The 70,879-nt window shown below is 45.1% G+C and overlaps 1 protein-coding gene across 1 annotated transcript; it reads right to left on the reverse strand.

The window, feature by feature from the left end:
- Positions 1–7,291: 7,291 nt before the first annotated feature.
- LOC115184911 (threonylcarbamoyladenosine tRNA methylthiotransferase) lies at positions 7,292–57,356 on the reverse strand. The gene is made up of 3 exons (XM_029745467.1): positions 57,252–57,356; positions 40,590–40,754; positions 7,292–7,832 (listed from the first exon to the last, which is right to left on the reverse strand). Exons 2-3 carry the CDS (start codon positions 40,716–40,718, stop codon positions 7,671–7,673), a joined length of 291 nt encoding a protein of 96 aa, XP_029601327.1. The 5' UTR covers positions 40,719–40,754; positions 57,252–57,356; the 3' UTR covers positions 7,292–7,670.
- Between the last annotated feature and the right edge of the window lie 13,523 nt (positions 57,357–70,879).

Below are 70,879 nucleotides of genomic sequence, written 5' to 3' on the forward strand. Positions count from 1 at the left end.
ACCACAGTATTCAGCACTAAAACACAACACACGACAGTAGTGAGCACTAAAAGACTCCACACCACAGTATTCAGCACTAAAACACTACACACCACAGTATTCAGCACTAAAACACTACACACCACAGTATTCAGCACTAAAACACTACACACCACAGTAGTGAACACTAAAACACTCCACACCACAGTAGTGAGTACTAAATCACTCCACACCACAGTATTCAGCACTAAAACACTACACACCACAGTATTCAGCACTAAAACACTCCACACCACAGTAGTGAGTACTAAAACACTACACACCACAGTATTCAGCACTAACACACTCCACACCACAGTATTCAGCACTAAAACACTACACACCACAGTATTCAGCACTAAAACACTACACACCACAGTATTCAGCACGAAAACACTCCACACCACAGTAGTGAGTACTAAAACACTACACACCACAGTATTCAGCACTAAAACACTCCACACCACAGTATTCAGCACTAAAACACTACACACCACAGTATTCAGCACTAAAACACTCCACACCACAGTATTCTGCATTAAAACACTCCACACCACAGTATTCAGCATTAAAACACTCCACGCCACAGTATTCAGCACTAAAACACTACACACCACAGTATTCAGTACTAAAACACTCCACACCACAGTATTCTGCATTAAAACACTCCACACCACAGTATTCAGCACTAAAACACTCCACACCACAGTATTCAGCACTAAAACACTCCACACCACAGTAGTGAGTACTAAAACACTCCACACCACAGTATTCAGCACTAAAACACTACACACCACAGTATTCAGTACTAAAACCCTCCACACCACAGTATTCAGCACTAAAACACTCCACACCACAGTATTCAGCACTAAAACACTCCACACCACAGTAGTGAGTACTAAAACACTACACACCACAGTATTCAGCACTAGTGAGCACTGTAGGTTTCTCACAACAACAATGTGTTCAGCAACAGGATAAGAGGCTGCTGTCCCACTGCTCTGTGCTAGAAATGAAGAGGTATTTCCTGTATCGTATCAGCTCAAAGCCCAGTTAGTGTAATGTGATGAAAAAGCATTAGATAATAATTGATGGTAATAGTGAAGTGAGTATCACATGATGAGATGAGGGGACACGCTGGTTTTCCATGGCTGCGCCCTAAATGGCACCCTATTCTCTATATCGTGCACTCCCCTATGGGCGCTGGTTAAAAGTAGTGCACTACATAGGAAATAGGGTCCCATTTGGGACGCAGGCAGATGTAAACGTGGACCAGATCCTCGTCTCAGCTCCTCTCTCTGTGAATCACGTCTCTGTTGGAGCCACAATGCCCTCACTGTGAACATCAATAGCCTCAAATGAACCAAATGAAGTTTCACCAAGCAGAAATGTTATTTAATTTCAGTAATGAAAGGAGCTTGTTGAGTCCAATGCATTTAAACCATATAAAAATTTACTATAAATTAAAGGCCCAGTTAATAGAACTGTCCAAACTGTGAGAGTTCCAAAGGATCGGATGGAACTCACATTACATTCTAATTCAGTGAATCCTTTCTTTATGGATTCAATGCACAAATATGAGCTCTCCTTCCTTCCTTCCTTCCTTCCTTCCTTCCTTCCTTCCTTCCTTCCTTCCTTCCTTCCTTCCCCTCTCTCTCTCTCTCTCTCTCTCTCTCTCTCTCTCTTTCTTTATCTCTAACTTTCTCTCTCCTTCTCCCTCCCTCCCTTCCTATCTCTATCCATTGATGTCTCTGTGTTTACAGTGCTCTACACACCATAGTGCCTGTTCCAAGGGAAATGACTTGGCAAACACATCCGTAGTAAACATTAAACATACTCAATGCAGGGCTTTAGTTTTCCCTACGAGGCGAGCGGTGCGCTGTGTCCTTGAGTAGTGTGGCCCTCGAGTCTGGCTGTCTGGCTTCATGGCTCTATGTCCCTGAGTTGCGTGGCCCTTGTGGCTGGCTGGCTTCATGGCTCTGTCAGCGTTATCTAACCCACAAACACTCCTCCGTTGTTGCAATGCACCCTGGGATTTCACAACAAGCCATTGTGAGAAAGATTGCTTCTATTGAGTGTGTTGGTCCCTTGCCAGCCGAGCCAGTGTTTGGGCTTATGCCTCTGACTGAATCAACTGAGGGTATTCAGAGTCATTTGGGGACCTAAGTCAACATTTGTGCCAGTCAACAACATTCATCTTAACAGCCCTCTAATGTGCTTGTGGAGACGGAGCACTTCCATGCTGTGGGAGGAACAGCAGATGTCATTAACCACTTTGTAATAAGGAAATTAAGTCTGCTGGATGGATGTCTTTCTTGGTATGAATATTGTCTTCAAGCTGTTATTAAGATGGATTTCTCTATTTTACCATCAATTAACTCAACAATTAACTTTATAATTAACTTTACAATTAACTTTACAAATAACTGTCAATAACTGTCAAATAACAAGCGAGAAGACTGGTTTGTTGTTGTGCTTTAAACATTAAAGCTGGACTATGCAGTTGCTACATTCGTTTTTGGACTCATAAATGAATGATCAATACCTATTGATTGTTGAATAATATACTAATAATATCTTACGTGAATCACGTCTCTGTTGGAGCAACAATTCCCACAATGCCCTCACTGTGAACTGTTGTTTCCCATCAGAACCGAAAATATAAGCTTGTTTTACTCCAATGTTCGTACAGAACGTAAATGTAAACAAACACTGTATTGATAAACGTATACATGGTTAAAACTATACGTTTGATATCATGGATGGTCAGTCCTTGCATCCATAGCTCGTCTATGAATTTGAGAGTGGTTACATTTCTCAAGCCCCATCCTATAGCTTAACAGGGGCAGTGATAGGACTTTGTTGTTGTTTTAATTAAGGATTCTAGCTTTAACACCATCTACCTCTTGAAAAGTGATTGCCTAGTTCTTGAACATTCAGGTAACTGCCAAAAGAAAGGAAATACCAGCATAGGTAGCCTAGTGGTTAGAGTGTAGGGACGGCAGGTAGCCTAGTGGTTAGAGCGTTGGGCCAGTTACCGAAAGGTTGCTGGATCGAATCCCCGAGCTGACAAGGTACAAATCTGTCGTTCTGCCCCTGAACAAGGCAGTTAACCCACTGTTCCCTGGGCGCTGATGACTTGGATGTTGATTAAGGCAGCCCCCTGCAACCCTCTGATTCATTTCAGTTGAATGCATTTTAGGTTGTACAACTAACTAGGTATCGCCCCCTTTCCCTTAATAGGGTGTTGGGCCACCACGAGCCAAAACAGCTTCAATGCACCTTGACATCGATTCTACAAGTGACTAATCGTGTTCTGTGGATGCATTGTCATCCTATGGGGGGATAGTCATGGTAGCCAAAATAATGGCCTGCCTAACATTTTTTATACATGACGCTAAGCATGATGGGTTGTTAACTGCTTAATTAACTCAGGAACCACACCTGTGGGGAAGCACCTGCTTTCAAGATACGTTGAGCTGTCATTTCCTCACGTGTTTCCTTTATTCTGGCAGTTACTGGTTCACATCCTGGTCTGTATGTACAGCCAGGCTCTGAAGAGATCAGATCCCCTCTAGTTAACACGCAGGACATGTCTCTAAAGATGACACACAAATACTTCCACGTCTCCACCTAAATGATTGCAGGCGATGGCCACAGTCTTGAAACTTGATTGTCAATTACTGCCTTGCTGATATTCTGATATGGGTTTGGCATATAATGTTTACGTTGAAGGGTGAAATCAATGCTGTCTCGTGGTGTTCATCTGGAGGCTGTCAATTAAAGCAGAAACATTCACACACTTCTGGCTGCGTTTAGACAGGTAGCCCAATTCTGATTTTTTTTTTCAGTAATTGGTCTTTTGACCAATCAGATCAGCTCTGGAAAAGATCTGACGTGAAAAGATTCGATTTGATTGGTCAAAAGACCAATTAGTGGAAACAAATATCAGAATTGGGCCGTCTGAGATACTCATACAGTCAGTTTTGGGTAATAAGGACATGGTAATAAAAATATACAAAAGACAAAATCAGTGGATTAATTTCTCTCTTAAGACATGGTTTAGGGTAGCAAATTCATTTAGATAGAGAGGTCAAACTGCTGAGCTGGCCCGCATACGACCTCAGCTTCATCCCTGAAATTCAGGATAGCAGATTTAAACAGGTGATGCATAAAAGGCATCACATCATTTTGTACAATAATAAGGAATGGAGATTTAGAGAACTTCCAGGGACCTAAGTAAAAAAAAAAAACATGGCTTGGATAAAAATATTTTTTACAGGTACCTTACAGGTTCGCCCCTACTTTTAAAATAAATAAAAGTGATTGACATTCGGGCACCTCAGAAAATTGATCCAAGTATTCACTAACGCATACAACTTGGGGAGTATAAAAAAAAATAAAACGATTTCAAATCTTTACTTTGGTATTCTATATCCTCAAAGAAACACTACAAACTATATTAAACAGAAATGGGAGGAGGAACTTAACGTGTAAATAACTGATGAAACATGGTTGAACATAATAGAGACTCAACAAAGCTCCACCAACTCAAGGTCATGGAGAGAATTCTGTTGGAAGAAAGTTATGCGTTTCTTCATAAGACCTAAACTGAAATCAAAACAGACTGGTTCCCAAAACCCTTGTTGGAGAGAATGCGGGCTAACAAGGGCGGATCACACGCCTATCTTTTGTCCTGCCCTGCAAATTGAAACTTACAGGGGAGAAATAAGATCTAACATTGGGAAAATAATGGGTTTTGACATTGGGTGAAATACCTGCTAACTTACCCAATAGAGATGAGCACCTGTTAAAGACAGTAAAAAGGCTATCGGCAGGAAATGTCCACAAAAACACCCTCCCACCGTGACACATTGGATAGACATTGTTAAAGAAATACATTATATGGAGCGTATAAACCTTTGCTTTAAGAATTCACGAGGAGAGAGGCCAGGAATACTGGAGAAAAATGGGTTTCGCACTTGAAAAATGGTCTAATTCAAAGATGATGTAACTGTAACTAATCTGATGAAAGTATGTGGGCTTGTACCTGCCAGACCGTTCTTATTTTTCATGTTTTATTTATACCATTTTTTGTGTTCTTCAATAAAAACGGGGATAAAAAATTGAATTGGGACGTCAGTGAAATTCTAATCAAACCCAGCTAGCTAATCTTTAAAGAGAAAGGATGCTGGTGTCATTTAATCAAATACTACTTCCTGTGGGCTGTACTTCTGTTTATCATAGAGCAGACTCTCCTGGTTTATTATAGAGCAGACTCTCCTGGTTTATTATAGAGCAGACTCTCCTGGTTTATCATAGAGCAGACTCTCCTGGTTTATTATAGAGCAGACTCTCCTGGTTTATTATAGAGCAGACTCTCCTGGTTTATTATAGAGCAGACTCTCCTGGTTTATCATAGAGCAGACTCTCCTGGTTTATTACAGAGCAGACTCTCCTGGTTTATCATAGAGCAGACTTTCCTGGTTTATCATAGAGCAGACTCTCCTGGTTTATTATAGAGCAGACTCTCCTGGTTTATTATAGAGCAGACTCTCCTGGTTTATTACAGAGCAGACTCTCCTGGTTTATTATAGAGCAGACTCTCCTGGTTTATTATAGAGCAGACTCTCCTGGTTTATTATAGAGCAGACTCTCCTGGTTTATTATAGAGCAGACTCTCCTGGTTTATTATAGAGCAGACTCTCCTGGTTTATTATAGAGCAGACTCTCCTGGTTTATCATAGAGCAGACTCTCCTGGTTTATTATAGAGCAGACTCTCCTGGTTTATCATAGAGCAGACTCTCCTGGTTTATCATAGAGCAGACTCTCCTGGTTTATTATAGAGCAGACTCTCCTGGTTTATTATAGAGCAGACTCTCCTGGTTTATTACAGAGCAGACTCTCCTGGTTTATTATAGAGCAGACTCTCCTGGTTTATTATAGAGCAGATTTATTTTTATTTTTTTGAAAGAAAAGCACATTTTTTGTCCATTAAAGTAACATCAAAATGATCAGAAATACAGTGTAGACATTAATGTTGTAAATTACTATTCTAGCTGGAAACGTCTGATTGGGAAATGCAAGCAGAGGCCCATTATCAGCAACCATCACTCCTGTGTTTCAATGGCACGTTGTGTTAGCTAATCCAAGTTTAATCTTGAAAAGGTTAATTGATCATTAGAAAACACTTTTGGAATTCTGTTAGCACTGAAAACTGTTGTACTGATTAAAGAAGCAATAAAACTGGCCTTCTTTAGACTAGTTGAGTATCTGGAGCATCAGCATTTGTAGGTTTGATGACAGGCTCAAAATGGCCAGAAACAAATTACTTTCATCTGAAACTCGTCAGTCTATTCTTGTTCTGAGCAATGAAGGCTATTCCATGCGAGAAATTGCCAAGAAACTGAAGATCTCGTACAACGCTGTGCACTACTCCCTTCCCAGAACAGCGCAAACTGGCTCTAACCAGAATACAAAGAGGAGTGGGAGGCCCCGGTGCACAACTGAGCAAGAGGACAAGTACATTAGAGTGTCTAGTTTGAGAAACAGACGCCTCACAAGTCCTCAACTGACAGCTTCATTAAATAGTACCCACAAAACCCCAGTCTCAACGTCAACGGTGAAGAGGCGACTCCGGGATGCTGGCCTTCTAGGCAGAGTTGCAAAGAAAAAGCCAGACAGACAGAGAGCATGGAGTTGTGGTTTATTAAGGTTTATTAAGGTTAGCTTTACGCTGCAAACAAAGATGAGAAAAACACTGTCAGTCTGTGTCCCAAATGACACTCTATTCTCTATATAGTGCACTACTTTGGCCAGACCCCATAGGTCCTGGTGAAAAGTAGTGCACTATAAAGGGAATAGGGTGCCATTTGAGAGGCGGACAGGGACCTAGGCCAGACAATAAGTCCCCTGGATAGGAGAATGATCCACTGCTGGGATGTACATGAATAGAATCCAACACCATGCAGGTTCATGCTGTACATCACAGCATCCCAAATGGCACCCTGTTCCCTAACTACTTCAGACCAGGGCACATAAACAATCACAATGTGGTACTACAGTACGACAGACACAGAGAGGGCTTTTACAGTCATGTAAATTCATTACCAAAAATATACCGTTCATCTGTGTCTGTTTCAATGTGGTAAAAAATAAATACTTTTAATTGAAGGTACTACTGTCCACCACCTTAAACCAGAGTATCACACAATATGTCTTTAAACTGTCCTCTCCTTGTTTCCTCCCCTCCCTTCCTCCCCTCCCTTCCTCCCCTCCCTTCCTCCCCTCCCCTCCCCCTTTTGTCCAAGACAGAGAAGTCCTTCTCGTATAAAGCTAAACTAGGACCCATCCAAACCCATTTCAACCAAACCTGCAGGCCAAATAAATATGTTGAATTCTTTCAAATACTCGAGCTACGCTTGATTTAGTTTGCCCAGTACAAAGTACTTTGAAATAATTGACATATGTATTTGACCCAGGTCCCTTATTCATAAAGCGTCTCAGTGTATGAATGCTGATCTAGAATCAGTTTTGCCTTGTAGAATATTAGGATGATTGTAAAGGAGGGACCTGATCTTGGATCAGCACTCCTCCTCCGAGACGCTTTATGAATACAGGCCCAGGTCCAAGTCTTCCAGCTCCCTCAGTCTCAGTGGAGTTTCTCCCACATGAAGACCAGTAGGATAGCCACCACAGCCAGGCTGATGGACAGCAGTTTCAGCCCCTCTCTGTCCAAGCTCCAGGGGCTCCAGGATGCAGTCAGCACGCCGGAGGAGGGGACGGATCCATTCTGCTGGAGGGACAGCTGCTCCTGTTGAGAGACAGCAGAGAGTTAGCCAAGGTTACATTATAGAGTACAGTAGCGGAAGTAAGTTATTATCTGTTGTGTGCTACGGGGACACTCAACATGGCTGCCAGTCCACTCATTATGACATCATTGACTTGCCCATTCAAGGGATTCTATATGTTTAACTCTCGGTCCTTCAGACAGTTGAGAAGAGACTTTTCTCCTCCCTGTCATTCATCTGAACCTGTAGTTAGAGACTTTTCTCCTCCCTGTCATTCATCTGAACCTGTAGTTAGAGACTTTTCTCCTCCCTGTCAATCATCTGAACCTGTAGTTAGAGACTTTTCTCCTCCCTGTCATTCATCTGAACCTGTAGTTAGAGACTTTTCTCCTCCCTGTCATTCATCTGAACCTGTAGTTAGAGACTTTTCTCCTCCCTGTCATTCATCTGAACCTGTAGTTAGAGACTTTCTCCTCCCTGTCAATCATCTGAACCTGTAGTTAGAGACTTTTCTCCTCCCTGTCATTCATCTGAACCTGTAGTTAGAGACTTTTCTCCTCCCTGTCATTCATCTGAACCTGTAGTTAGAGACTTTTCTCCTCCCTGTCATTCATCTGAACCTGTAGTTAGAGACTTTTCTCCTCCCTGTCATTCATCTGAACCTGTAGTTAGAGACTTTTCTCCTCCCTGTCATTCATCTGAACCTGTAGTTAGAGACTTTTCTCCTCCCTGTCATTCATCTGAACCTGTAGTTAGAAACTTTTCTCCTCCCTGTCATTCATCTGAACCTGTAGTTAGAAACTTTTCTCCTCCCTGTCATTCATCTGAACCTGTAGTTAGAGACTTTTCTCCTCCCTGTCATTCATCTGAACCTGTAGTTAGAGACTTTTCTCCTCCCTGTCATTCATCTGAACCTGTAGTTAGAGACTTTTCTCCTACCTGTCATTCATCTGAACCTGTAGTTAGAGACTTTTCTCCTCCCTGTCATTCATCTGAACCTGTAGTTAGAGACTTTTCTCCTCCCTGTCATTCATCTGAACCTGTAGTTAGAGACTTTTCTCCTCCCTGTCATTCATCTGAACCTGTAGTTAGAGACTTTTCTCCTACCTGTCATTCATCTCCTCTCCGCCCCGTTCCCCGCTCCATACTCCACAATGTAGTGTGGTTATACCAGACTGAACACTGTACTCATCCAGTCAGGTTTCAGTACAGTAGGGTCATGGACATGACCCATTGTCCTCTCTGGCACAGTGAGACCCTGATGAAGGCTAGTGGACATGACCCATTGTCCTCTCTGACACAGTGAGACCCTGATGAAGGCTAGTGGACATGACCCACTGTCCTCTCTGACACAGTGAGACCCTGATGAAGACTAAGAGCTATAACACCTTGGTTATTTATCTATAATCTCTGACCATATACGTTTCCCAGATCCCACTGTAGCTTTAAAGACCAGGTTATAATACAACATTGTGGCCAGAGATAATATGACCCGGACTCTCAGGATCAAATGGACATTATTGGGGGTCCAGTCCAGTTAAGTCTGTCCTAATGTGATGGTGCATTAAAGACTCATCTATAATGAAGATGGTAATAGAGATATATCCCACTAGACCAGGAGAGAAGAGACGGACAGGCCTATCATATCATCATTTAGAGGAGGCAGGGAGGGAGGGGAGAGAGGGAGGGGAGAGAGAGAAAGAGAGAGAGAGGGGGGAGAGAGAGAAAGAGAGGGGGAGAGAGAGAACAGCCAATCATATGATCATTTATAGGGTGGAGGGAGAGAGAAGAGAGAGAGAGGGGAGGGAGAGAGAAGAGAGAGAGAGGGGGGCGAGAGAGAGAGAGAGAGAGGGGAGAGAGAGGGGGAGAGAGAGAGAGAGAGAGGGGGGCGAGAGAGAGAGAGAGAGAGAGAGGGGAGAGAGAGAGAGAGAGAGAGAGAGAGAGGGGAGAGAGAGGGGGAGAGAGAGAGAGAGAGAGAGAGAGAGAGAGGGGGGGCGAGAGAGAGAGAGGAGAGAGAGAGAGAGAGAGAGGGGAGAGAGAGGGGGAGAGAGAGGGGGAGAGAGAGAACAGCCTTGAAATACATTAAATATGGAGGATCAATCTGAATGACCATTTTATGATTTTGATATTTCAATTCCACTGGATGACGGTCATTGAAATGTAAATTCCCACACTGCCGCAGTATATAATATATAGATACACCACATTACCAAAAGTATGTGGACACCTGCTCATCTAACACCTCATTCCACAACCAACCATGGACATTAATACAGAATGGTTCTTCCCTTTGCTGCTATAACAGCCTCCACTCTTCTGGGAAGGCTTTCCACTAGATGTTGGAACATTGCTGCTATAACAGCCTCCACTCTTCTGGGAAGGCTTTCCACTAGATGTTGGAACATTGCTGCTATAACAGCCTCCACTCTTCTGGGAAGGCTTTCCACTAGATGTTGGTACATTTGCTGCGGGAACTTGTTTCCATTCAGCCACAAGAACATTAGTGAGGTCGGGCACTGATGTTGGGCGATTAGGCCTGGCTCGCAGTCGACGTGGCAATTCATCCCAAAGGTGTTCGATGGGGTTGAGGTCAGGGCTCTGTGCAGGCCAGTCAAGTTCTTCCACACTGATCTCGACAAACAACATTTCTGTATGGACGTCGCTTTGTGCACAGGGGGCATTGTCATGCTGAAACAGGAAAGGGCCTTCCTCAAACAGTTGCCACACAAAATCGTCTAGAATGTCATTGTATGCTGTAGCATTAAGATTTCCCTTCACTGGAACTAAGGGGTCTAGCCCGAACCATGAAAAACAGCCCAAAACAATTATTACTCCTCCACCAAACTTAACAGTTGGCACTATGCATTGGGGCAGGGAGTGTTCTTCTGGCATTCGTCAAACCCAGTTTTGTCAGTCGGACTGCCAGATGGTGAAATGTGATTCATCACTCCAGAGAACGCGTTTCCACTACCCCAGAGTCCAATGGCGGTGAGCTTTACCCCACTCCAGCCGATGCTTGGCATCGCGCCTGGTGATGTTAGGCTTGTATGTAGCTGCTCGGCCATGGAAACCCATTTCATGAAGCTCCCGACTAACAGTTGTTGTGCTGACGTTGCTTCCAGAGTCAGTTTGCAACCGAGGACAGAAGATTTTTACGTGCTACGCACTTCAGCGGTCCCGTTCTGTGAGCTTGTGTGGCCTACCACTTCACAGCTGAGCCGTTGTTGCTCCTAGTGGTTTCCACTTCACAATAACAGCACTGACAGTTGACCGGGGGCCGCTCTAGCAAGGCCCACATGACAGTGCCATGTTGAAAGTCACTCAGCTCTTCAGCAAGGCCCATTCTACTGCCAATGTTTGTCTATGGAGATTACATGGCTGTGTGCTCGATTTTATACACCTGTGAACAACGGGGTGTGGTTGAAATGGCTGAAATCCACTAATTTGAAGGGGTGTCCACATACGTTTTTTTTATATATAGCGTAGATTAGATTGATCTACTTCAGGAGATATGCTTTGCGAGAAGACTGAGATATACATTTTTTATATAATGGTTTACCTACATTTGCATTACCTACACATTACCGACTGTGCTTCTAAGAAATTCAGTCAGTGCTGGCAAGTATCAATTTCCAGTGGATTTCTTCAGGTGGCGAATTAGAGAGAAAGAAGCGACTGTTCAGTCGGTATCAGCTTGACACCCCTCTAGGTCATTAAAGAGCATTATTACCGGGTGAGATACTGTACCACATATCCCTTTAAGCACGCGTTCAACCCCGACACAGACCTGTCTGAAGGCTGTGTGTGTGTGTGTGTGTGTGTGCGTGTCAGGGATGGATGTGAATGCGTAGCGTGGAAGCAAGCCTCTCTTCTGTAATCCAACCTCATCTCTGATGGACTTTCAAGATTTGGTGATTATCTGACTCTATCTCTCTCTCTCTCTCTCTCTACTGACTTCTCATCCTTCTGTCCCTGGTGTGCCTGCTCTTTCATAACTAACGCCTTTTATCTCTCCTCCTCTCTCTCTCTCTCTCTCGCCCACTCAGCCCTGGGTGCTGACCCCTCCCTGCAGCCGCCTGCTGTCTGCAGCTGGAGACACGGTAATTGATAGAGCTCAGAGGCTCTTCTGAGAGAGACTGTGTGTGTGTGTGTGTGTGTGTGTGTGTGTGTGTGTGTGTGTGTGTGTGTGTGTGTGTGTGTGTGTGTGTGTACCCCCCCGTCCCTTCCTATCCCCTATGTGTCTTGATCACAGGAGGAGCCTGTCCAGAAGGGAACACTGTCTTGATCACAGGAGGAATCTGTCCAGGAGGGCACACTGTCTTGATCACAGGAGGAGCCTGTCCAGAAGGGCACACTGTCTTGATCACAGGAGGAATCTGTCCAGGAGGGGACACTGTCTTGATCACAGGAGGAATCTGTCCAGGAGGGGACACTGTCTTGATCACAGGAAGAATCTGTCCAGGAGGGCACACTGTCTTGATCACAGGAGGAATCTGTCCAGGAGGGAACACTGTCTTGATCACAGGAGGAATCTGTCCAGGAGGGGACACTGTCTTGATCACAGGAGGAATCTGTCCAGGAGGGGACACTGTCTTGATCACAGGAAGAATCTGTCCAGGAGGGGACACTGTCTTTATCACAGGAGGAGTCTGTCTTGATCACAGGAGGAGTCTGTCCAGGAGGGAACACTGTCTTGATCACAGGAGGAATCTGTCCAGGAGGGAACACTGTCTTGATCATTCAATATGAAAGGCTGATCTATCTTGTTGTGGCTGAACTATGAGAGGAACAGCGGTGTACTGCCATGTTCTACCTTCACTCTGGGATGAGAGGAGTGAAGAGGTAGACAACGTCTCTGCTAAGATGGGATGGCCTGGGATAATGGTGGCGGTAGAGTGACTGTCTTAACTCATACACTGGGATAATGGTGGTGGTAGAGTGACTGTCTTAACTCATACACTGGGATAATGGTGGCGGTAGAGTGACTGTCTTAACTCATACACTGGGATAATGGTGGTGGTAGAGTGACTGTCTTAACTCATACACTGGGATAATGGTGGTGGTAGAGTGAATGTCCTAACTCATACACTGGGATAATGGTGGTGGTAGAGTGAATGTCTTAACTCATACACTGGGATAATGGTGGTGGTAGAGTGAATGTCCTAACTCATACACTGGGATAATGGTGGTGGTAGAGTGAATGTCTTAACTCATACACTGGGATAATGGTGGTGGTAGAGTGACTGTCTTAACTCATACACTGGGATAATGGTGGTGGTAGAGTGACTGTCTTAACTCATACACTGGGATAATGGTGGTGGTAGAGTGAGTCCTAACTCATACACTGGGATAATGGTGGTGGTAGAGTGAATGTCCTAACTCATACACTGGGATAATGGTGGTGGTAGAGTGAATGTCCTAACTCATACACTGGGATAATGGTGGTGGTAGAGTGAATGTCCTAACTCATACACTGGGATAATGGTGGTGGTAGAGTGACTGTCTTAACTCATACACTGGGATAATGGTGGTGGTAGAGTGACTGTCTTAACTCATACACTGGGATAATGGTGGTGGTAGAGTGACTGTCTTAACTCATACACTGGGATAATGGTGGTGGTAGAGTGAGTCCTAACTCATACACTGGGATAATGGTGGTGGTAGAGTGAATGTCCTAACTCATACACTGGGATAATGGTGGTGGTAGAGTGAATGTCCTAACTCATACACTGGGATAATGGTGGTGGTAGAGTGAATGTCCTAACTCATACACTGGGATAATGGTGGTGGTAGAGTGAATGTCCTAACTCATACACTGGGATAATGGTGGTGGTAGAGTGAATGTCTTAACTCATACACTGGGATAATGGTGGTGGTAGAGTGAATGTCCTAACTCATACACTGGGATAATGGTGGTGGTAGAGTGAATGTCCTAACTCATACACTGGGATAATGGTGGTGGTAGAGTGAATGTCCTAACTCATACACTGGGATAATGGTGGTGGTAGAGTGAATGTCTTAACTCATACACTGGGATAATGGTGGTAGAGTGAATGTCCTAACTCATACACTGGGATAATGGTGGTAGAGTGAATGTCCTAAATCATACATGTCTGCTGTGTTTGTATATAACACCTGCTGCTTTCAACCAAAGACACAGAGCTGCTGAGTGTTCATGACTTCACACCATGTACAGTGTGAGTGAGAAGTGTGTGGGCTTGAGTTAAAAAGACTGCTAACTCAGTTACCTCCCACACATAGCTATAGATCATTTAACCTGTTTTACCCCAGGGACAATATCCACCACTCTGTCTCTAACCTGTTTTACCTCAGGGACAATATCCACCACTCTGTCTCTAACCTGTTTTACCTCAGGAACAATATCCACCACTCTGTCTCTAACCTGTTTTACCTCAGGAACAATATCCACCACTCTGTCTCTAACCTGTTTTACCTCAGGGACAATATCCACCACTCTGTCTCTAACCTGTTTTACCTCAGGGACAATATCCACCACTCTGTCTCTAACCTGTTTTACCTCAGGAACAATATCCACCACTCTGTCTCTAACCTGTTTTACCTCAGGAACAATATCCACCACTCTGTCTCTAACCTGTTTTACCTCAGGAACAATATCCACCATTGTCTCTAACCTGTTTTACCTCGGGGACAATATCCACCACTCTGTCTCTAACCTGTTTCACCTCAGGGACAATATCCACCACTCTGTCTCTAACCTGTTTTACCTCAGGAACAATATCCACCACTCTGTCTCTAACCTGTTTTACCTCAGGGACAATATCCACCACTCTGTCTCTAACCTGTTTTACCTCAGGAACAATATCCACCACTCTGTCTCGAACCTGTTTTACCTCAGGAACAATATCCACCACTCTGTCTCTAACCTGTTTTACCTCAGGGACAATATCCACCACTCTGTCTCTAACCTGTTTTACCTCAGGGACAATATCCACCACTCTGTCTATAGAGGTGAATAATAGAATGATGGGGGGCTATAGAGAATAATAGAATCCTTGAGGGGGGGGTCTGTTTCTCCTTGACATCACAGTACCTCTCCCTCTCTCTCATCAGAATGTATGGACTAATGTAAAACACTTCAGAGGGTGAGGGCTGCTCGCCCCCCTCCTCCTCCCCCCCCCCCTCCCCCCCTGCACTGTAGGAGAAGAGAGCACATCGAAGTCTGGCTGGGCCAGGTTAGAACAGGGAAGCACAGCGAAGTCTGGCTGGGCCAGGTTAGAACAGGGAAGCACAGCGAAGTCTGGCTGGGCCAGGTTAGAACAGGGAAGCACAGCGAAGTCTGGCTGGGCCAGGTTAGAACAGGGAAGCACAGCGAAGTCTGGCTGGGCCAGGTTAGAACAGGGAAGCACAGCGAAGTCTGGCTGGGCCAGGTTAGAACAGGGAAGCACATCGAAGTCTGGCTGGGCCAGGTTAGAACAGGGAAGCACAGTGAAGTCTGGCTGGGCCAGGTTAGAACAGGGAAGCACAGTGAAGTCTGGCTGGGCCAGGTTAGAACAGGGAAGCACAGCGAAGTCTGGCTGGGCCAGGTTAGAACAGGGAAGCACAGTGAAGTCTGGCTGGGCCAGGTTAGAACAGGGAAGCACAGCGAAGTCTGGCTGGGCCAGGTTAGAACAGGGAAGCACAGTGAAGTCTGGCTGGGCCAGGTTAGAACAGGGAAGCACAGTGAAGTCTGGCTGGGCCAGGTTAGAACAGGGAAGCACAGTGAAGTCTGGCTGGGCCAGACCTCTACTTAGGTGACTTGCAATTCAACACGATAATTTTCCACCTGCCGGATTTCAGGCAGGCCTATGGAGGGGAAGCTGTTATGACTACAGGTGTGTGTGTGTGTTTATGTATGAATACAGGTGTGTGTGTGTGTGTGTGTGTATGAATACAGGTGTGTGTGTGTGTGTGTGTGTGTGTGTGTGTGTATGAATACAGGTGTGTGTGTGTGTGTGTGTGTGTGTGTGTGTGTGTGTGTGTGTGTGTATGAATACAGGTGTTAGCCCCCGTGGTACAACTTGTTGCCGAAGTGTGTTACTAAGCCGTGGAAATCTGCTGCCGTTACATCTCGGATACCGCCTGGCTTTGAACCAACTTCGCTCCAAATCCTTCACCCCCCTCTCTATCTATCGCTCTGTCTCTCTCTCTTTTCATTAAATAATCTGCAGAGAGCTAAAATAAACTAATTGGGAGATAATATTTAAGAATTCCATCTATACTTTAGCCTCTGTGGAGCGAAGGCTTATGGGAGAAAAGAGGGCCCTCCTGGCTGCTAAGTGCCGGCTCCGAGGGAGGGAGGGGTGAGAAGGGAGCGAGGTATTCCTCTCTGAGGTCACGACCCATTTCCTCCGCCAAATGAGGCAGGAGCAGAGAGCTCTCCAAAGACTGAGGTGACCTGAGTTTCAACAGTTGTGTTCTCTCTCTCTCTCTCTCTCTCTCTCTCTCTCTACTCTCTCTCTCTCTCTCTCTCTCTCTCTCTCTCTCTCTCTCCTCTCTCTCTCTCTCTCCTCTCTCTCTCATCTCTCTCTATCCTCTCTCTCTCTCTCTCTCTCTCTCTCTCTCTCTCTCTCTCTCTCTCTCTCTCTCTCCTCTCTCAGCTCTCAGCTCAGCTCAGCTCAGCTCAGCTCAGCTCAGCTCAGCTCAGCTCAGCTCAGACACCTCATTGATCTCTGACCCGTCAACACTCACACAAAGGCTTAACCCAGAGCCAGGCGCGCACACACACACACAAACACCGTCACAATACACACACATAACTTTGAGGGCCTGTGGATATCCAGGCATGTCTAGCTCCAGATCAACAGCAGATCAGATCAACAACAGATCAACAGCAGATCAGATCAACAGCAGATCAACATCAGATCAACATCAGATCAACAGCAGATCAGATCAACAACAGATCAGATCAACAACAGATCAACAGCAGATCAGATCAACAGCAGATCAGATCAACAGCAGATCAGCAACAGATCAACAGCAGATCAAAAGCAGATCAGATCAACAGCAGATCAGATCAACAGCAGATCAGATCAACAGCAGATCAACAGCAGATCAGATCAACAACAGATCAACAGCAGATCAAACACATGGAGATGAAGAAGCCTACGTCTTCTACTGGCAAGAGGTAGGCTTTGTTTACTTCATTTGGAATACAGCGGAAAGGCATTTTTTTGCAGTGGAGAAAGCTCTCCCCTTTATTAATATTCATAGCCTTTCTCTAACAGATAAGGATGAACCGTGTCCAATTTAGACTTCAAGACTGAAAAGCATATCAAGAGGAAAGTCCACCCTGTTTCTAAAAAAACATTACTGACTGACTCAAATCTCCTGTATTTAAATGCGACCCCCGTTGCACCATAAGATCTGAGTGTAAACAGCAGAGCACGGCTGCTTGACAAACCCTCCAGAAGGAAATTCCTCTCTGACTACACAGCTCTACACGGAGCAGTATGAGGGCTCATTGTAATACCAACAGGTGCGACTGTAAAACCACATCTGGAATCCTATATCCTAGATAAGGCACTACTTTAGACCTGGGATCTGGTCAAACGTAGTCAATTACGTAGGCAATTCATGTTTCGTCACAATATTGTTTTGAATGTTGGTTTTGGGCTGATGCCCAACTGAGCATTCCTACTCGATGCCTCGTCAATAAGTGTTGATGAAGATTATCAGAAGTGCATTACAGCGGCTTGGGAAAAAACGATGACGTTCAAAACGAGCTAAATAATTAGTAGGAAAACCTGTTGTTATCATTTTGATGTTGCCAGACTGACTTTAGATGCAGTATAACGTTAGCTAGCTAAGCTAAGATTGAGGGGAGGCCACCGCATTTTAGCTAGCTAATGTTAGCATTGCTAGCTATTTCTGACGAACTTTGCGAGCTAATGACAACATTGTCTAAAATAAATTTGACGACATGATAATGCTAACAAAGTAATTTCCTACTAAATATTTGACTACTTTAGCAATGTCATCCTATTTCGAAGTCACTATAGTGTAATTTAGACTAAATAGTAGTTAGCCTACGTCTAGAATGACTGGGCTTTACAGCATTTCAGGGAACCCCTTCGCGTCGTTGGCAGAGGGCGGCTTGAGAACGGTCAAAACAACGGTGTGAAACGACCGAGGGACGGAGGTGCCACCTATGAATAGGGTACACTTTGTGAAGCTTCCCATCTCTTCACAGAACAGCCAGTCTCATTGTGACAGTAACCCTCCAAGAGAACCACAGAATCACCTATCACCCCTGACCTTTCCTCTTCCTGTCACCTGTGGGTCACCAATCACAAGGCCTCATTCCCCTGTGGTCACCAATCATAAGTCACTATTCACTTCCAAGTCATCTGTGGGTCACCAATCACAAGGCCTCATTCACAGGCCAGTCATTGTGATTGGGTGGTGTTACAATACAAACATCTATCACATCTCTCACATGATATAATAGGTCTGTTGTAACTCACCACATCGTGACCAGAAACTAGAGACTGTTTCACTGTTCTTTCACCTGCAGTCTCTTAACAGGCCTTGGGATCTCACCTGTTACCTAATCTGTGGGGCTTTATTTCAGAACATGTGTCCTGCCCATGCAGACTAAGGTAAAGTGACTGCACCTCTCCTCCTTCCATGGGTTACAGACAGGTGACTATAGTTCTGGCCACGCATGGTTATAACATCCAGACAAGGTGACTCTAGTTCTGGCTATGCATGGTTATAACATCCAGACAAGGTGACTCTAGTTCTGGCTATGCATGGTTATAACATCCAGACAGGTGACTCTAGTTCTGGCCACGCATGGTTATAACATCCAGACAAGGTGATTCTAGTTTTGCCCACGCATGGTCATAACATCCAGACAAGGTGACTTTAGTTCTGGCCACGCATGGTTATAACATCCAGACAGGTGACTCTAGTTCTGGCTATGCATGGTTATAACATCCAGACAAGGTGACTATAGTTCTGGCTACGCATGGTTATAACATCCAGACAGGTGACTCTAGTTTTGCCCACGCATGGTCATAACATCCAGACAAGGTGATTTTAGTTCTGGCCACGCATGGTTATAACATCCAGACAGGTGACTCTAGTTCTGGCTATGCATGGTTATAACATCCAGACAAGGTGACTATAGTTCTGGCTACGCATGGTTATAACATCCAGACAGGTGACTCTAGTTCTGGCTATGCATGGTTATAACATCCAGACAAGGTGACTCTAGTTCTGGCTATGCATGGTTATAACATCCAGACAAAGTGATTCTAGTTTTGCCCACGCATGGTTATAACATCCAGACAAGGTGACTCTAGTTCTGGCTATGCATGGTTATAACATCCAGACAGGTGACTCTAGTTCTGGCTATGCATGGTTATAACATACAGACAGGTGACTCTAGTTCTGGCCACACATGGTTATAACATCCAGACAAGGTGACTCTAGTTCTGGCCACGCATGGTTATAACATCCAGACAAGGTGACTCTAGTTCTGGCTACGCATGGTTATAACATCCAGACAAGGTGACTATAGTTCTGGCTACGCATGGTTATAACATCCAGACAGGTGACTCTAGTTCTGGCTATGCATGGTTATAACATCCAGACAAGGTGACTCTAGTTCTGGCTATGCATGGTTATAACATCCAGACAAAGTGATTCTAGTTTTGCCCACGCATGGTTATAACATCCAGACAAGGTGACTCTAGTTCTGGCTATGCATGGTTATAACATCCAGACAAGGTGACTCTAGTTCTGGCCACGCATGGTTATAACATCCAGACAAGGTGACTCTAGTTCTGGCTATGCATGGTTATAACATCCAGACAAGGTGACTATAGTTCTGGCTACGCATGGTTATAACATCCAGACAGGTGACTCTAGTTCTGGCTATGCATGGTTATAACATCCAGACAAGGTGACTCTAGTTCTGGCCACGCATGGTTATAACATCCAGACAGGTGACTCTAGTTCTGGCTACGCATGGTTATAACATACAGACAGGTGACTCTAGTTCTGGCCACGCATGGTTATAACATCCAGACAAGGTGACTCTAGTTCTGGCTACGCATGGTTATAACATCCAGACAGGTGACTCTAGTTCTGGCTATGCATGGTTATAACATACAGACAGGTGACTCTAGTTCTGGCCACACATGGTTATAACATCCAGACAAGGTGACTCTAGTTCTGGCCACGCATGGTTATAACATCCAGACAAGGTGACTCTAGTTCTGGCTACGCATGGTTATAACATCCAGACAAGGTGACTCTAGTTCTGGCTACGCATGGTTATAACATCCAGACAAGGTGACTCTAGTTCTGGCTACGCATGGTTATAACACCCAGACAACGTTTACTTGTAACTCCATGTCAACACGTCACAGTAAACCTCCGCTGTTGTTCTGCGAGGAAGAGGAGAGGACGATATCAGACTACTGTAGTTTCTAGGATCCTCCCTGAGAACCTGAGGCTGCTGAGGAGGGTCTGGTAGGCAGACTGGGCGGCTTGGAGAGCTGTCTGTCTGGTAAGGTATGTATGGTCATCCATACATGTATGGTCATCCAGCCCTGTCTCCCTATGTCTCTGTCTGTCTTGTCTGTCTGTCTGTCTGTCTGTCTGTCTGTCTGTCTGTCTGTCTGTCTGTCTGTCTGTCTGTCTGTCTGTCTGTCTGTCTGTCTGTCTGTCTGTCTGTCTGTCTGTCTGTCTGTCTGTCTGTCTGTCTGTCTCCCTATGTCTCTGTCTGTCTGTCTGGTATAGTCTCTGGTCGCCCTGCCCTCCTTCCCTCCCTCCCTCCCTCCCTCCCTGCCTCCCTCCCTCCCTCCCTCTCAGGGGTCCTAGGTCTCTGAGTGGGGTATGATGCTGCAAAGGGCTGGCAATCCCACCCTTGTGGTGAGTGTGTGGGTGTGTAGAGTGTGTGTGTGTGTGTGTACTCAGCAATTAGCCCTGCTTCAGCGTCTTAATACCGAGTAGTTCCAGGTGTTGCACGCACACACACACACACACACACACACACACACACACACACACACACACACACACACACACCACACACGTATTTCTGCCTTGCTGTCTGTCTGAATGATTAAAGCATCCTTACCCACCATGAATAAATCCAGATTGCTCTACAGCGGTGGGAGTTATGCGGGAAGCGCACGGCAAGACACTTTTTAATGGCAATTACATTTTTCATGGTGCCGGCTTGTTGACATACATAATGCAGGTGTATTATTGTGCTTCAGCTGCAACCTCCGAGCCCACACTACGCCACGCCCGCCCACACCACGCCCGCCCGCACCATGCCACGCCCGCCCGCACCACGCCCGCCCGCGAGCCGTGGCGTTTCAAAGTGACAGGAAGAGAGGAAGGAGAAGGAAGAGACCTTGAAAGAGAGAGATAGAGAGAGAGGGGGGGTTTGGAGGGGGAACATCATTGGAAGGAGGAGAAAGAGAGAGAGAGAGGGGGGGTTTGGAGGGGGAACATCATTGGAAGGAGGAGAAAGAGAGAGAGGGGGCGGGAGAGAGGAGTGAGGGGAGGCTGGGTGAGGAGGGTGAGGTCCTTTCATCTGTCATCTCTGGATGGATGGAGCAGCTTGTTCTCCCCCCTGCAAATCCTTCCCTTTCTCAATGCTGTTGTTTGAATAGAGCTGATTATTTGGAGGTGCTCTTGCTGTGGCGGAGAGCAGACGCTCCTCATTTGTAAGAGTGTTCACAACAGCCTTCCTCTCCTTTCAGAGGCCCCTGCCCAGGAGCAGACACCGTAATGAGTCCTTTGGTCGGAACAATGGGGGAAAAACACTTTCTATCAAGGTGAATGTATGGGGAGGCCAGGAGAGGAGCAGAGAGGAGAGATGAAGGAGAGGAAGATAAGAGAGATGGGAACGCTCTGGTCATTTTGAAACCTTTTCATTAAATAAAGAATAAAAAGATCCTGGCACCGTCTTCATCAAGTAATTCACAATAATGACAAACAAACAAGTAGCATTGAAGTAAACAAACCTCAAATGAGAGAAAACATATTTTCATTTGGAACAGAATGACCTTTCTGTCCATGACAAGACACCATAGTGGATAGAAGGATTATAGAATGTACCTGCCCTGGTGTTTTCTGCAAAAAACATGGAATCCTACAGTGAACAAAGAGTGACTGGTGTGTGTGTGTGTGTGTGTGTGTGTGTGTGTGTGTGTGTGTGTGTGTGTGTGTGTGTGTGTGTGTGTGTGTTTACAGTTCTGCAACAGTGGGTTTAGCAGGCAGCTTCCGATGTTGTTTAGCCACTGAACAAACCCACCAACCAACACACTGTACTGGGTCACTGAGCTCACCAGTCTTTTGTTTTCCTGTCTGATTATGTACTGGGTCACTGAGCTCACCAGTCTCTTGTTGTCCTGTCTGATTATGTACTGGGTCACTGAGCTCACCAGTCTTTTGTTGTCCTGTCTGATTATGTACTGGGTCACTGAGATCACCAGTCTCTTGTTGTCCGGTCTGATTATGTACTGGGTCACTGAGCTCACCAGTCTCTTGTTGTTCTGTCTGATTATGTACTGGGTCACTGAGCTCACCAGTCTTTTGTTTTCCTGTCTGATTATGTACTGGGTCACTGAGATCACCAGTCTCTTGTTGTCCTGTCTGATTATGTACTGGGTCACTGAGCTCACCAGTCTCTTGATGTCCTGTCTGATTATGTACTGGGTCACTGAGATCACCAGTCTTTTGTTGTCCTGTCTGATTATGTACTGGGTCACTGAGATCACCAGTCTTTTGTTGTCCTGTCTGATTATGTACTGGGTCACTGAGATCACCAGTCTTTTGTTGTCCTGTCTGATTATGTACTGGGTCACTGAGCTCACCAGTCTCTTGATGTCCTGTCTGATTATGTACTGGGTCACTGAGATCACCAGTCTTTTGTTGTCCTGTCTGATTATGTACTGGGTCACTGAGATTTGATTATGTACTGGGTCACTGAGATTTGAACAGACAGCATCAGTCACAAACTGACTACCAGTCGGAACCAATGACAAGGTTGTCTACTGGGTTCAGAACACAATGATGTCATCGTGAGGGTTGACAGGTAGAGAAAGGGTTAGGGGGAGTCTAGAGATAGAAGGACAGGTAGAGAAAGGTTTAGGAGAGTCTAGGGATAGGAGGACAGGTAGAGAAAGGGTTAGGGGAGTCTAGGGACAGGAGGACAGGTAGAGAAGGGGTTAGGGGGAGTCTAGGGACAGGAGGACAGGTAGAGAAAGGGTTAGGGGAGTGTAGGGATAGGAGGACAGGTAGAGAAAGGGTTAGGGGAGTCTAGGGATAGGAGGACAGGTAGAGAAAGGGTTAGGGGGAGTCTAGGGATAGGAGGACAGGTAGAGAAAGGGTTAGGGGGAGTCTAGGGATAGGAGGACAGGTAGAGAAAGGGTTAGGGGGAGTCTAGAGATAGGAGGACAGGTAGAGAAAGGGTTAGGGGAGTCTAGGGATAGGAGGACAGGTAGAGAAAGGTTTAGGGGGAGTCTAGGGATAGGAGGACAGGTAGAGAAAGGGTTAGGGGAGTCTAGGGATAGGAGGACAGGTAGAGAAGGGTTAGGGGTGTCTAGGGATAGGAGGACAGGTAGAGAAGGGTTATGGGGAGTCTAGGGATAGGAGGACAGGTAGAGAAAGGTTTAGGGGGAGTCTAGGGATAGGAGGACAGGTAGAGAAAGGTTTAGGGGAGTCTAGGGATAGGAGGACAGGTAGAGAAGGGTTAGGGGTGTCTAGGGATAGGAGGACAGGTAGAGAAGGGTTATGGTTAGGGGGAGTCTAGGGACAGGAGGACAGGTAGAGAAAGGGTTAGGGGGAGTCTAGGGACAGGAGGACAGGTAGAGAAAGGGTTAGGGGGAGTCTAGGGATAGGAGGACAGGTAGAGAAAGGGTTAGGGGAGTCTAGGGATAGGAGGACAGGTAGAGAAAGGGTTAGGGGGAGTCTAGGGATAGGAGGACAGGTAGAGAAAGGTTTAGGGGAGTCTAGGGATAGGAGGACAGGTAGAGAAAGGTTTATGGTTAGGGGGAGTCTAGGGATAGGAGGACAGGTAGAGAAAGGTTTAGGGGAGTCTAGGGACAGGAGGACAGGTAGAGAAAGGGTTAGGGGAGTCTAGGGACAGGAGGACAGGTAGAGAAGGGTTATGGTTAGGGGGAGTCTAGGGACAGGAGGACAGGTAGAGAAAGGGTTAGGGGGAGTCTAGAGACAGGAGGACAGGTAGAGAAGGGTTAGGGGGAGTCTTGGGACAGGAGGACAGGTAGAGAAAGGGTTAGGGGGAGTCTAGGGACAGGAGGACAGGTAGAGAAAGGGTTAGGGGGAGTCTAGGGACAGGAGGACAGGTAGAGAAAGGGTTAGGGGGAGTCTAGGGACAGGAGGATAGGTAGAGAAGGGTTAGGGGGAGTCTAGGGACAGATAAAGACAGGTAGAGAAGGGTTATGGTTAGGGGGAGTCTAGGGACAGGAGGACAGGTAGAGAAGGGTTATGGTTAGGGGGAGTCTAGGGACAGATAAAGCCAGGTAGAGAAAGACTGTGGCTTGACAACGACCAGAAGTGGAGTGAATATTAATTGCTTCCTTTCAGTCCAGACTTTTTATTTTGGTGGACAGTAGCGGGTGTCTTTTGTGTTTTACCATCCTGCACCTGCCCAAATCAGGTGTGGGTTTTCTGCTTTCAAACTGAAATGACCAGAAGTTGAAATAGCAAGCTAAATCAAATCAAAGTTAATTGGTCACGAACCCAGATATGCAGATGTTACCGCAAGGTGCAGCGAAATGCTTAAGTTTGTAGCTGTAGAGATGTTGTTGACTATATGAACACGAGACATGGACTTGGTCCACCTCAGAGTAAGTAGCCTTCCCTACCGACAATGTGAATATCAATAACCATTCATCTCTACTACTTCTCTTACCGTGAATCTAAAGGTTGACCCAGCTGCTCTTCCAGACATGGCAAGGAGGACCATCCCACGACCCTTTCATCTTCGTGGTGAAATAAGCAGCAACAACACACCACTTAGCTTTCCCATATCCCAAACGCTCCTGCTCCACTCAACATCAATACCATGAGGCATCTCTGTTAGACCTGTAATCACGGCTCTGCATGGGCTTGTATGACAGATCAACAGACAGGGTAAAGTGTGTCTTCCAACCTGCTAGTCATCATGGCCGATAAGGTCTAGAAGCAGGAGAGGGGAGGACATAAATGGGGTGTGTGTGCGTGCGTGCGTTAAAGTGTGTGTGTTTGTAGAGAGAGCTTGTGAATGTGTATAATGGGTTTCCGTCCGTGATGGAACAGGCAGCTAATAGCTTAGCGCTGTGTAGGACATGTAATTGCGGTGAAAACCCTGCCACATTGTGTCACTCCGAGTGATAAACAGCTGTGGTTTTCAATAGTCAAGAGGAAAGGAGAGAGAGGTTGCATCCCAAATGGCACACTACATAGTTCACTACGTTGAAGTACTTTGACCTGGGACAGAAGTATTTTGACCAGAGGCCTCCGGTCTGCAGTGGTGCACTACATAGGGAATAGGGTGTAATTTGGGACAGAGAAACCCTTTCTGGAGCTAAACAGGTTCACTTAAGAGGCGTCAGAGGCTGTTTACTGCCTGGCAGGATGGTTGTAGCTAGCTGCTATAGTCCTCTAACTAATAGGTATGGCTGTAGCTAGCTGCTATAGTCCTCTAACTAATAGGTATGGTTGTAGCTAGCTGCTATAGTCCTCTAAATAATAGGTATGGTTGTAGCTAGCTGCTATAGTCCTCTAACTAATAGGTATTGTTATAGCTAACTGCTATAGTCCTCTAACTAATAGGTATGGTTGTAGCTAGCTGCTATAGTCCTCTAACTAATAGGTATGGTTGTAGCTAGCTGCTATAGTCTTCTAACTAATAGGTATGGCTGTAGGTAGCTGCTATAGTCCTCTAACTAATAGGTATGGTTGTAGCTAGCTGCTATAGTCCTCTAAATAATAGGTATGGTTGAAGCTAGCTGCTATAGTCCTCTAAATAATAGGTATGGTTGTAGCTAGCTGCTATAGTCCTCTAAATAATAGGTATGGTTGTAGCTAGCTGCTATAGTCCTCTAACTAATAGGTATGGTTGTAGCTAGCTGCTACAGTCCTCTAAATAATAGGTATGGTTGAAGCTAGCTGCTATAGTCCTCTAAATAATAGGTATGGTTGTAGCTAGCTGCTATAGTCCTCTAAATAATAGGTATGGTTGTAGCTAGCTGCTATAGTCCTCTAACTAATAGGTATGGTTGAAGCTAGCTGCTATAGTCCTCTAAATAATAGGTATGGTTGTAGCTAGCTGCTATAGTCCTCTAACTAATAGGTACAGTTCTAGCTAGCTGCTATAGTCCTCTAACTAATAGGTACGGTTGTAGCTAGCTGCTATAGTCCTCTAACTAATAGGTACAGTTGTAGCTAGCTGCTATAGTCCTCTAACTAATAGGTATGGTTGTAGCTAGCTGCTATAGTCCTCTAAATAATAGGTATGGTTGTAGCTAGCTGCTATAGTCCTCTAAATAATAGGTATGGTTGTAGCTAGCTGCTATAGTCCTCTAAATAATAGGTATGGTTGTAGCTAGCTGCTATAGTCCTCTAACTAATAGGTATGGTTGTAGCTAGCTGCTATAGTCCTCTAACTAATAGGTATGGTTGAAGCTAGCTGCTATAGTCCTCTAAATAATAGGTATGATTGTAGCTAGCTGCTATAGTCCTCTAACTAATAGGTACAGTTCTAGCTAGCTGCTATAGTCCTTTAACTAATAGGTATGGTTGTAGCTAGCTGCTATAGTCCTCTAACTAATAGGTACAGTTGTAGCTAGCTGCTATAGTCCTCTAACTAATAGGTATGGTTGTAGCTAGCTGCGATAGTCCTCTAACTAATAGGTACAGTTGTAGCTAGCTGCTATAGTCCTCTAACTAATAGGTATGGTTGTAGCTAGCAGCTATAGTCCTCTAAATAAAAGGTACAGTTGTAGCTAGCTGCTATAGTCCTCTAACTAATAGGTATGGTTGTAGCTAGCTGCTATAGTCCTCTAATTAATAAGTATGGCTGTAGCTAGCTGCTATAGTCCTCTAACTAATAGGTATGGTTGTAGCTAGCTGCTATAGTCCTCTAATTAATAAGTATGGCTGTAGCTAGCTGCTATAGTCCTCTAACTAATAGGTATGGTTGTAGCTAGCTGCTATAGTCCTCTAATTAATAAGTATGGCTGTAGATAGCTGCTATAGTTCTCTAACTAATAGGTATGGTTGTAGCTAGCTGCTATAGTCCTCTAAATAATAGGTATGGTTGTAGCTAGCTGCTATAGTCCTCTAAATAATAGGTATGGTTGTAGCTAGCTGCTATAGTCCTCTAAATAATAGGTATGGTTGTAGCTAGCTGCTATAGTCCTCTAAATAATAGGTATGGTTGTAGCTAGCTGCTATAGTCCTCTAACTAATAGGTATGGTTGTAGCTAGCTGCTATAGTCCTCTAACTAATAGGTATGGTTGAAGCTAGCTGCTATAGTCCTCTAAATAATAGGTATGATTGTAGCTAGCTGCTATAGTCCTCTAACTAATAGGTATGGTTGTAGCTAGCTGCTATAGTCCTCTAATTAATAAGTATGGCTGTAGCTAGCTGCTATAGTCCTCTAACTAATAGGTATGGTTGTAGCTAGCTGCTATAGTCCTCTAATTAATAAGTATGGCTGTAGATAGCTGCTATAGTTCTCTAACTAATAGGTATGGTTGTAGCTAGCTGCTATAGTCCTCTAAATAATAGGTATGGTTGTAGCTAGCTGCTATAGTCCTCTAAATAATAGGTATGGTTGTAGCTAGCTGCTATAGTCCTCTAAATAATAGGTATGGTTGTAGCTAGCTGCTATAGTCCTCTAAATAATAGGTATGGTTGTAGCTAGCTGCTATAGTCCTCTAACTAATAGGTATGGTTGTAGCTAGCTGCTATAGTCCTCTAACTAATAGGTATGGTTGAAGCTAGCTGCTATAGTCCTCTAAATAATAGGTATGATTGTAGCTAGCTGCTATAGTCCTCTAACTAATAGGTACAGTTCTAGCTAGCTGCTATAGTCCTTTAACTAATAGGTATGGTTGTAGCTAGCTGCTATAGTCCTCTAACTAATAGGTACAGTTGTAGCTAGCTGCTATAGTCCTCTAACTAATAGGTATGGTTGTAGCTAGCTGCGATAGTCCTCTAACTAATAGGTACAGTTGTAGCTAGCTGCTATAGTCCTCTAACTAATAGGTATGGTTGTAGCTAGCAGCTATAGTCCTCTAAATAAAAGGTACAGTTGTAGCTAGCTGCTATAGTCCTCTAACTAATAGGTATGGTTGTAGCTAGCTGCTATAGTCCTCTAATTAATAAGTATGGCTGTAGCTAGCTGCTATAGTCCTCTAACTAATAGGTATGGTTGTAGCTAGCTGCTATAGTCCTCTAATTAATAAGTATGGCTGTAGCTAGCTGCTATAGTCCTCTAACTAATAGGTATGGTTGTAGCTAGCTGCTATAGTCCTCTAATTAATAAGTATGGCTGGAGCTAGCTGCTATAGTTCTCTAACTAATAGGTATGGTTGTAGCTAGCTGCTATAGTCCTCTAAATAATAATAGGTATGGTTGTAGCTAGCTGCTATAGTCCTCTAAATAATAGGTATGGTTGTAGCTAGCTGCTATAGTCCTCTAACTAATAGGTATGGCTGTAGCTAGCTGCTACAGTCCTCTAAATAATAGGTATGGTTGAAGCTAGCTGCTATAGTCCTCTAAATAATAGGTATGGTTGTAGCTAGCTGCTATAGTCCTCTAAATAATAGGTATGGTTGTAGCTAGCTGCTATAGTCCTCTAACTAATAGGTATGGTTGTAGCTAGCTGCTATAGTCCTCTAACTAATAGGTATGGTTGAAGCTAGCTGCTATAGTCCTCTAAATAATAGGTATGATTGTAGCTAGCTGCTATAGTCCTCTAACTAATAGGTACAGTTCTAGCTAGCTGCTATAGTCCTCTAACTAATAGGTATGGTTGTAGCTAGCTGCTATAGTCCTCTAATTAATAAGTATGGCTGTAGCTAGCTGCTATAGTCCTCTAACTAATAGGTATGGTTGTAGCTAGCTGCTATAGTCCTCTAATTAATAAGTATGGCTGTAGCTAGCTGCTATAGTTCTCTAACTAATAGGTACAGTTGTAGCTAGCTGGTCCTCTAACTAATAGGTATGGTTGCAGCTAGCTGCTATAGTCCTCTAACTAATAGGTATGGTTGTAGCTAGCTACTATAGTCCTCTAATTAATAAGTATGGCTGTAGCTAGCTGCTATAGTCCTCTAACTAATAGGTACAGTTCTAGCTAGCTGCTATAGTCCTTTAACTAATAGGTATGGTTGTAGCTAGCTGCTATAGTCCTCTAACTAATAGGTATGGTTGTAGCTAGCTGCTATAGTCCTCTAACTAATAGGTATGGTTGTAGCTAGCAGCTATAGTCCTCTAAATAAAAGGTACAGTTGTAGCTAGCTGCTATAGTCCTCTAACTAATAGGTATGGTTGTAGCTAGCTGCTATAGTCCTCTAATTAATAAGTATGGCTGTAGCTAGCTGCTATAGTCCTCTAACTAATAGGTATGGTTGTAGCTAGCTGCTATAGTCCTCTAATTAATAAGTATGGCTGTAGCTAGCTGCTATAGTCCTCTAACTAATAGGTATGGTTGTAGCTAGCTGCTATAGTCCTCTAATTAATAAGTATGGCTGGAACTAGCTGCTATAGTTCTCTAACTAATAGGTATGGTTGTAGCTAGCTGCTATAGTCCTCTAAATAATAATAGGTATGGTTGTAGCTAGCTGCTATAGTCCTCTAAATAATAGGTATGGTTGTAGCTAGCTGCTATAGTCCTCTAACTAATAGGTATGGCTGTAGCTAGCTGCTACAGTCCTCTAAATAATAGGTATGGTTGAAGCTAGCTGCTATAGTCCTCTAAATAATAGGTATGGTTGTAGCTAGCTGCTATAGTCCTCTAAATAATAGGTATGGTTGTAGCTAGCTGCTATAGTCCTCTAACTAATAGGTATGGTTGTAGCTAGCTGCTATAGTCCTCTAACTAATAGGTATGGTTGAAGCTAGCTGCTATAGTCCTCTAAATAATAGGTATGATTGTAGCTAGCTGCTATAGTCCTCTAACTAATAGGTACAGTTCTAGCTAGCTGCTATAGTCCTCTAACTAATAGGTATGGTTGTAGCTAGCTGCTATAGTCCTCTAATTAATAAGTATGGCTGTAGCTAGCTGCTATAGTCCTCTAACTAATAGGTATGGTTGTAGCTAGCTGCTATAGTCCTCTAATTAATAAGTATGGCTGTAGCTAGCTGCTATAGTTCTCTAACTAATAGGTACAGTTGTAGCTAGCTGGTCCTCTAACTAATAGGTATGGTTGCAGCTAGCTGCTATAGTCCTCTAACTAATAGGTATGGTTGTAGCTAGCTGCTATAGTCCTCTAATTAATAAGTATGGCTGTAGCTAGCTGCTATAGTTCTCTAACTAATAGGTACAGTTGTAGCTAGCTGGTCCTCTAACTAATAGGTATGGTTGTAGCTAGCTGCTATAGTCCTCTAACTAATAGGTATGGTTGTAGCTAGCTGCTATAGTCCTCTAAATAATAGGTATGATTGTAGCTAGCTGCTATAGTCCTCTAACTAATAGGTATGGTTGTAGCTAGCTGCTATAGTCCTCTAACTAATAGGTATGGTTGTAGCTAGCTGCTATAGTCCTCTAATTAATAAGTATGGCTGTAGCTAGCTGCTATAGTCCTCTAACTAATAGGTATGGTTGTAGCTAGCTGCTATAGTCCTCTAATTAATAAGTATGGCTGTAGCTAGCTGCTATAGTTCTCTAACTAATAGGTACAGTTGTAGCTAGCTGGTCCTCTAACTAATAGGTATGGTTGTAGCTAGCTGCTATAGTCCTCTAACTAATAGGTATGGTTGTAGCTAGCTGCTATAGTCCTCTAATTAATATGTATGGCTGTAGCTAGCTGCTATAGTTCTCTAACTAATAGGTACAGTTGTAGCTAGCTGGTCCTCTAACTAATAGGTATGGTTGTAGCTAGCTGCTATAGTCCTCTAACTAATAGGTATGGTTGTAGCTAGCTGCTATAGTCCTCTAATTAATAAGTATGGCTGTAGCTAGCTGCTATAGTTCTCTAACTAATAGGTACAGTTGTAGCTAGCTGGTCCTCTAACTAATAGGTATGGTTGTAGCTAGCTGCTATAGTCCTCTAACTAATAGGTATGGTTGTAGCTAACTGCTATAGTCCTCTAACTAATAGGTATGGCTGTAGCAAGCTGCTATAGTCCTCTAACTAATAGGTATGGTTGTAGCTAGCTGCTATAGTCCTCTAACGAATAGCTAAAGACCCCGTCTTTCAAAGATAATTCGTAAAAATCCAAATATGTTCACAGTGTTTAAACACTGTTTCCCATGCTTGTTCAATGAACCATAAACAATTAATAAACATGCACCTGTGGAATGGTCGTTAAGACACTAACAGCTTACAGATGGTAGGCAATTAAGGTCACAGTAATGAAAACTTAGGACACTAAAGAGATCTTTCTACTGCCTCTGAAAAACACAGCTGATCGTCCTCGCAGTGGCAGACCACGTGTAACAACACCTGCACAGGATCGGTACATCCGAATATCACACCTGCGGGACAGGTACAGGATGGCAACAACAACTGCCAGGAACGCACAATCCCTCCATCAGTGCTCAGACTGTCCACAATAGGCTGAGAGAAGTTGGACTGAGGGCTTGTAGGCCTGTTGTAAGGCAAGTCCTCACCAGACATCACCGGCAACAACGTCGCCTATGGGCACAAACCCACCGTTGCTGGACCAGACAGGACTGGCAAGAAGTGCTCTTCACTGACGAGTCGCGGTTTTGTCTCACCAGGGGTGATGGTCAGATTTGCGTTTATTGTCGAAGGAATGAGCGTTACACCGAGGCCTGTACTCTGGAGCGGGATCGATTTGGAGGTGGAGGGACCGTCATGGTCTGGGGTGGTGTGTCACAGCATCATCAGACTGAGCTTGTTGTCATTGCAGGCAATCTCAACGCTGTGCGTTACGGGGAAGACATCCTCCTCCCTCATGTGGTACCCTTCCTGCAGGCTCATCCTGACATGACCCTCCAGCATGACAATGCCACCAGCAAGAACTGGCAAATCTGGTGCAGTCCATGAGGAGGAGATGCACTGCAGTACTTAATGCAGCTGGTGGCCACACCAGATGCTGACTGTTACTTTTGATTTTGACCCCCCCCCTCCCTCCCCCCCCGTTCAGGAACACATTATTCCATTTCTGTTAGCCACATGTCTGTGGAACTTGTTCAATTTATGTCTCAGTTGTTGAATCTTATGTTCATACAAATATTTGCACATGTTACGTTCGCTGAAAACAAACACAGTTGACAGTGAGAGGACGTTTCTTTTTTTTGCTGAGTTTATCTGGTTGGTTGTAGCTACGGTATCTGCTGGTCCTTGAGCTAATGGTCAGCTGTTAGTGGCACACACAGCAACAGGAATGTAATGAGCATGAAGAACAAGGAGAGTCCACACGTCTTCAGGTCAGATGGTTTAGTCCACAAGCTCCTTGAGGACAAGACTAACTGAATTTCCTTTAATAATGTCTCTGTTTTGACAAAGACCTCTCTCATGTCAGCTTTTATAAATCCCTGTTACAGTCATAGACCTTTCCCTTTGCTGCCTGACCAACCTGACTGTTACTAATAATGCCTGCACTGTGAGATTCCTGTCCAACCTGACTGTCACTAAAAACACCTGCACTGTGAGATTCCTGTCCAACCTGACTGTCACTAAAAACACCTGCACTGTGAGATTCCTGTCCAACCTGACTGTCACTAAAAACACCCTGCACTGTGAGATTCCTGTCCAACCTGACTGTCACTAAAAACACCCTGCACTGTGAGATTCCTGTCCAACCTGACTGTCACTAAAAACACCCTGCACTGTGAGATTCCTGTCCAACCTGACTGTCACTAAAAACACCTGCACTGTGAGATTCCTGTCCAACCTGACTGTCACTAAAAACACCTGCACTGTGAGATTCCTGTCCAACCTGACTGTCACTAAAAACACCTGCACTGTGAGATTCCTGTCCAACCTGACTGTCACTAAAAACACCTGCACTGTGAGATTCCTGTCCAACCTGACTGTCACTAAAAACACCTGCACTGTGAGATTCCTGTCCAACCTGACTGTCACTAAAAACACCTGCACTGTGAGGATTCCTGTCCAACCTGACTGTCACTAAAAACACCTGCACTGTGAGATTCCTGTCTAACCTGACTGTCACTAAAAACACCTGCACTGTGAGATTCCTGTCCAACCTGACTGTCACTAAAAACACCTGCACTGTGAGATTCCTGTCCATCCTGACTGTCACTAAAAACACCTGCACTGTGAGATTCCTGTCCAACCTGACTGTCACTAAAACACCTGCACTGTCAGATTCCTGTCCAACCTGACTGTCACTAAAAACACCTGCACTGTGAGATTCCTGTCCAACCTGACTGTCACTAAAAACACCTGCACTGTGAGATTCCTGTCTAACCTGACTGTCACTAAAAACACCTGCACTGTGAGATTCCTGTCCAACCTGACTGTCACTAAAAACACCTGCACTGTGAGATTCCTGTCCATCCTGACTGTCACTAAAAACACCTGCACTGTGAGATTCCTGTCCAACCTGACTGTCACTAAAAACACCTGCACTGTCAGATTCCTGTCCAACCTGACTGTCACTAAAAACACCTGCACTGTGAGATTCCTGTCCAACCTGACTGTCACTAAAACACCTGCACTGTGAGATTCCTGTCCAACCTGACTGTCACTAAAAACACCTGCACTGTCAGATTCCTGTCCAACCTGACTGTCATTAAAAACACCTGCACTGTCAGATTCCTGTCCAACCTGACTGTCACTAAAAACACCTGCACTGTGAGATTCCTGTCCAACCTGACTGTCACTAAAAACACCTGCACTGTGAGATTCCTGTCCAACCTGACTGTCACTAAAAACACCTGCACTGTGAGATTCCTGTCCAACCTGACTGTCACTAAAAACACCTGCACTGTCAGATTCCTGCCCAACCTGACTGTCACTAAAAACACCCTGCACTGTGAGATTCCTGTCCAACCTGACTGTCATTAAAAACACCTGCACTGTGAGACTCCTGTTCACTCACTGAGCTGAAGCACTATCATACAACCATCCCACTTACTGCGCCTCCACTCCGCTGTAAACCCCTTTTAAACAAAACAGATATTATGGAAATATTATTAATTGCCTAAATCCCCTAGGAAGAGAGAGAGAGAGAGAGAGAGAGAGAGAGAGAGAGAGAGGGAGACAGAGAGACAGACAGAGACAGAGAGAGAGAGAGAGAGAGAGAGAGAGAGAGAGAGAGAGAGAGAGAGAGAGAGAGATAGAGAGAGAGAGTGGGAAGGAGAGAGAGAGTGGGAAGGAGAGAGAGAGAGAGGAGGGAGAGAGAGGAGAGAGAGAGAGAGAGAGAGAGAGAGAGAGACAGAGAGAGAGACAGAGAGAGAGAGAGACAGAGAGAGAGAGAGAGAGAGAGAGAGAGAGAGAGAGACAGAGTGAGAGACAGAGACAGAGACAGAGTGAGAGAGAGAGAGAGAGAGACAGAGACAGAGAGAGGGAGAGACAGAGATGAGTGAGGGTTCTCGATGAGCAATTTAGAAATTATACGGCTGGCTAAACTGTCACTATTTTTCTTGCGTATGTTAATCTGGGAGCTCAGTGTTATTTTTCACGGGAGCAGCTCCTGAACATTTGTACTGCAGGAAAGGACATCAAATGATGCTCAGAAATGTGATACACATTTTAATTTCATACTCCATCAGGTTTTACAGCCGAGCTGTAGCCGTGCAGTGCTGTGGCAGGCAGGAACAGAACATAAAGTTAAAGTCTGCATCCTGAATGGCACCCTATTCCATATGGGCACTGGTCAAAAGTAGTGCACGATATAGGGAATAGGGTGCTATTTGGGACGAGGTCAGAGAGTCTGGCAGCCAGCCATCACCCACATTCACCAACCAACAAACCATCAGGCTCTCTCTCATGCTATGACATCATGTTTTTAAAGTTCACCACCAACACTCTTTTCTCTCTGTAAAAAGCGAACCTTATAAATAACACTTGGACGTGTCTGAAATGGCACCCTATTCTCCATATAGTGTCTGAAATGGCACCCTATTCTCCATATAGTGTCTGAAATGGCACCCTATTCTCCATATAGTGTCTGAAATGGCTCCCTATTCTCTATATAGTGTCTGAAATGGCACCCTATTCTCTATATAGTGTCTGAAATGGCACCCTATTCTCCATATTGTGTCTGAAATGGCTCCCTATTCTCTATATAGTGTCTGAAATGGCACCCTATTCTCTATATAGTGCCTGAAATGGCACCCTATTCTCCATATAGTGTCTGAAATGGCTCCCTATTCTCCATATAGTGTCTGAAATGGCACCCTATTCTCCATATAGTGTCTGAAATGGCACCCTATTCTCCATATAGTGCCTGAAATGGCACCCTATTCTCCATATAGTGTCTGAAATGGCTCCCTATTCTCTATATAGTGTCTGAAATGGCACCCTATTCTCTATATAGTGTCTGAAATTGCACCCTATTCTCCATATAGTGTCTGAAATGGCTCCCTAAACAGCTTCTACCCCCAAGCCATACGACTCTTGAACATCTAATCAAATGGCTACCTTACATTGCTGCTACTCTCTGTTATTATCTATGCATAGTCACTTTAATAACTCTACCTACATGTACATATTACCTCAATACCGGTGCCCCCCGCATATTGACTCTGTACCGGTACCCCTTGTATATAGCCTCCACATTGACTCTGTACTGGTACCCCCTTGTATATAGCCTCTACATTGACTCTGTACCGGTACCCCTTGTATATAGCCTCCACATTGACTCTGTACTGGTACCTCCTGTATATAGCCTCCACATTGACTCTGTACCGGTACCCCCTGTATATAGCCTCTACATTGACTCTTTACTGGTACCCCCTGTATATAGCCTCCACATTGACTCTGTACCAGTACCCCCTGTATATAGCCTCCACATTGACTCTGTACCGGTACCCCCTGTATATAGCCTCCACATTGACTCTGTACCGGTACCCCCTGTATATAGCCTCCACATTGACTCTGTACTGGTACCCCCTTGTATATAGCCTCCACATTGACTCTGTACCGGTACCCCCTGTATATAGCCTCCACATTGACTCTGTACCGGTACCCCCTGTATATAGCCTCCACATTGACTCTGTACCGGTACCCCCCTGTATATAGTCTCCACATTGACTCTGTACCGGTACCCCCTGTATATAGCCTCCACATTGACTCTGTACCGGTACCCCTTGTATATAGCCTCCACATTGACTCTGTACCGGTACCCCCTGTATATAGCCTCCACATTGACTCTGTACCAGTACCCCTGTATATAGCCTCCACATTGACTCTGTACCAGTACCCCCTGTATATAGCCTCCACATTGACTCTGTACTGGTACCCCCTTGTATATAGCCTCCACATTGACTCTGTACCGGTACCCCCTGTATATAGCCTCCACATTGACTCTGTACCGGTACCCCCTGTATATAGCCTCCACATTGACTCTGTACCGGTACCCCCCTGTATATAGCCTCCACATTGACTCTGTACCGGTACCCCCTGTATATAGCCTCCACATTGACTCTGTACCGGTACCCCCCTGTATATAGCCTCCACATTGACTCTGTACCGGTACCCCCTGTATATAGCCTCCAAATTGACTCTGTACCGGTACCCCCTGTATATAGCCTCCACATTGACTCTGTACCGGTACCCCCCTGTATATAGCCTCCACATTGACTCTGTACCGGTACCTCCTGTATATAGCCTCTACATTGACTCTTTACCGGTACCCCCTGTATATAGCCTCCACATTGACTCTGTACCGGTAGCCTCTGTATATAGCCTCCACATTGACTCTGTACCGGTAGCCCTGGCTCTGATCTGACCACATCTTAGCCTGCACCTGTCAGGCTGATAGATAGTACTTAAGGCATCATCTAGTGAAGGACCTGTCAGGCAGATAGATAGTACTTAAGGCATCATCTAGTGAAAGAACCTGTCAGGCAGATAGATAGTACTTAAGGCATCATCTAGTGAAGAACCTGTCAGGCAGATAGATAGTACTTAAGGCATCATCTAGTGAAGAACCTGTCAGGCAGATAGATAGTACTTAAGGCATCATCTAGTGAAGGACCTGTCAGGCAGATAGATAGTACTTAAGGCATCATCTAGTGAAGAACCTGTCAGGCAGATAGATAGTACTTAAGGCATCATCTAGTGAAGAACCTGTCAGGCAGATAGATAGTACTTAAGGTATCATCTAGTGAAGGACCTGTCAGGCAGATAGATAGTACTTAAGGCATCATCTAGTGAAAGAACCTGTCAGGCAGATAGATAGTACTTAAGGCATCATCTAGTGAAGAACCTGTCAGGCAGATAGATAGTACTTAAGGCATCATCTAGTGAAAGAACCTGTCAGGCAGATAGATAGTACTTAAGGCATCATCTAGTGAAGGACCTGTCAGGCAGATAGATAGTACTTAAGGCATCATCTAGTGAAGGACCTGTCAGGCTGATAGATAGTACTTAAGGCATCATCTAGTGAAGGACCTGTCAGGCAGATAGATAGTACTTAAGGCATCATCTAGTGAAGGACCTGTCAGGCAGATAGATAGTACTTAAGGCATCATCTAGTGAAAGAACCTGTCAGGCAGATAGATAGTACTTAAGGTATCATCTAGTGAAGAACCTGTAAGGCAGATAGATAGTACTTAAGGCATCATCTAGTGAAGAACCTGTCAGGCTGATAGTACTTAAGGCATCATCTAGTGAAGAACCTGTCAGGCAGATAGATAGTACTTAAGGTATCATCTAGTGAAGGACCTGTCAGGCAGATAGATAGTACTTAATTAAGGTATCATCTAGTGAAGGACCTGTCAGGCAGATTTTAAGGCATCATCTAGTGAAAGAACCTGTCAGGCAGATAGATAGTACTTAAGGCATCATCTAGTGAAGGACCTGTCAGGCAGATAGATAGTACTTAAGGCATCATCTAGTGAAGGACCTGTCAGGCAGATAGATAGTACTTAAGGCATCATCTAGTGAAGAACCTGTCAGGCAGATAGATAGTACTTAAGGTATCATCTAGTGAAGAACCTGTCAGGCAGATAGATAGTACTTAAGGCATCATCTAGTGAAGGACCTGTCAGGCAGATAGATAGTACTTAAGGCATCATCTAGTGAAAGAACATGTCAGGCAGATAGATAGTACTTAAGGCATCATCTAGTGAAGGACCTGTCAGGCAGATAGATAGTACTTAAGGCATCATCTAGTGAAGGACCTGTCAGGCAGATAGATAGTACTTAAGGCATCATCTAGTGAAGAACCTGTCAGGCAGATAGATAGTACTTAAGGCATCATCTAGTGAAAGAACCTGTCAGGCAGATAGATAGTACTTAAGGCATCATCTAGTGAAGAACCTGTCAGGCTGATAGATAGTACTTAAGGTATCATCTAGTGAAGGACCTGTCAGGCAGATATTAAGGTATCATCTAGTGAAGGACCTGTCAGGCAGATATTAAGGCATCATCTAGTGAAGGACCTGTCAGGCAGATAGATAGTACTTAAGGTATCATCTAGTGAAGAACCTGTCAGGCAGATAGATAGTACTTAAGGCATCATCTAGTGAAGGACCTGTCAGGCAGATAGATAGTACTTAAGGCATCATCTAGTGAAGGACCTGTCAGGCAGATAGATAGTACTTAAGGCATCATCTAGTGAAGAACCTGTCAGGCAGATAGATAGTACTTAAGGCATCATCTAGTGAAGGACCTGTCAGGCAGATAGATAGTACTTAAGGCATCATCTAGTGAAGAACCTGTCAGGCAGATAGATAGTACTTAAGGCATCATCTAGTGAAAGAACCTGTCAGGCAGATAGATAGTACTTAAGGCATCATCTAGTGAAATACCTGTCAGGCAGATAGATAGTACTTAAGGTATCATCTAGTGAAAGAACCTGTCAGGCAGATAGATAGTACTTAAGGCATCATCTAGTGAAGGACCTGTCAGGCAGATAGATAGTACTTAAGGCATCATCTAGTGAAGGACCTGTCAGGCAGATAGATAGTACTTAAGGTATCATCTAGTGAAGGACCTGTCAGGCAGATATTAAGGTATCATCTAGTGAAGGACCTGTCAGGCAGATATTAAGGCATCATCTAGTGAAGGACCTGTCAGGCAGATAGATAGTACTTAAGGTATCATCTAGTGAAGAACCTGTCAGGCAGATAGATAGTACTTAAGGCATCATCTAGTGAAGGACCTGTCAGGCAGATAGATAGTACTTAAGGCATCATCTAGTGAAGGAACCTGTCAGGCAGATAGATAGTACTTAAGGTTCCATTTACAAAACCAGTGATTAGCGTGATTAAAATATGGAGTGGCCTGTCCGTCCCGTCCAGGAATTATATCTCAGAACTATTGTAGGGAGGAACAGATGGCCTAGGAGCAGGCACATTGTGAGTTCAGACTAGCACCCAATTCCCTACTGAATATAGCGGACTACTTTAGACCAATAGTCAACGAGGCTGAGAGAGGAGAGGAGAGTTTCACTAGCAGCTTCATTTAAGCGTCTCTAGAGAGCCTAAATCAAGTCCTTCATTCTACCAGACACTCCGGAGTGGACTAGTCTTATCTATTCAGATTAGTGTTGTCACCATTCCAGTGTCACCATACTAGATGTCCCTCTGCAAAAAAGAAAACACACAGCAGACTCAAATCTATGCTCCTTTAAAACCCACTTTAGTAAAATACTGTGTGCTATAGCTTGCAAAATGAACAAAACGTGACTCTGGGTGACAAGATCAGGAAGGCTGTTTAATCCAACATTAAGAAGGTTTTCCTCGAGACATTTAGACCGCTTCCTGTTTCGTTTCCTTTACTTCCTAGTATGGCCATACTGGTATCGTGACAACACTAATTCAGGTAGTTATTTCCTTCACACTGACTGAATGGTAGACTTCCTCCCCTGTTCATAATGTCTTTTTCTGTTCATGTGATTATTTTATTCATGTATTGCCTTTCTTCAACCTGCTAAGCCAATGGGAAGACATGCTCTTTGACGACCTGAGATAGCTCGGCCTACCAGCTTCCCCCTGTAAAGAAAATAGTTGAACCTCTAGCTGAATTCAATAGGGCCATTGATGTGACAGTGCATTAGTAGGAAAGACTTCACATAGTGTTCAGGCGGATTGAGGCAGTGAATGAAATGTCATTTCCAGGCCTGGACTAATAGTGATACCAGTCATGTAGTTATGGCTTCCAATCATTTCAAATCACCTTGCACTTTGGCTCCCTGGAAGAAAGACAGATATTGGAGGAACTTGGAGAAACAAGTCAGAGTGTGATGTCTGCCCTGAAGTAACCCTGCTGACTGGTTTGAAAGACTCTTTAATTTCAAGCAGAACAACAACAACAAAAAACACTTCCTATATGGAATGGAACCATTTTGCTGTATGTTTGTTCCATTGCTAAGTTTGCTGTAGATATTCCACATTCCTGTAGCTCTAACAGTAGTTGACAGAGGGACACAAACACAGTCGTATTGAATAGGTTACCTGAGTTAGCCCAGACACCTCTCCCTTCTGCAGCGGCTCGGCGATGGAGGGAGTGAACACTTCAGACCCGTCCAGCGGTCTTCCCTTCAGGAAGTGTTTGCCTGCCTCGAAGATCTCCACCTCAATCATCTTCCCCTTGAACTCTGACCTCTTGGGCACAAGCACCTGACACAGGAAATATGAAATATGGGGGTTAGAGGTCAATGTGTGAAATCCATTGATTGGTTTGAACATGGGAAAAAGCTGTTGCCAGAGAAGCATGGTGTAAAAATAGGTGATGGATCACCACCCGCTCAGTGTTGTAACAGTACACCTGGACAGTACCAGAGGTTTCTTAAAGTCATGTGGACCCCCTGGTGGTGGTGGATGCCAAGGAGACATGGGGCGACAGGTAGCCTAGTGGTTAGAGTGTAGGGACGGCAGGTAGCCTAGTGGTTAGAGTGTAGGGACGGCAGGTAGCCTAGTGGTTAGAGTGTAGGGACGGCAGGTAGACTAGTGGTTAGAGTGTAGGGACGGCAGGTAGACTAGTGGTTAGAGTGTAGGGACGGCAGGTAGCCTAGTGGTTAGAGTGTAGGGACGGCAGGTAGCCTAGTGGTTAGAGTGTAGGGACGGCAGGTAGACTAGTGGTTAGAGTGTAGGGACGGCAGGTAGCCTAGTGGTTAGAGTGTAGGGACGGCAGGTAGACTAGTGGTTAGAGTGTAGGGGCGGCAGGTAGACTAGTGGTTAGAGTGGAGGGACGGCAGGTAGCCTAGTGGTTAGAGTGTAGGGACGGCAGGTAGCCTAGTGGTTAGAGTGTAGGGGCGGCAGGTAGACTAGTGGTTAGAGTGTAGGGGCGACAGGTAGCCTAGTGGTTAGAGTGTAGGGACGGCAGGTAGACTAGTGGTTAGAGTGTAGGGACGGCAGGTAGACTAGTGGTTAGAGTGTAGGGACGGCAGGTAGACTAGTGGTTAGAGTGTAGGGACGGCAGGTAGACTAGTGGTTAGAGTGTAGGGACGGTAGGTAGTCTAGTGGTTAGAGTGTAGGGGCGGCAGGTAGACTAGTGGTTAGAGTGGAGGGACGGCAGGTAGCCTAGTGGTTAGAGTGTAGGGACGGCAGGTAGCCTAGTGGTTAGAGTGTAGGGACGGCAGGTAGACTAGTGTTTAGAGTGTAGGGACGGCAGGTAGCCTAGTGGTTAGAGTGTAGGGACGGCAGGTAGACTAGTGGTTAGAGTGTAGGGACGACAGGTAGACTAGTGGTTAGAGTGTAGGGACGACAGGTAGTCTAGTGGTTAGAGTGTAGGGGCAGGCAGGTAGCCTAGTGGTTAGAGTGGAGGGACGGCAGGTAGCCTAGTGGTTAGAGTGTAGGGGCGGCAGGTAGCCTAGTGGTTAGAGTGTAGGGACGGCAGGTAGCCTAGTGGTTAGAGTGTAGGGACGGCAGGTAGCCTAGTGGTTAGAGTGTAGGGACGGCAGGTAGCCTAGTGGTTAGAGTGTAGGGGCGACAGGTAACCTAGTGGTTAGAGTGGAGAGAAGGCAGGTAGCCTAGTGGTTAGAGTGGAGGGACGGCAGGTAGCCTAGTGGTTAGAGTGTAGGGGCGGCAGGTAGCCTAGTGGTTAGAGTGTAGGGACGGCAGGTAGCCTAGTGGTTAGAGTGTAGGGGCGACAGGTAGCCTAGTGGTTAGAGTGGAGAGACGGCAGGTAGCCTAGTGGTTAGAGTGTAGGGACGGCAGGTAGCCTAGTGGTTAGAGTGTAGGGGCGGCAGGTAGACTAGTGGTTAGAGTGTAGGGGCGACAGGTAGCCTAGTGGTTAGAGTGTAGGGACGGCAGGTAGACTAGTGGTTAGAGTGTAGGGACGGCAGGTAGACTAGTGGTTAGAGTGTAGGGACGGCAGGTAGACTAGTGGTTAGAGTGTAGGGACGGCAGGTAGACTAGTGGTTAGAGTGTAGGGGCGGCAGGTAGACTAGTGGTTAGAGTGGAGGGACGGCAGGTAGCCTAGTGGTTAGAGTGTAGGGACGGCAGGTAGCCTAGTGGTTAGAGTGTAGGGACGGCAGGTAGACTAGTGTTTAGAGTGTAGGGACGGCAGGTAGCCTAGTGGTTAGAGTGTAGGGACGGCAGGTAGACTAGTGGTTAGAGTGTAGGGACGACAGGTAGACTAGTGGTTAGAGTGTAGGGACGACAGGTAGTCTAGTGGTTAGAGTGTAGGGGCAGGCAGGTAGCCTAGTGGTTAGAGTGGAGGGACGGCAGGTAGCCTAGTGGTTAGAGTGTAGGGGCGGCAGGTAGCCTAGTGGTTAGAGTGTAGGGACGGCAGGTAGACTAGTGGTTAGAGTGTAGGGGCGGCAGGTAGACTAGTGGTTAGAGTGTAGGGGCGGCAGGTAGCCTAGTGGTTAGAGTGTAGGGGCGGCAGGTAGCCTAGTGGTTAGAGTGTAGGGGCGGCAGGTAGCCTAGTGGTTAGAGAGTTGGACTACTAAACCAAAAGGTTGCTAGATCGAATCCCCGAGCTGACAAGGTAAAAGTCGTTCTGCCCCTGAACAAGGCACTGTTCCTAGGCCGTCATTGAAAATAAGAATTTGTTCTTTAACTGACTTGCCTAGTTAAATAAAGGTCAAATTAATAAAATGCCAGCACATGCCAGTAAAAGGTTTAGAGTTGTCCTCCAGTCCCAGTCAATGGGAGTACAGTACAGCAGGGGATATATTGTTAAACTACACATTAGTGTGCACAGCTTGCTCCTAGCAGCCCCTGGAGTATGGGAACGGGGCTTAGTGTTCCAGCTCGGAACGCTGTGGCATTCCCAGTATTCCCAAGACAGATATAACCCCCGTTCCTTCAAACACATTCCTCCGCTGCTCCCTGAGATCACACACTTATATATGCAATAGGTCCTATAGAAAAGTTGGATCCAACCTCCACATGATTGGATTAAAGCTGCTGTGCAGAGGAGATTAATCTACAGGGGTTTGGGGTTGTAATGGCTTTCATTATGTTGTGGTTGGTGGTGTTGGTATTAGCCTGGCATTTAACCTCCTTCAACACCCCCTCCCCCTTCAACACCCCCCCCCCTTCAACACCCCCCTCCCCCTTCAACCATCAACACCCCCCTCCCCCTTCAACCATCAACAGCCCCCCTTCCCCCCATCAACACCCCCCTCCCCCTTCAACACCCCCCTCCCCCTTCAACCATCAACAGCCCCCCTTCCCCCCATCAACAGCGCCCCATCCACCATCAACAGCGCCCCATCCACCATCAACAGCCCCCCATCCACCATCAACAGTCCCCCTTCCCCCCATCAACAGCGCCGCATCCACCATCAACAGCGCCCCATCCACCATCAACAGCGCCCCATCCACCATCAACAGCGCCCCATCCACCATCAACAGCGCCCCATCCACCATCAACAGCCCCCCATCCACCATCAACAGCCCCCCTCCCCCTTCAACCATCAACAGCGCCCCTGATGAGGGAAGGGTGGCTGTTGATGGGGGAAGGGTGGCTGTTGATGGGGGAAGGGTGGCTGTTGATGGGGGAAGGGTGGCTGTTGATGGGGGAAGGGTGGCTGTTGATGGGGGGAAGGGTGGCTGTTGATGGGGGAAGGGGTAGATGTTGATGGGGGGAAGGGGTGGCTGTTGATGGGGGAAGGGTGGCTGTTGATGGGGGAAGGGTGGCTGTTGATGGGGGAAGGGTGGCTGTTGATGGGGGAAGGGGTAGATGTTGATGGGGGGAAGGGGTGGCTGTTGATGGGGGAAGGGGTAGATGTTGATGGGGGGAGGAGGAGGTGGGGAAATGAAAGGCAGAAGGCCTGGTGAGGAGATGTCTGAAAGACCCTATTATGTTCTATCAACACTCTACACTATAGAGAATATCTCTGGATCAGACAATTACTTTTTCAATTAACTGGAAAATAAATGTGTTTCCCCTCAACGCTGCTGCATCTAATTGTCTTATTCTTTCTGTGTCTCTGAATTAACCTCTACGGGCCACGGGGGCAGTATTGAGAATTTTGAAAGAAATATGTGCCCAGTTTTAACTGCCTCCTACACCAACTCAGAAGCTAGGATATGCATATTATTAACACATTCGGATAGAAAACACTCTGAATTTTCTAAAACAGTTTGAATGGTGTCTGTAAGTATAACAAAACTCATATTGCAGGCAAAAACCTGTGAAAAATAGATAAAAAAAAAGAGAATTTTGTGACTGTACTATTTAGTGTCATTGTTTTAAAGATACCACAGTGAGAAAGGATTCAGTTCGCAACTCCTACTGCTTCCACTAGATGTCAACGATCTTTAGAAAGTTGTTTGAAGCATCTGTGATAAATACACACCGAATTAGAAAGCTTACAAGTTGACACGTCATCACTTCATTTTTTGCGCCTGCGCATGAATCTGAGAAGAGTGCCTTTGTCATTATCGTTTATTCTAGACACTTGATAGGTTGTGTGAAAATATTACTGATGTTTACTGATGTTTCACGTTAAAAATGGAACAAAAGATTAGTGCTAAACAACGTTTGACATGTTTAAACAAACGTAAATAGATTATTTACTAGGTTTTCTTTAGTTTTTCGACGTGACTTTACACTGCCCACCTCATTTTGTGGGAGCCTACTGAACGCTAACTATTTGGACATAAATTATGAACTTTGTCAAAAGAAACCACATTTGTTCTGGACCTGGGATCTCTGGCAGCGCCTTCTGATGGAGATAATCAAAGGTAAGGGGATATTTAGAATGTTATTATCGATATTAGATGATGCTAATGCTAACGGTATAGCTTAGCTTAGCTTAGCATATAGCTTATTGTTGTTAGCATAGTACCCAGTTTATACAAAATGTGATTTCCCAGTAAAGTTATTTTGAGATCTGGCCCTTCGGTAGCAATTACGAGATGATAATATATTATTCTTTGAATGACAATATTATAATTGACCAATGTTTTCGAATAGTAATTCCGTGATTTGTAATGCTGGATTCACTGGGTGCATTCGAGCCGAAAAAAATTCTGAATTTCACCGCGACTGTAAATGCTGTTTTTGGATATAAATATGAACTTGATGGAACTAAAAATGCATGTATTGTATAACATAATGTCCTATGAGTGTCATCTGATGCAGATTGTCAAAGGTAAGTGCATAATTCTAGCTAGTTTTCTGTCTGTTGATGCCCTTCTTTGAATTGGCTAAACATTACACGCAGCTATTGTCAATGTACTCTCCTCACATAACCTAACTTTATGCATTCTCCGTAATGCCTCTGAAAATCGGACAGCGTGGTTAGATTTAGGAGATATATCTTTCAAATGGAGGAAAATAGTTGATTATTTGATTTTTTGAAATGATTACTCTTGCAGTTTTGAATTCCCCGCCATGGTCACATGACAATGAATCCCAATACCGGGATAAGATCGGGATAAGATCCTCAACAGGTTAAAATTCTTAAGTGTGACAATTGTTTTTTTCATTCAATTATGTAAAGCGCTCAAGGTCAAACGTTGGCATGTTCTGAGAGAGACAAGCTTTCACATCTCAACAGAAAGCAGGCGGTTGGTGCTTGACAACTACAACAAGTCTTTACGAGTTTCCTTTAGAAATATTTCTATACCATGTACATTGTAGAGCCACTCATATCTATATGATTTAGTGTGAGGTACTGTTGGGACCTGTTTCCGGTGGACAGAGTTGTAGTTAACTCCAGCTTGTAGACATCCTTAGCAGGTAGTACTGCTCTAATGCCTGTTCAAAGGGTGTCTGGACAACAAAAGATCCTTCCTTCCACACGGGCTATGTAAAGGATGTACAGTGTACTCAGAAAGTATTCAGAACCCTTGACTTTGTTGCATTACAGCCTTGTTCTAAAATGGATAAGATAAAAATCCTCAGGAATCTACACACAATACCCCATAATGACGAAGCGAGAACAAATATTCAGACCCTTCGCTATGAGACTCGAAATTGAGCTCAGGTGCATCCTGTTTCCATTGATCATCCTTGAGGTGTTTCTACAACTTGACTGGAGTTCACCTGTGGTAAATTCAATTGATTGGACATGATTTGGAAAGGCGCATACCTGTCTATACATGGTCCCACAGTTGACAGTGCATGTCAGAGCAAAAACCAAGCCATGAGGTCGAAGGAATTGTCCGTAGAGCTCCGAGACAGGATTGTGTCGAGGTACAGATCTGGATAAGGGTACTAAAACATATCTGCAGCATTGAAGGTCCCCAAGAACACCGTGGCCTCCATCATTCTTAAATGGAAGAAGTTTGGAACCACCAAGACTCTTCCTAGAGCTGGCTGGCCGCCCGGCCAAACGGAGCAATCGGGGGGAAAAGGGCCTTGGTCAGGGAGGTGACCAAGAACCCGATGGTCACTCTGACAGAGCTCCAGAGTTCCTCTGTGGAGATGGGATAACCTTTCAGAAGGACAACGATCTCTGCAGCACTCCACCAATCAGGCCTTTATGGTAGAGTGGCCAGACGGAAGCCACTCCTCAGTAAAAGGCACATGACAGCCTGCTTGGAGTTTGCCAAAAGGCACCTAAAGACTCTCAGACTGTCAGAAACAATATGCTCTGGTCTGATGAAACCAAGATTGAAATCTTTGGCCTGAATGCCAAGCTTCACGTCTGGAGGAAACCTGGCACCATCCCTACGGTGAAGCATGGTGGTGGCAGCATCATGCAAATACAATACATCAATACATCATGCTAAGCACACAGCCAAAACAATGCATTAGTGGCTTCGGGACAAGTCTCTGAAAGTCCTTGAGTGGCCCAGCCAGAGCCCGGTCTTGAACCCAATCTAACATCTCTGGAGAGACCTGAAAATAGCTGTGCAGCGACGCTCCCCATCAAACCTGACAGAGCTTGAGAGGATATGCAGAGAAGAATGAGTGAAACTCCTGAAAAACAGGTGTGCCAAGCTTGTAGCGTCATACCCAAGAAGACTTGAGGCTGTAATCGCTGCCAAAGGTGCTTCAACAAAGTACTGAGTAAAGGGTCTGAATACTTAGGTAAATGTGATACTTCAGTTTTTTATTTGTAATACATTTGCACAAATTAAAAAATAAAACATTTTTGCTTTGTCATTATGGGGTATTGTGTGTAGATTATTTGTGTAGCTAAAAACTATTCAATTTCAGAATAAGGTTGTAACTTAACAAAATGTGGAAAAAGTCAAGGGGTCTGAATACTTTCCCAATGCGCTGTATGTTTTAGTGTTTTTTCTGCATCAGTCTTCTACCAGATGAAACCAGGTGAGTCTATATGATAGGGCTGGTGACCAGGTGAGTCTATATGATAGGGCTGGTGACCAGGTGAGTCTATATGATAATGCTGATGACCAGGTGAGTCTATATCATAGGGCTGGTGACCAGGTGAGTCTATATGATAGGGCTGGTGACCAGGTGAGTCTATATGATAGGGCTGGTGACCAGGTGAGTCTATATGATAGGGCTGGTGACCAGGTGAGTCTATATGATAATGCTGATGACCAGGTGAGTCTATATCATAGGGCTGGTGACCAGGTGAGTCTATATGATAGGGCTGGTGACCAGGTGAGTCTATATCATAGGGCTGGTGACCAGGTGAGTCTATATGATAGGGCTGGTGACCAGGTAGGTCTATATGATAGGGCTGGTGACCAGGTGAGTCTATATGATAATGCTGGTGACCAGGTGAGTCTATATGATAGGGCTGGTGACCAGGTGAGTCTATATGATAATGCTGCTGACCAGGTGAGTCTATATGATAGGGCTGGTGACCAGGTGAGTCTATATGATAGGGCTGGTGACCAGGTGAGTCTATATGATAGGGCTGGTGACCAGGTGAGTCTATATGATAGGGCTGGTGACCAGGTGAGTCTATATGATAGGGCTGGTGACCAGGTGAGTCTATATGATAGGGCTGGTGACCAGGTGAGTCTATATGATAATGCTGGTGACCAGGTGAGTCTATATGATAATGCTGATGACCAGGTGAGTCTATACGATAATGCTTGTGACCAGGTGAGTCTATATGATAAGCTGGTGACCAGGTGAGTCTATATGATAATGCTGGTGACCAGGTGAGTCTATATGATAATGCTGGTGACCAGGTGAGTGTATATGATAATGCTGGTGACCAGGTGAGTGTATATGATAGGGCTGGTGACCAGGTGAGTGTATATGATAATGCTGGTGACCAGGTGAGTGTATATGATAGGGCTGGTGACCAGGTGAGTCTATATCATAGGGCTGGTGACCAGGTGAGTCTATATGATAATGCTGGTGACCAGGTGAGTCTATATGATAATGCTGGTGACCAGTTGAGTCTATATGATAATGCTGGTGACCAGGTGAGTCTATATGATAATGCTGGTGACCAGGTGAGTGTATATGATAGGGCTGGTGACCAGGTGAGTCTATATGATAGGGCTGGTGACCAGGTGAGTCTATATGATAATGCTTATGACCAGGTGAGTCTATATGATAATGCTGGTGACCAGGTGAGTCTATATGATAATGCTGGTGACCAGGTGAGTCTATATGATAATGCTGGTGACCAGGTGAGTCTATATGATAATGCTGGTAACCAGGTGAGTCTATATGATAGGAGTGGACAGAGGGGATGGTGCGTGTGGACTGGGTGGACGAAGGCAGCCCTTTACTAGTTGATTAAATGATGAAAAAGCTTGTTAAGGCCTGACACGAGGATCCCGTCTATTCAAACACACCAGAACACAGTCTCACATAGAGACACACTCTGTGTCAACATAAGGTGATGACTAAAGTGTCTTATTGGGATAGAGACAGTGGCTAACAGGGGAAAACAGTGCTCTGCTATGGAAGATGGAACAGTAGCCTATAACACGGTAGATGAGCAGCAGAGAGAGGAGAGATGGCTCTCTGGCGGTTGGGTCTGGTAACAGACCGATCAACGTTAGATCACTGTGTCTGGCCCCCCTGATCTGCAGAGGGCTGAGTGTTCAGAGTAGCTGGCCATGTCTCCTTTCTTTTAGGGATCCCAGCACATGTCCCCCTCACACACACCCACACGGAGGCACACACTCCTCTCTCTCTCTCTCTACACTCTCTCCTTTACCATTAAAGAAACAGGTATGGCAAGACACTTCCGACAGCTTTATAATTCCCTGCAGCTCTTTGTACACCACCCCTCCCTCCCTCCCTCCCTCCCTCATCCCCCCACCTCTTTCTCCCCTCCCTCCCCTCTCTTCCTCCCACCCCTCTCTCCTTTACTCTCCCCTCCCCTCTCTCTAACACTCTCCCCCTCTCCTGTGCAGCTGAATAGCAGGAGAGCAGCAGGAGAGAGGATTCATCCGTCACAATGCCCAGAGACTCTTAATAACAGAGACATAATGAGAATATTCCAGATACCATCCTCAACTCACAGGGCTATTCAGCAGGGGTCACCCAGCCAAGGAGAGGAGACTGTCTGTCTCCCTCTCTATCCAATCCTTATTCTAAGTCCTCCAATTTAGCCTGTAGGAGTGAAAACAGTGAAAGGAGAGTGAAGGAGAGGGAGAGTGACTGGAGAGTGACTGGAGAGTGAGAGGAGAGTGAGGGGAGAGTGAGAGGGAGAGTGACGGGAGAGTGAGAGGAGAGTGACGGGAGAGTGAGAGGAGAGTGAGGGGAGAGTGAGGGGAGAGTGAGGGGAGAGTGAGGGGAGGGTGAGGGGAGGGTGACGGGAGGGTGATGGGAGAGTGAGAAGAGAGTGAGGGGAGAGTGAAGGGAGAGTGAAGGGAGAGTGATGGGAGAGTGAAGGGAGAGTGAAGGGAGAGTGAAGGGAGAGTGAAGGGAGAGTGAAGGGAGAGTGACTGGAGAGTGAGAGGAGAGTGAAAGACAGGAATGGCAGATCTTCTGTGGTGGGTAGCAGGCAGGCTGTCTTTATGATGCCCGCCAGGGGAGGAGAGGTGGCTAGGGTTCAGGTCAGGGTCAGACAAGCACAGATCACTTTGCTGCACAGGCCACAAGCAAAGGGACACATCTAATACCTCAGCTCCAGACTCCACTAGCTCTGAGACGTATGTGCACTCAACTATTAGGTACACCACCCCACTCAACTATTAGGTACACCACCCCGTTCGCAAAAATTGATCACTCCTACAAGTCAAGTGGCCGTGGCGTGCTATATAAAGCAGGCAGACAGGCATCAAGGCATCCAGTTACTGTTAGATTGAACGTTAGAATGGGCAGAACCAGTGACCTAAGCGACGTTGAGCGCGGTATGATCGTCGGTGCCAGGCGAGTCGGATCCAGTGTCTCAGAACTGCCCGCATTCCTGGGCTTTTCACACACGACAATGTCTAGAGTTTACAGAGAACGGAGAGACAAACACAAAACATCCAGTCAGCTGCAGTCCTGTAAAACAGCTGGTTGATGAGAGAGGTGGAAGGAGAAGGCTAAGAACCGTGCAAGCTAACAGGCGGGCCACAAACAACAGTGGTGTGCAGAACGGCATCTCGGGAACGCACAACTAGTCGGATTTTGTCACGGAGGGGCGACTATTGCAGTTACCACACTGAGTTCCACTCCTATCAGCTAAAAACAAGAAGTGTCTCCAGTGGGCAGGCCATCACCAACACTGGACAACTGAGGAGTGGAAAAACATCTCCTGGTCTGACGAATCCCGCTTCTTGTTGCGTCATGCTGATGGCAGAGTTGGGATTCCCCGAAGAATGTAGGCTGTTCTGGAGGCAAAGGGTAGTCCAACCCGGTACTAGAGGGGTGTACCTAATACACTGTCCGGTGAGTTTATATTCCTCTGAGCCACAGTCTGTAGAATATACAAGGACAGGAGGAGTGGTGGTGGTACCTTTTAACAGCCTCAGAAAACAACCAGAGATCGAGACAGAGAAAGAGAGACAGACAGAGAGCGAGAGAGAGAAAGAGAGAGACAGAGAGAAAGCTAGAGAGCGGGATAGAGAGAGAGAGGAATAGAGAGAGAAAGAGAGAGACAAAGAAAGCGGGATAGAAAGAGAGGAATAGAAAAAGAGACAGAGAGAGACAGAGAAAGAGAGAGAGAGACAGAGAGAGACAGACACACACAGACAGAGAATGAGAGAGAGAAAGAGACAGAGAGACAGACACAAAGAGAGAGAAAGAGAGAGAGAGAAAGAGAGAGAGAGAAAGAGAGAGAGAGAGAGAAAGAGAGAGAGAGAGAAAGAGAGGGAGAGAGAAAGAGAGAGCGGGATGCTGTGATGTGGTGTCAGGGATAGGGCTGTAAGCGTTGGCTCATGGTTTTATGGTGTAATGGTTGAATATGAATCCATCCATTCACACAGTGTGTTACAGAAAGATGTGTTTCCAGCTGCCTCGGAGAGAAGCAGAGTAAAACAGCACTTCTAGAGACCGGTCACTGTGTACTCAGCCCTCTAGACAGCCCCTGATTTAGGATGGGCATGCCAAAAAAAAATCACTTTGGAGGGGTGGGTGGGTTTGGAAAACCCTTTGACTAAGATCAAACTAGCAACATTCTACCTGGAGCTACAGCAACTAGATGACAGTTGTAACTACATTTATAGCCCAGAGACAAGACCATCTGGGAGAACAAGTATCACTGCTCTCTTCCCGTCCCTTATTAAAATGCACAACTTCAAACATGGTTTTGATGATTGTTAACACAGGAGTAAATTGATTTATTTGAAGGGATGTTTGAAAGTTATTTTTTTTACAGGGAGGGAGGGAGGGAAGCTTTGAAGCCATGTGCAGCAGTGTGCTGTGGGATTTTCAGCTGGAATGAGGCTATAGGCTGGAAGGATGAAGGCTGGACTGAATGTTTGCACATTATAAGCAGGAGATTAGTCTTATTATCAGTTGCCAAAACGGAGGACTGGAGGGTGATTGATTACAAGCTAAGCTAACCTGGTGTAACCACCTACATTACAAGCTAAGCTAACCTGGGGTAACCACCTACATTACAAGCTAAGCTAACCTGAGGTAACATCCTACATTACAAGCTAAGCTAACCTGGTGTAACCACCTACATTACAAGCTAAGCTAACCTGGGGTAACCACCTGCATTATACAAGCCAAGCTAACCTGGGGTAACCACCTGCATTATACAAGCCAAGCTAACCTGGTGTAACCACCTACATTACAAGCTAAGCTAACCTGGGGTAACCACCTGCATTAGAAGCTAAGCTAACCTGGGGTAACCACCTGCATTAGAAGCTAAGCTAACCTGGTGTAACCACCTACATTACAAGCCAAGCTAACCTGGGGTAACCACCTACATTACAAGCTAAGCTAACCTGGGGTAACCACCTGCATTACAAGCTAAGCTAACCTGGGGTAACCACCTGCATTAGAAGCTAAGCTAACCTGGGGTAACCACCTACATTACAAGCTAAGCTAACCTGGGGTAACCACCTACATTACAAGCTAAGCTAACCTGGGGTAACCATCTGCATTACAAGCTAAGCTAACCTGGGGTAACCACCTGCATTACAAGCTAAACTAACCTGGGGTAACCACCTGCATTACAAGCTAAGCTAACCTGGGGTAACCACCTGCATTACAAGCTAAGCTAACCTGTGGTAACCACCTACATTACAAGCTAAGCTAACCTGGGGTAACCACCAGCATTACAAGCTAAGCTAACCTGGGGTAACCACCTGCATTACAAGCTAAGCTAACCTGGGGTAACCACCTACATTACAAGCTAAGCTAACCTGGGGTAACCACCAGCATTACAAGCTAAGCTAACCTGGGGTAACCACCTGCATTACAAGCTAAACTAACCTGGGGTAACCACCTGCATTACAAGCTAAGCTAACCTGAGGTAACCACCTACATTACAAGCTAACCTGAGGTAACCATCTGCATTACAAGCTAACCACACACAGACTAACCTACTACCCGCATTACAATCTAACCCCACACAGACTAATCTAACCTGTTGTAACCACCTGCATTACAAGCTAAGCTAACCTGGGGTAACCACCTGCATTACAAGCTAAGCTAACCTGGGGTAACCATCTGCATTACAAGCTAACCACACACAGACTAACCTACTACCTGCATTACAATCTAACCCCACACAGACTAATCTAACCTGTGGTAACCACCTGCATTACAAGCTAAGCTAACCTGGTGTAACCACCTACATTACAAGCTAAGCTAACCTGAGGTAACCATCTGCATTACAAGCTAACCACACACAGACTAACCTACTACCTGCATTACAATCTAACCCCACACAGACTAAGCTAACCTGTGGTAACCACCTGCATTACAAGCTAAGCTAACCTGGGGTAACCACCTGCATTACAAGCTAAGCTAACCTGGGGTAACCACCTACATTACAAGCTAAGCTAACCTGGTGTAACCACCTACATTACAAGCTAAGCTAACCTGGGGTAACCACCTGCATTACAAGCTAAGCTAACCTGGGGTAACCACCTGTATTACAAGCTAAGCTAACCTGGGGTAACCACCTACATTACAAGCTAAGCTAACCTGGGGTAACCACCTGCATTACAAGCTAAGCTAACCTGGGGTAACCACCTGCATTACAAGCTAAGCTAACCTGGGGTAACCACCTGCATTACAAGCTAAGCTAACCTGGGGTAACCACCTGCATTACAAGCTAAGCTAACCTGGGGTAACCACCTGCATTACAAGCTAAGCTAACCTGAGGTAACCATCTGCATTACAAGCTAACCACACACAGACTAACCTACTACCTGCATTACAATCTAACCCCACACAGACTAAGCTAACCTGTGGTAACCACCTGCATTACAAGCTAAGCTAACCTGGGGTAACCACCTGCATTACAAGCTAAGCTAACCTGGGGTAACCACCTGCATTACAAGCTAAGCTAACCTGGGGTAACCACCTGTATTACAAGCTAAGCTAACCTGGGGTAACCACCTACATTACAAGCTAAGCTAACCTGGGGTAACCACCTGCATTACAAGCTAAGCTAACCTGGGGTAACCACCTGCATTACAAGCTAAGCTAACCTGGGGTAACCACCTGCATTACAAGCTAAGCTAACCTGGGGTAACCACCTGCATTACAAGCTAAGCTAACCTGGGGTAACCACCTGCATTACAAGCTAAGCTAACCTGTGGTAACCACCTGCATTACAAGCTAAGCTAACCTGGGGTAACCACCTGCATTACAAGCTAAGCTAACCTGTGGTAACCACCTGCATTACAAGCTAAGCTAACCTGGGGTAACCACCTGCATTACAAGCTAAGCTAACCTGTGGTAACCACCTGCATTACAAGCTAAGCTAACCTGTGGTAACCACCTGCATTACAAGCTAAGCTAACCTGGGGTAACCACCTGCATTACAAGCTAAGCTAACCTGGGGTAACCACCTGCATTACAAGCTAAGCTAACCTGGGGTAACCACCTGCATTACAAGCTAAGCTAACCTGGGGTAACCACCTACATTACAAGCTAAGCTAACCTGAGGTAACCACCTGCATTACAAGCTAAGCTAACCTGTGGTAACCACCTGCATTACAAGCTAAGCTAACCTGGGGTAACCACCTGCATTACAAGCTAAGCTAACCTGGGGTAACCACCTACATTACAAGCTAAGCTAACCTGAGGTAACATCCTACATTACAAGCTAAGCTAACCTGTGGTAACCACCTGCATTACAAGCTAAGCTAACCTGTGGTAGCCACCTGTATAAAAGCCAACATGTGTTATTCCGGTTGGTAATTTCTCTGTGATAAGAGCATATAGAGTACAGACAGTCAAACCTAATGTTTCCATGGTGATGTCGTGTATAACAGTACAGACAGTCAAACCTAATGTTTCCATGGTGATGTCGTGTATAACAGTACAGACAGTCAAACCTAATGTTTCCATGGTGATGTCGTGTATAAGAGTACAGACAGTCAAACCTAATGTTTCCATGGTGATGTCATGTATAACAGTACAGACAGTCAAACCTAATGTTTCCATGGTGATGTCGTGTATAACAGTACAGACAGTCAAACCTAATGTTTCCATGGTGATGTCGTGTATAACAGTACAGACAGTCAAACCTAATGTTTCCATGGTGATGTCGTGTATAACAGTACAGACAGTCAAACCTAATGTTTCCATGGTGATGTCGTGTATAAGAGTACAGACAGTCAAACCTAATGTTTCCATGGTGATGTCATGTATAACAGTACAGACAGTCAAACCTAATGTTTCCATGGTGATGTCGTGTATAACAGTACAGACAGTCAAACCTAATGTTTCCATGGTGATGTCGTGTATAAGAGTACAGACAGTCAAACCTAATGTTTCCATGGTGATGTCGTGTATAAGAGTACAGACAGTCAAACCTAATGTTTCCATGGTGATGTCGTGTATAACAGTACAGACAGTCAAACCTAATGTTTCCATGGTGATGTCATGTATAACAGTACAGACAGTCAAACCTAATGTTTCCATGGTGATGTCGTGTATAACAGTACAGACAGTCAAACCTAATGTTTCCATGGTGATGTCGTGTATAAGAGTACAGACAGTCAAACCAAATGTTTCCATGGTGATGTTGTGTATAAGAGTACAGACAGTCTAACCTAATGTTTCCATGGTGATGTTGTGTATAAGAGTACAGACAGTCAAACCTAATGTTTCCATGGTGATGTTGTGTATAAGAGTACAGACAGTTAAACTAAATGTTTCCATGGTGATGTCGTGTATAAGAGTACAGACAGTCAAACCTAATGTTTCCATGGTGATGTTGTGTATAAGAGTACAGACAGTCAAACCTAATGTTTCCATGGTGATGTCGTGTATAAGAGTAGACAGTGAAACCAAATGTTTCCATGGTGATGTCGTGTATAAGAGTACAGACAGTTAAACCTAATGTTTCCATGGTGATGTCGTGTATAACAGTACAGACAGTCAAACCAAATGTTTCCATGGTGATGTCGTGTATAACAGTACAGACAGTCAAACCTAATGTTTCCATAGTGATGTCGTGTATAACAGTACAGACAGTCAAACCAAATGTTTCCATGGTGATGTCGTGTATAACAGTACAGACAGTCAAACCTAATGTTTCCATGGTGATGTCGTGTATAAGAGTAGACAGTGAAACCAAATGTTTCCATGGTGATGTCGTGTATAAGAGTACAGACAGTTAAACTTAATGTTTCCATGGTGATGTCGTGTATAACAGTACAGACAGTCAAACCAAATGTTTCCATGGTGATGTCGTGTATAACAGTACAGACAGTCAAACCTAATGTTTCCATGGTGATGTCGTGTATAAGAGTACAGACAGTCAAACCTAATGTTTCCATGGCGATGTCGTGTATAACAGTACAGACAGTCAAACCTAATGTTTCCATGGTGATGTCGTGTATAACAGTACAGACCGTCAAACCTATTGTTTCCATGGTGATGTCGTGTATAACAGTACAGACAGTTAAACCTAATGTTTCCATGGTGATGTTGTGTATAACAGTACAGACAGTTAAACCTAATGTTTCCATGGTGATGTCGTGTATAACAGTACAGACAGTTAAACCTAATGTTTCCATGGTGATGTCGTGTATAACAGTACAGACAGTCAAACCTATTGTTTCCATGGTGATGTCGTGTATAAGCAGACTTCTATAAACTACATCTATATAAACCTTCTAATGTGATCTCTTCTGGTCTTCAACTGTAGTGAAATGCCTGTCTGGGGTGTAGCAGGGGGAGTTGAATGAAACACTGTGTCTTACCTGCTCATAATATTTGTTGTGAGCCACATAGTACTGGGCGTCAAAGGACTCCTCAGTCACAAGCACCTGCTGGGTCTCCCCAATCTGAAAGACAAGAAAGACTGGCACTTTTAACACAACATTATTTTATCCACAGTTGATACAAAGCTCATGTTATACATGATAAGGAGAGAGAACAAATGCAGAGTGAGACTATAGTATTTCAACTGGACTCAGACCAGGACTGTCTCAACTGGAACATGACTGGACTCAGACCAGGACTATCTCAACTGGACTCAGACCAGGACTGTCTCAACTGGACTCGACCAGGACTGTCTCAACTGGAACATGACTGGACTCAGACCAGGACTGTCTCAACTGGAACATGACTGGACTCAGACCAGGACTGTCTCAACTGGACTCAGACCAGGACTGTCTCAACTGGACTCAGACCAGGACTATCTCAACTGGAACATGACTGGACTCAGACCAGGACTGTCTCAACTGGACTCAGACCAGGACAGTCTCAACTGGACTCAGACCAGGACTGTCTCAACTGGACTCAGACCAGGACTGTCTCAACTGGACTCAGACCAGGACTGTCTCAACTGGACTCAGACCAGGACTATCTCAACTGGAACATGACTGGACTCAGACCAGGACTGTTTAATGTCTGAATAGGGTGCCATCTGAGACCAAGGCTGTTTTAATGTCTGAATAGGGTGCCATCTGAGACCAAGGCTGTTTAATGTCTGAATAGGGTGCCATCTGAGCCCAAGGCTGTTTAATGTCTGAATAGGGTGCCATCTGAGACCATGCTGTTTTAATGTCTGAATAGGGTGCCATCTGAGACCAAGGCTGTTTAATGTCTGAATAGGGTGCCATCTGAGACCAAGGCTGTTTTAATGTCTGAATAGGGTGCCATCTGAGACCAAGGCTGTTTAATGTCTGAATAGGGTGCCATCTGAGACCAAGGCTGTTTAATGTCTGAATAGGGTGCCATCTGAGACCAAGGCTGTTTAATGTCTGAATAGGGTGCCATCTGAGACCAAGGCTGTTTAATGTCTGAATAGGGTGCCATCTGAGACCAAGGCTCTTTAATGTCTGAATAGGGTGCCTGAATAGGGTGCCATTCTGATCCCTCCTGTCTCAGCCTCCAGTATTTATGCTGCAGTAGTTTATGTGTCGGGGGGCTAGGGTCAGTCTGTTACATCTGGAGTATTCTCTTGTCTTATCCGGTGTCCTGTGTGAATGTAAATATGCTCTCTCTAATTCTCTCTTTCTCTCTTTCTTTCTTTCTCTCGGAGGACCTGAGCCCTAGGACCATGCCTCAGGACTACCTGGCATGATGACTCCTTGCTGTCCCCAGTCCACCTGGCCATGCTGCTGCTCCAGTTTCAACTGTTCTGCCTGCGGCTACAGAACCCTGACCTGTTCACCGGACGTGCTTGTTGCACCCTCGACAATTACTATGATTATTATTATTTGACCATGCTGGTCATTTACGAACATTTTAACATCTTGACCATGTTCTGTTATAATATCCACCCGGCACAGCCAGAAGAGGACTGGCCACCCCTCATAGCCTGGTTCCTCTCTAGGTTTCTTCCTAGGTTTTTGGCCTTTCTCAGGAGTTTTTCCTAGGGAGTTTTTCCCAGCCACCGTGCTTCTTTCACATGCATTGCTTGCTGTTTGGGGTTTTAGGCTGGGTTTCTGTACAGCACTTTGAGATTTCAGCTGATGTACGAAGGGCTATATAAATAAATTTGATTTGATTTTGATTTGGTGCCATCTGAGACCAAGGCTGTTTAATGTCTGAATAGGGTGCCATCTGAGACCAAGGCTGTTTAATGTCTGAATAGGGTGCCATCTGAGACCAAGGCTGTTTTAATGTCTGAATAGGGTGCCATCTGAGACCAAGGCTGTTTAATGTCTGAATAGGGTGCCATCTGAGACCAAGGCTGTTTAATGTCTGAATAGGGTGCCATCTGAGACCAAGGCTGTTTAATGTCTGAATAGGGTGCCATCTGAGACCAAGGCTGTTTAATGTCTGAATAGGGTGCCATCTGAGACCAAGGCTCTTTAATGTCTGAATAGGGTGCCTGAATAGGGTGCCATTCTGATCCCTCCTGTCTCAGCCTCCAGTATTTATGCTGCAGTAGTTTATGTGTCGGGGGGCTAGGGTCAGTCTGTTACATCTGGAGTATTCTCTTGTCTTATCCGGTGTCCTGTGTGAATGTAAATATGCTCTCTCTAATTCTCTCTTTCTCTCTTTCTTTCTTTCTCTCGGAGGACCTGAGCCCTAGGACCATGCCTCAGGACTACCTGGCATGATGACTCCTTGCTGTCCCCAGTCCACCTGGCCATGCTGCTGCTCCAGTTTCAACTGTTCTGCCTGCGGCTACAGAACCCTGACCTGTTCACCGGACGTGCTTGTTGCACCCTCGACAATTACTATGATTATTATTATTTGACCATGCTGGTCATTTACGAACATTTTAACATCTTGACCATGTTCTGTTATAATATCCACCCGGCACAGCCAGAAGAGGACTGGCCACCCCTCATAGCCTGGTTCCTCTCTAGGTTTCTTCCTAGGTTTTTGGCCTTTCTCAGGAGTTTTTCCTAGGGAGTTTTTCCCAGCCACCGTGCTTCTTTCACATGCATTGCTTGCTGTTTGGGGTTTTAGGCTGGGTTTCTGTACAGCACTTTGAGATTTCAGCTGATGTACGAAGGGCTATATAAATAAATTTGATTTGATTTTGATTTGGTGCCATCTGAGACCAAGGCTGTTTAATGTCTGAATAGGGTGCCATCTGAGACCAAGGCTGTTTTAATGTCTGAATAGGGTGCCATCTAAGACCAAGGCTGTTTAATGTCTGAATAGGGTGCCATCTGAGACCAAGGCTCTTTAATGTCTGAATAGGGTGCCATCTGAGACCAAGGCTGTTTTAATGTCTGAATAGGGTGCCATCTGAGACCAAGGCTGTTTAATGTCTGAATAGGGTGCCATCTGAGACCAAGGCTGTTTAATGTCTGAATAGGGTGCCATCTGAGCCCAAGGCTGTTTAATGTCTGAATAGGGTGCCATCTGAGATCAAGGCTGTTTTAATGTCTGAATAGGGTGCCATCTGAGACCAAGGCTGTTTTAATGTCTGAATAGGGTGCCATCTGAGACCAAGGCTGTTTAATGTCTGAATAGGGTGCCATCTGAGATCAAGGCTGTTTAATGTCTGAATAGGGTGCCATCTGAGCCCAAGGCTGTTTAATGTCTGAATAGGGTGCCATCTGAGACCAAGGCTGTTTAATGTCTGAATAGGGTGCCATCTGAGCCCAAGGCTGTTTTAATGTCTGAATAGGGTGCCATCTGAGACCAAGGCTGTTTTAATGTCTGAATAGGGTGCCATCTGAGATCAAGGCTGTTTAATGTCTGAATAGGGTGCCATCTGAGATCAAGGCTGTTTAATGTCTGAATAGGGTGCCATCTGAGATCAAGGCTGTTTAATGTCTAGCGATCACAGCATAAATACATCTCTTTTATTAGCCCGTAAAAAAGGTGTTATTTAAACGAAACCTCACAAACGAAGTCCTGAAATTGGATGTTTTTTAATGTCTCTCTCTCTCTGTCTCTGTCTCTTCACACCCACAGAAAGAGAATATGTTCCCATCATGAAGATGTGCTAATTAGATAACATAGAAACAGAGAGGACTAGCTACAACAGGCAGAAACCAACGTGTCCAGGGCTGTCACCTACCCAACACACATACACTACCAATCATTCTGCCAAAGACGCACAGATCAAACAAGAAACAAATCCTCAAAGAGAATAGAGGACGTTATCTCATGTCAGTTTGTTTTAATAGTATCTGTTAGTGTAGTAAATGAAATGAAAAAACTATTCATGATGTGGCTTCTATAGTTAATATCATCTGTGATGAACCAATTAAGGAATGTAGAGTCCCTGATAGCGAGCTAATTGCTTCTAAACTGGTTGCCATGGAGACCGGGGATGTTGAAGGAAGGAGAATCGTCACATTTTCTACAGAATGTTGGTGTTAAATCACACGGGCGCACACACACACACACACGGGCACACACACACGAGAGAGGCCTGCACTCGTCCTATTAAGTCTCAGACAGACTTCCAATATGCATGTCCATTGTCTATAAGGGCCTCCGTGCTTCTGTCTTCCAAAGGAATAATACCTAATGCTTAGATAGATAGATAGAGAGAGAGAGAGAGAGAGAGAGAGAGAGATAGAGAGATAGAGAGATAGAGAGAGAGAGAGAGAGAGAGAGAGAGAGAGAGAGAGAGAGAGAGAGAGAGAGAGAGCTCTTTATCATATCTTAATTGCTTTCACTTTATTTCCAGAAGAGGTTTGGGGAGCAGCTGTCCTTTTGAGAGAGCAGACTAAAAGATGCCCCGTGAAAGCAGCTTGTTGTTTTGGTCTCTCCCCCCTCCTTACCCCTCCCCTTACCCCTCCACTCCTCCCTACTCTCCCCCCTTCCCATCCCTCTCTCCTCAACCACCTCCTTACAACCCCCCCCCCCCCTTCTCCCCCCCAATAGGGTCTGGCAAAAGAGAGACCGATGAAAAGGCAAGTTGAAAAGGAGGCGATAGAGAAGAGGAGGAGATAGAGGAGAGGAGGAGAAGAGGAGAGGAGAGGAGGAGGAGAAGAGGAGAGGAGGAGAGGAGGAGATAGAGGAGAGGAGAGGAGGAGATAGAGGAGAGGAGAGGAGGAGATAGAGGAGAGGAGGAGATAGAGGAGAGGAGGAGAAGAGGAGAGGAGGAGAAGGAGAAGAAGAGAGGAGGAGAAGAGGAGAAGAGAATAGGAGAAGAGAGGAGGCTCGATGACAGGCAGGAGCTCCTCTCTTCGTGACTCCCCTGGTTGTGTGTGTGTCTCTCCCCTGGTTTCAAGGCTCATTAAAACACACAGCCTGCTCCTCCTCCTCCTGTCACCCTGCCCAGAATGCCAAGCAACACAAAGGGGAACTTGGAAAAGGCTGTCTGTGCCAACGTTAAAAGTCTGTCTGACATTACAGGGAGAGTATTGGACAGAGAGAGACTGCATGAGGAACACCAACAGACAACACTAATACATTTATACACCCAACATCTATACACCCACTCTACCTGAAGGACCAGAGCATCTATACACCCACTATACCTGAAGGACCAGAGCATCTATACACCCACTATACCTGAAGGACCAGAGCATCTATACACCCACTATACCTGAAGGACCAGAGCATCTATACACCCACTATACCTGAAGGACCAGAGCACCACATCTATACACCCACTATACCTGAAGGACCAGAGCATCTATACACCCACTATACCTGAAGGACCAGAGCATCTACACACCCACTATACCTGAAGGACCAGAGCATCTATACACCCACTATACCTGAAGGACCAGAGCACCACATCTATACACCCACTATACCTGAAGGACCAGAGCACCACATTTATACACCCACTATACCTGAAGGACCAGAGCACCACATCTATACACCCACTATACCTGAAGGACCAGAGCATCTATACACCCACTATACCTGAAGGACCAGAGCATCTATACACCCACTATACCTGAAGGACCAGAGCATCTATACACCCACTCTACCTGAAGGACCAGAGCATCTATACACCCACTATACCTGAAGGACCAGAGCACCACATCTATACACCCACTATACCTGAAGGACCAGAGCACCACATCTATACACCCACTATACCTGAAGGACCAGAGCATCTATACACCCACTATACCTGAAGGACCAGAGCATCTATACACCCACTATACCTGAAGGACCAGAGCATCTATACACCCACTATACCTGAAGGACCAGAGCACCACATCTATACACCCACTATACCTGAAGGACCAGAGCATCTATACACCCACTATACCTGAAGGACCAGAGCATCTATACACCCACTATACCTGAAGGACCAGAGCATCTATACACCCACTATACCTGAAGGACCAGAGCACCATATTTATACACCCACTATACCTGAAGGACCAGAGCACCACATCTATACACCCACTATACCTGAAGGACCAGAGCATCTATACACCCACTATACCTGAAGGACCAGAGCACCACATCTATACACCCACTATACCTGAAGGGCCAGAGCATCTATACACCCACTATACCTGAAGGACCAGAGCATCTATAAACCCACTATACCTGAAGGACCAGAGCATCTATACACCCACTATACCTGAAGGGCCAGAGCATCTATACACCCACTATACCTGAAGGACCAGAGCACCATATTTATACACCCACTATACCTGAAGGACCAGAGCATCTATACACCCACTATACCTGAAGGACCAGAGCATTTATACACCCACTATACCTGAAGGACCAGAGCATCTATACACCCACTATACCTGAAGGACCAGAGCACCATATTTATACAGACCCAACCTTTATAGGGACATAAATACCATTACAGACACAACTCCTTACTACAGCTAAACAACATGTATTCAGAGCAGCAGAGTAAAGCTCCTTACTACAGCTAAACAACATGTATTCAGACTGCAGAGTAAAGCTCCTTACTACAGCTAAACAACATGTATTCAGAGCAGCAGAGTAAAGCTCCTTACTACAGGCAAACAACATGTATTCAGAGCAGCAGAGTAAAGCTCCTTACTACAGGTAAACAACATGTATTCAGAGCAGCAGAGTAAAGCTCCTTACTACAGCTAAACAACATGTATTCAGAGCAGCAGAGTAAAGCTCCTTACTACAGGTAAACAACATGTATTCAGAGCAGCAGAGTAAAGCTCCTTACTACAGGTAAACAACATGTATTCAGAGCAGCAGAGTAAAGCTCCTTACTACAGGTAAACAACATGTATTCAGAGCAGCAGAGTAAAGCTCCTTACTACAGGTAAACAACATGTATTCAGAGCAGCAGAGTAAAGCTCCTTACTACAGCTAAACAACATGTATTCAGAGCAGCAGCAGAGTAAAGCTCCTTACTACAGGTAAACAACATGTATTCAGAGCAGCAGAGTAAAGCTCCTTACTACAGGCAAACAACATGTATTCAGAGCAGCAGAGTAGGCTAGGCAATAAGAAAACACCCTCTGTATGGATGGTTGAATACAGCTCTCATCGAACCAGAGGAGAAAAGCTGAAGTCAGTCACCATGCACATCCAATAATTACTAAGGCGGTCGTCCCAAAACGGCACCCTACTTCCTATTTAGTGCACTAATTTTCACCAGAGCCCTACGGACGGCATTTTTTGGGATGCCACCCTAAATGAGTTGGGTAAACCTCAGTGAAGTCATCAGAGGAGCTCTCTAAAAGCTACCTGGTCTCAGTGATAGGTCTCTACGGCCGTGTGGAGGGAATCTGAGGAGAGATTTGGTAATGATTGGATACATTCACAAATCACCTCAGAGATACTCGACACTGAGACGAGGAGAAAAAAGTAAAGTTCGACTTTAGTTGCTTTCAGACAAATGATGCCTGGTTGTCGATAACAACACAGATAAAATATTGACAAGGAGGAGATTAAAAGAAGGTCTCCGAGACGGGAGGTTCACAACACCACAGTGTGGGCTCGTTATAAAAGCTGAACATAACATCAATTATCAATTACTTTGGTTTCTTGCAACAGAAAACTTTCCAACTCTCTAAACAAACTAGAACAGAAAACTTAAAACTACCTGGATTTTTCCTGTTTCTAATTTGCTCCCCGTGTCTCGTTTGTCTGTTTTCTGCCTTGAGGCAGAAGAGCCTAGAAAACTACAATATCTGACAACCTTGTAGAATGAATCATTTAGATACAGCCAGAGGTGAATGTACAGGTAGGGGTGTGTTTATCTTCCCATTTCTCCAACAGAAACCTGGCCAACGTGTGCAGAGAAGGCAGTTGAACCTATCGTTGACCCCGCTGGGCCCGCTAGCCTGGTTCCAGATCAGTAGGCTGTACAACACACAAACACATCTGGGACCAGGCTACGTGACTGTGGCTTTGGGTTCATACTGGTCAAATATAAGGCTAAGACCCCTGTTGATTACACAGTCCTGAACATGACTCCTGTTGATTGTGTTACAGTCCTGAACATGACTCCTGTTGATTGTGTTCAGTCCTGAACATGACTCCTGTTGATTGTGTTCAGTCCTGAACATGACTCCTGTTGATTGTACAGTCCTGAATATGACTCCTGTTAATTGTACAGTCCTGAACATGACTCCTGTTGATTGTGTTACAGTCCTGAACATGACTCCTGTTGATTGTGTTCAGTCCTGAACATGACTCCTGTTGATTGTGTTCAGTCCTGAACATGAGTCCTGTTGATTGTGTTCAGTCCTGAACATGACTCCTGTTGATTGTACAGTCCTGAACATGACTCCTGTTGATTGTACAGTCCTGAACATGACTCCTGTTGATTGTACAGTCCTGAACATGACTCCTGTTGATTGTGTTCAGTCCTGAACATGAGTCCTGTTGATTGTGTTGCAGTCCTGAGCATGACTCCTGTTGATTGTGTTCAGTCCTGAACATGACTCCTGTTGATTGTGTTCAGTCCTGAACATGACTCCTGTTGATTGTGTTCAGTCCTGAACATGAGTCCTGTTGATTGTGTTCAGTCCTGAACATGAGTCCTGTTGATTGTACAGTCCTGAACATGAGTCCTGTTGATTGTACAGTCCTGAACATGACTCCTGTTGATTGTGTTGCAGTCCTGAACATGACTCCTGTTGATTGTGTTACAGTCCTGAACATGACTCCTGTTGATTGTACAGTCCTGAACATGAGTCCTGTTGATTGTACAGTCCTGAACATGACTCCTGTTGATTGTGTTGCAGTCCTGAACATGACTCCTGTTGATTGTGTTCAGTCCTGAACATGAGTCCTGTTGATTGTACAGTCCTGAACATGACTCCTGTTGATTGTGTTCAGTACTGAACATGACTCCTGTTGATTGTTCAGTCCTGAACATGACTCCTGTTGATTGTGTTCAGTCCTGAACATGACTCCTGTTGATTGTGTTCAGTCCTGAACATGACTCCTGTTGATTGTACAGTCCTAAACATGACTCCTGTTGATTGTACAGTCCTGAACATGAGTCCTGTTGATTGTACAGTCCTGAACATGACTCCTGTTGATTGTGTTGCAGTCCTGAACATGACTCCTGTTGATTGTGTTCAGTCCTGAACATGAGTCCTGTTGATTGTACAGTCCTGAACATGACTCCTGTTGATTGTGTTCAGTACTGAACATGACTCCTGTTGATTGTTCAGTCCTGAACATGACTCCTGTTGATTGTGTTCAGTCCTGAACATGACTCCTGTTGATTGTGTTCAGTCCTGAACATGACTCCTGTTGATTGTACAGTCCTGAATATGACTCCTGTTGATTGTACAGTCCTGAACATGAGTCCTGTTGATTGTACAGTCCTGAACATGACTCCTGTTGATTGTGTTGCAGTCCTGAACATGACTCCTGTTGATTGTGTTCAGTCCTGAACATGACTCCTGTTGATTGTTCAGTCCTGAACATGACTCCTGTTGATTGTGTTCAGTCCTGAACATGACTCCTGTTGATTGTGTTCAGTCCTGAACATGACTCCTGTTGATTGTACAGTCCTGAACATGACTCCTGTTGATTGTGTTACAGTCCTGAACATGACTCCTGTTGATTGTGTTCAGTCCTGAACATGACTCCTGTTGATTGTACAGTCCTGAATATGACTCCTGTTGATTGTACAGTCCTGAACATGAGTCCTGTTGATTGTACAGTCCTGAACATGACTCCTGTTGATTGTGTTGCAGTCCTGAACATGACTCCTGTTGATTGTGTTCAGTCCTGAACATGAGTCCTGTTGATTGTACAGTCCTGAACATGACTCCTGTTGATTGTGTTCAGTACTGAACATGACTCCTGTTGATTGTTCAGTCCTGAACATGACTCCTGTTGATTGTGTTCAGTCCTGAACATGACTCCTGTTGATTGTGTTCAGTCCTGAACATGACTCCTGTTGATTGTGTTACAGTCCTGAACATGACTCCTGTTGATTGTGTTACAGTCCTGAACATGACTCCTGTTGATTGTGTTCAGTCCTGAACATGACTCCTGTTGATTGTACAGTCCTGAATATGACTCCTGTTAATTGTACAGTCCTGAACATGACTCCTGTTGATTGTGTTACAGTCCTGAACATGACTCCTGTTGATTGTGTGCAGTCCTGAACATGACTCCTGTTGATTGTGTTCAGTCCTGAACATGACTCCTGTTGATTGTGTTCAGTCCTGAACATGAGTCCTGTTGATTGTGTTCAGTCCTGAACATGACTCCTGTTGATTGTGTTCAGTCCTGAACATGACTCCTGTTGATTGTGTTACAGTCCTGAACATGACTCCTGTTGATTGTGTTCAGTCCTGAACATGAGTCCTGTTGATTGTGTTGCAGTCCTGAGCATGACTCCTGTTGATTGTGTTCAGTCCTGAACATGACTCCTGTTGATTGTGTTCAGTCCTGAACATGACTCCTGTTGATTGTGTTCAGTCCTGAACATGACTCCTGTTGATTGTGTTCAGTCCTGAACATGACTCCTGTTGATTGTGTTACAGTCCTGAACATGACTCCTGTTGATTGTACAGTCCTGAACATGAGTCCTGTTGATTGTACAGTCCTGAACATGACTCCTGTTGATTGTGTTGCAGTCCTGAACATGACTCCTGTTGATTGTGTTCAGTCCTGAACATGAGTCTTGTTGATTGTTCAGTCCTGAACATGACTCCTGTTGATTGTGTTCAGTCCTGAACATGACTCCTGTTGATTGTGTTCAGTCCTGAACATGACTCCTGTTGATTGTGTTACAGTCCTGAACATGACTCCTGTTGATTGTACAGTCCTGAACATGAGTCCTGTTGATTGTACAGTCCTGAACATGACTCCTGTTGATTGTGTTGCAGTCCTGAACATGACTCCTGTTGATTGTGTTCAGTCCTGAACATGAGTCTTGTTGATTGTACAGTCCTGAACATGACTCCTGTTGATTGTGTTCAGTACTGAACATGACTCCTGTTGATTGTGTTACAGTCCTGAACATGACTCCTGTTGATTGTTCAGTCCTGAACATGACTACTGTTGATTGTGTTCAGTCCTGAACATGACTCCTGTTGATTGTGTTCAGTCCTGAACATGACTCCTGGCCAAGTAGGTTCCTTGTAGGAGCCGGGGTCAAGGAGAAAAATGAAAGCTGGTGGCTCCAGTCAAAGACAGGAAATAGAGATGAAGAGAAAGACTGTGTTTTTTGGCAGTCGGAAACCTTAAACAATACATATCTATGTCTCCTGTTATCTGTGTTGCTGTGCTGCACCTAAGACTCTTCGTCATGTAGCCAGGAACCAGGGACAAAGAGTTTTTAAATCATGTAACTGTTGGTTCTAGTCAGAGAGGAAGAGGTTTTATATCATGTAACTGTTGGTTCTAGTCAGAGAGGAAGAGGTTTTATATCATGTAACTGTTGGTTCTAGTCAGAGAGGAAGAGGGTTTATATCATGTAACTGTTGGTTCTAGTCAGAGAGGAAGAGGGTTTATATCATGTAACTGTTGGTTCTAGTCAGAGAGAGAAGAGGTTTTATATCATGTAATTGTCACTCTAATGAACTGTTGAGGTCTCTAAGTTGTATTTCACTCTTTATGTCAGCCATTTCAATAACTACTTTAAAAAAATGCTGAATACGAGTAAAAAGCTTCTGCAAACGTAAGGCCTTTTTTTTAATACATATATTTAAAATTGTGACAAAAGAATGATGCCTGTATGAACCCCCCCCCCCAGTCGTCAATAATTACAAACACCATCACAAACCAGGACGCTGTGACGCTCACAGCACAAATTCTAGTTTGTGGAAAACCTGCTGTCCTTACAAGAAACTGGTGATTTATTTAGTCATTTGAAATAAAGGTGGATGCCTGAGCAGGTGCTCACACCTGGTGTGTGTTCCAATAAGACACATACACCATAAGGAACATCCAGAGACATGAGCAGGCTGGCTGGCTGGAGGACGCTGCTGCTGGGGAAACACGTTGTTCAGCCTCGGACTGATGAGGAGACCTGCTGTAGTCTATACACCTCCCAGTGTGTGTGTGTGTACGCTAGTCCAAGCCCCTGAGCCAGAGCGTCATCAAACATTCACACAGAACAGAGTAGAAACAAACATCTGAAGTGAGGGCACACACACACACACACACACACACACACACACACACACAGACACAGACACACACACACACACACACACACACACACACACACACACACACACACACACACACACACAAGATATAATAACACATGGGTCCAGAACTAACAACCCAGTAATGGAGATATAATAACACATGGGTCCAGAACTAACAACCCACTAATGGAGATATAATAACACATGGGTCCAGAACTAACAACCCACTAATGGAGATATAATAACACATGGGTCCAGAACTAACAACCCACTAATGGAGATATAATAACACATGGGTCCAGAACTAACAACCCACTAATGGAGATATAATAACACATGGGTCCAGAACTAACAACCCACTAATGGAGATATAATAACACATGGGTCCAGAACTAACAACCCACTAATGGAGATATAATAACACATGGGTCCAGAACTAACAACCCACTAATGGAGATATAATAACACATGGGTCCAGAACTAACAACCCACTAATGGAGATATAATAACACATGGGTCCAGAACTAACAACCCACTAATGGAGATATAATAACACATGGGTCCAGAACTAACAACCCACTAATGGAGATATAATAACACATGGGTCCAGAACTAACAACCCACTAATGGAGATATAATAACACATGGGTCCAGAACTAACAACCCACTAATGGAGATATAATAACACATGGGTCCAGTACTAACACAAATGCTCATTCAAATGCTAACCGGTTTTCACATTCACTCTTCACACTAATGCTAATTCTAATGCTAACTTGTTCTCCCATTGAGTTTGGCTCAGGCTCCTGTGAGAGAAGCCCAGCTCTGACGGGTAGTTCTGGCAGGTAGACCTTGTTTGCGTCCCCAAATCGCACCCTATTCACTATGCAGTGCACTACTTTTGACCGGGGCCCATAGGACTCTGGTCAAAAGTAGTGCACTACGTAAGGGAATAAGGTACCAATTGGGACACATCCCTTTGACTTTTCACTACACGGTGGTGGTGTGGAGATCCAACACAGCACAGCGAGGGGCAGAACAATTACACACTTAAACGTGTTATTCACGTCTGTTTACCGTCCAACAAGCCTGCCAGGCCAGCCAAACGCCAAGTTCACACATAAATAAATAAAGCTGTGAGCACAAACTTAAAGTGCTTAAAAAATTAAACAAAATCGGTAGAGAAACAATTTAGGGGCTAAAATGTGAAGCTGAGAACTTGAAGGTTATTTTTTTCCCACAGCCTGACTGCTGGAGAGAGAAGACAGGAGAGAGGAGAACAGGAGAGAGAGAGAGAGAGAGAGAGAGAGAGAGAGAGAGAGAGAGAGAGAGAGAGAAGAGAGGAGAACAGGAGAGAGAGAGAGAGAGAGAGAGAAAGAGAGAGAGAGACAGAAAGAGTAGCTCCCCTGTCGTTTGTA

Source organism: Salmo trutta, unplaced genomic scaffold, assembly GCF_901001165.1.
Source record: "Salmo trutta unplaced genomic scaffold, fSalTru1.1, whole genome shotgun sequence".
In the NCBI taxonomy this organism is placed as follows: Eukaryota; Metazoa; Chordata; class Actinopteri; order Salmoniformes; family Salmonidae; genus Salmo; species Salmo trutta.

Bases quoted from the DNA above. Each gene is read 5' to 3' on its own strand.
- LOC115184911 (XM_029745467.1), bottom strand. From the start codon at position 40,718: ATGATTGAGGTGGAGATCTTCGAGGCAGGCAAACACTTCCTGAAGGGA. The intron at 7,833-40,589 runs GTAACCTATTCA...GTCTCTCAACAG, and splicing joins AGGTGTCTGGGCTAACTCAG to GAGCAGCTGTCCCTCCAGCA.